The sequence below is a fragment of the Peromyscus eremicus genome, chromosome 1 (genome assembly GCF_949786415.1).
Source record: "Peromyscus eremicus chromosome 1, PerEre_H2_v1, whole genome shotgun sequence".
NCBI classification, from domain to species: domain Eukaryota; kingdom Metazoa; phylum Chordata; class Mammalia; order Rodentia; family Cricetidae; genus Peromyscus; species Peromyscus eremicus.
Window position 1 is genome coordinate 47,891,779 of NC_081416.1, and position 72,089 is coordinate 47,963,867.

Genomic DNA, 72,089 nt, shown 5'->3' on the forward strand with positions numbered 1-72,089 from the left:
AGTTTCAGTGCCAGTGGGGTGCCCAGTGTGCAAGAAGTCTGAAGATATGAATCTGGATGTTGCAGTGGAATTTGGGTAGGTAATTTGGGTTTCTACTTCAACTAACACAGAACTTAGAATCTCAGGAAAGAATAAGATGAACTAAAATCTGAAGACTGAAAATTTTAGATGTGTTTTGGGCTTTAACAGTTAGGATTGATAATAAGAGATCAATAAAAAGGCCCTAGAAGAGGAAGCAGGAAGACAACGCATATAACATTTTTAAAAGATGGTCAGTTTAAAGAAATAATCATTTTGGTTACTTACATTGCTGTCTAGGTTCACCATGTGAGTAAAACCATGCTGAGGAAAGTGACACGTAAAGACAGTACAGATATCCGATGCATTTGACAGAATCAGATCTCTACATGCTACATTTGTGAAAGTTGTCTCAAGCACTTTTGGACTCCAGATGTGAAATGCACATCTTTTGGGGACATGACACCCATCGCTGCAGGACTACCACCACTTATGACAACTGACTATCCAAGCTTTATAAACAAATTTTAAATATAGAATTTTTTTTTTTTTACTGTTTCTTCTTGCGGCACTCAAATAATTTTGAGTGCCACAGAGTAGTGGACACTTTAATTAAAAGCTACCATTCCATGAATATTACAGATAGGAAACCTGCAGCTGGAGGTAAGACACTTTACCTGAAAATGCAAACCCGCCGGGGGTAATGTTATCTCCTGGACTGAATTTTTGAACAGAGGAACAATAAGACCCCACAAAAACAAACACTCTTGAGTTGTAATCTCCCCCCCCACACACACCTCGACATACATACATATTGATTGCTTTGCTGAGAAATACTCATGAAAACTTGAATGAGATCTTTGTATGACAAACACCTGGGATTTGTGCCGGATGTGCTGAAAATGGCAGTTCCCTAACCAGAGTCCCTAACAGCCTGGCTCTTTGCTGATAGCTCATGGGTGGAACCGAGATTTCATCAGACACAGAAGAGTTAAGTATTTGTGTCTCACAATGAATGTGGGTCTCCTAGGACTAAGGTGGACAGTGCTGCATAAATACAGCGCCTGGTGATTGTCATTCTTGAGGGCTTTGGTCAGGGGAGGGTCATTCAATTAGAGCTGCTCTTCTGCCTCACTTTCACTTGGTTAGGATCAAAGGTGATTTAGCTGAAAGTGAGATGAAAAACAGAAAGCTCTCCTGTCACCCCTCCTGGGCCACTAACCCTGTCTTCCTAAGCTTGCAGTGTTTTGAAAGCTACTCTGTCTGGCCTTTGAAATTGCATTCAAATCCTTCTCTGAAAGTTCTTAGACTGTAACCAATCTCGCATGGCGAGGGCAGTTTGGGACTGAAAAAGGAACACAGAGCTCTGATGGGTCTATTGAATATACTAGACGGCACCTTAAAGTGGAACAATACAATTGGTTTCAAAAGCTACATCCCCCATCCCCAAAGTCACCAGCAAAGGGAAATTGGATGGGAATGTGTAAAAATTGAGTTCCTTGGGCATCGGCTCCCCACCCACCCCCGTCCCCTGTGGCTCAGTACTAGTAAATTTTTATCAGTCTCCTTTTATTTCCTGCATGCTCTTCTCTTAGTCAAGAACTATAGCAAATCATTAACAGCTGGCTCATATACAAGCCAATATGACATTTATAATCCTGCCCTTCTCCTGAAGACCAGGTTTATTGCTAGGGAAATGCTATTTCTAGAGTCTACCAACTTACTTGACAGATTGTGCATTTAGATTTTTAATTTATAATTCATCACAATTTGGTTCACTTGAAAGTACCCCAAATCCACAAACATGAGGTTTTCCCCATTGCTTTGAAGAATAACAATTGAAACGTGACTAATTATAAGAAACAAATCCTCTCTTTGTCTCGTCGGGGTGAAAAGATTATTTTTAGCTAGTTCCTGGAATTATACGAGCTGTACGTTTTGACTCTGATGCTTCCCTCCCGGTGTCTACTTCTGTCCTTAAGATTGGAAATTGACAAGGTATTGTAAATAGTCTGTCGAGATTTCCTATTTTAGGAACTGTGCACCAAAGAGGGAAAGATCACTGCCTGCCTCCATTTGCTTTAATCCTTAACAGGTTTAAACCTCAGTCAGGAAGAGGAGGAGAAAGTGTGATTTTTTAACTAACCCTGTCATCTTCTTAATCATGCTGATTCTGGTAATTCAGCCTCCATGAAAGTCACAGCTCCAGAGATCCCTCTGTGTGGGGGTGGGGCATATCAGCAGCAGCCTGACAGGAGGGAACTCTGGTGGGCTAATTGCTGTGGTAGGGCTAGCTGGGAATCAGCTGCTGACACACAGGGACTAGTGAAGGAGGCCAGCTATGCCTGTTACAAACCAAACATCTTCATGCACCTCAGGTTTCTCAGAAAGATAGGAGGAATAAATGCTCACTGTTCATTTTCTCTCTACACAATAAAAATAAAATAGCCTCTGGCTAAACCTGGCAACAGCAGAGGCACTGGGGAGGGAAAAAAAGAAAATTTGCAAATTAACATTATTACAAACATTTCTGCCTGAAAGTGCCAGAAATCAATTTCAGTGTATTTTGCATTTTAATGAATTACAAAGAGATAAATCAGCTGTGTTTGAAGAATGCTTGCTTGGCATGATGTTTTCTTATCGCATCTTGTCTTAGCTGATCACATTTAAAATGAAACTAGTGTTAATTGAAGGCGTGGGAAATGTAACTGATGCTGAATGAAGTAAATGCAGGCTAGTTATGCAGGATTAGAAATGCGCTTTAATGTACTAACTCTGACACCATTTGTTTCCCTCACTCCCAATAGTATCCTTAATATATTAAGAAGAAGAAGAAGAAGAAGAAGAGGAGGAGGAGGAGGAGGAGGAGGAGGAGGAGGAGGAGGAGGAGGAAGATGAGGAGGAGGAGGAAGAAAAAGAAGAAGGAGAAGAGGAGGAGGAGGCTGAAAGGTTGGGGAAAATGTTCCCCTAAGTATGTAGGACAATGTTGCAGTCACCTAGTATAAGTGGAATGAAAATTATGTTGTTTGAATCCTACATAGTAAACAACAGCATTTAACTCCTTAGTGTTCAAGGCTTTGGGAGAATATAGAATTAATTACACATTTTCTATTGAGAAATAACAATAGATTTTCTTTTGTACTGATAATAATAATCTGCCTGAAGAGGGAGTGGGTTTTCAATGTTACTGAGGTTGTAGGCTTTCACTGTGTTGTCAGTTCTAATATCATTGTATGTGCTCATTAAAATTTTGAGCTCTGTGTCTCTGAATGACAGAAAACTCATTGCATTTTCCACTGTGTATGCATGTGTGCCTAATAACAAATGTAATGAATCAAAGGTCAGAATTTAGTGACAGCACACAATATAGATGTGTTTTTCTCATGTCTTCTCAAAAGAAAATGTAACCCATTTTCAATTTAGTGTTGTTCCTACTAACTGCATTTCATTGTCCTCCAGGTCATGAATTTTCTTTTTTTCCTTCTTTAATTGCATAAAACAAATAAGGCAATTTCTTGGGAAATAATTTCGTGAAAAGTAACAAGTGACATATCATTTGGCAAACTGAAATTAGGTAACAACAGAAGAGATGATTTATATTTTCTTCTGTACCATAGTGTTTTAAATTCATAGGCTGCTAAAATGTTCTCCACTTCCTGTCATCGATGACAGAAAGATCCTTATGAAATTGTTTGGCCGGTATAAGACTTGAACTTTATACAACAATTAGAAGGAAACATGCTTCCTAATGGATAAAATTTCTTCTCCCTAGTAAATGACCAGAGTAGCGAGACTGCTCACCATTGGAGTTGGTGTCACAGTGGGAAGCATTTGGGTGCTTTGCTGTCCTTGCATAATTGTAATTGCTCTTATTATGAAGGTCTTTTCAAACTCAATTATGTCCAAATCCACATCAAAACAGAAAATTACTTTCTGTTCAGAGAAAAAAGGTCTTGGTTGACAAAGATCTCTGCTTACCAACTTGAGTCAGACTCTGGAATCTTCTGCAGGGCCTTATAAACAATGTTACCTTTTTAGCCAGAATCCTGCTATGCCAGTGTATTCAGAACCCCACCTTAACCCTTAGACTCCCTTTCTGTACTTTTCCATCCACTGACTCCCACTCTACTCTTTAGAGCACACTTTCCCCTGCTGTCTTTAAAACTTAGCTCTGTTTTCTATGGTGCCTCTTTGCCGTATCACAAAAGTTCAGAATAAAATCTTCTGACATTGTTTAGGCTTGTCAAGGTCAAACTCACCTTAAAGGGAAAAAGAGGTAATTTTGGAGCCATTTTGAAGAACCATTGCCCAGGATCACAGATTTAGTGTACCCCAAATTCTATGAACCAATGTAGAAGCAGTTTCATGATGTTTTATAGTTTTTCAGAACAAAGAAAATCATAAATCAAGGCAAGTTTAAAACACCTTGGTGGGTACATCAGAGAGGCAGGTACAGCCAGATGGGGGAAGCTTTTCTGTAGGCTCAAGATGTTACCTGATGACTTTCTTAGGTTTGGGGTTGGTGGATGCTAGTGGTCTGTTAAACTAAAAAATTCTAAAAGGTTATTATCTATTAGTCATGAAATGTTAGTTCCTACACAGAGCTGGACATGGAATGGCTGTCCCAGAGGGCTAGAACTAGCATAAGATAAGATAATTACCCTCTGGACCTGCAACATTGTAATCCCTCCACAGTACTGAAATTCCAATCAGTCAGTTTCTCAGACACAGCCTCTTTTCAGGAGTTCTCATTCACAGACTGCTGTCTGGGTACAGTGGTTTTGTTTTTGTTTTTGTTTTGTTGTTGTTGTTGTTTGTTTTTTGTTTTTTGTTTTTTAGCACTGTGGGGTGACACGAGACACAGCGGGGTCTCCTGTTGCACTTTTGGCAATTTGTTTACTGGTAGGGGAAAGAGCTCATTATGCAGCTGTAGAACCTGAGCCATTTAGAAAGCAAATGTCCAAAAAGGAAGCTCTGCTGCTGGATTGCTCTTGCTCATTGTTGATGCTCCACTACTGAAAAAGTCACCACCCTTCAGACGAGGTCCTGTTTGAGAGCCTGTGTGAGGAACATTGGCCAGAACTTTTCTAGAAAAAGATGATATGCAGCTGTGAGCATGTGAAGAGATGATCAATGGTTTAGCAGAAAAAAACTGTAGGGCTTCTATTATCAGCACATCTTTATTGTTTATTCTTATTAAATTTCTAATCATTTGCTTTCTAAATTAAATTTGAGCATGGTCTGTGACTTAGTTTTCTGATTGTGTGTGTGTGTGTGTGTGTGTGTGTATGTATGTGCACTCAAACGCTCCTGTGTGCACATGTGCCTGTTCTGAGTTTAAGTCTTAAAAGGTCCTGTATAACTATCTATGTTGTTGACCTCTGACATCACTCTAAGAACCAGTTCTGATTTACTTCCCTCATCCAGTTATGGTGGTATTTTATTTGTACTGAAATGTGATTTTAATTGTATGTTAATAAATATAGTTGCCCGGGGGTCAGAGCTATTAGAGCCATAGCAAGAGTGTGGCGGTGGTGGTGCACACCTTTAATCCCAGCACTTGGTAGACAGAGCTAGGTAGATCTCTGTGTGTAAAAGGATACAGCCAGCATTGGAGACACACACCTTTAATCTCAATCCCAGGCAGTGACGAGGCAGTCATGTGTTTGGGTTTACAACCAATGAGAAGGCAGAACCAAAAGTCTTTATAAAGACAAACACACAGGAAGTAGGCCCCTTTCGGAGAGCTCTCTTGGCTGAAGCAGGAAGGGTAAGGCTCTTAGTTCTGACCTCTTGGCTTTCTTTTCTGAATCAGCTCTGTGTTTCTTATTTAATAAGATGGTTGGTTACATCTACATCCAGTGTATGTAATCTCACATATTCAGACCTGATTCTTCAGGCTTGTAGTATGAAGTATAGCTGTCATAATATTCCATATAAGGCAATGATTGCTATTGATCATTTATTTTATTGATTTTTTATACAGTGTTATATTAGCAGTTCCTGACTGATACAAGGGCTTGAGCACAGCTTATTTTGTAATATTTAATTACAAAATGTTAAGTATAAACTAGTTACATTGTTATTGTATTCAGCTTCAATATTTAATGTATGTTCTCAACTATATATTTGAAGTTTCCTTGTTAAATGAGCAAAATGGTATTGACTTCATCTTTCAGGGAAGTTTTTCATTGTCTGATAATAAGAAGCATGAAGCTTCTAGGAGAAAAAAGGACTTTGACGAGCAATGATTATCAAAGGTGTATGTTCTATATATTTTGAGCTACCTATCCAAATGCTAATACTGGGTTGGACTTTTCTTCTCAACCTTGAAATCCAGGGCCTATTGCATTAGGGCAGTGGGCTAGCTGAAAAACTCTTGGTCCTGAGGGTAAGACATCACCAGCTAATTTTGTTTTGAGCAACATAGTACAGAGCACTAGAATAGTTGAGAGGTTAGGGACCTGTCCTTTGCTATGACAATGACCTATTTTCCTTAGGAAAAGCCTGCTAACAATGGCTTGAGCCACATATCCACTTAGACAATAAATTTCTACAATTTTTCAATTCTAGATTTTTTTCTTTTATCTGTGTCAATTCATAAGAACAATAGAAAATGAAATTTTTACAATACTGTCATTAATAATGTAAGTGTAAGGGAGTTCGAGAAGGCACGTGGATAGACTTTATAGATGCTCAGGAACCTCTTTAGTGTGGCAGATTTAAGACAGAACATACACAAAAGATGAAAAGAACTCTGAAGCAAAGGGGAAATTATTTTAATAAGGCTAAAATTCAAAGCACTAAATTAAAAAACAGATAGATCTCCAAAAAGTTGGGGGGGGGGAGTGAATATTATAAAAATACATTATATGGAATTCTCAAAGAATTAATAAAATATTATTTTAAAAGATAATAAACATTCTAAAGCATTTTAAAAGCTAAAAAATAGAGGATGAGTTTTGATGAGAATGAGAAAAATGTTTGGTGTTACCTAAGACCCAGACAGAGTCCCAGGGTCTTTCTGTTTTCTGGCTCTGGTTCCCTTCCTCCCTTTGAAGTGAATCACTCATAAAATCTAGGAGACATAAGAACTAGAAAACATATGCCTAAACAGTGTTCCTATTAAGTTTGCAACAATGAGCTTTGTGCCCTCAATTTTCTCATCTAATACTTTATGTCTGCTTTTGGTGCCTTCATAGGCCTCTTCCTTGCCTCTTGTTTTGATGAACAGAAGATAGTACATCTGTTTTCAGGTGATTTGGTTGTTTGAGCTAAAGTGTACATGAAGATGTACAGGATGGAGCCAGAGTTTAGCAGAGACATAGCATGGACCTAAGGCTAGGTGTGTATGTTTATGATTTGTGTAATCACACAGGAACCTATATATACCATCTGAAACTGTGGGAAACCAGCTCCCACATTTAATTACCCCAGGGATTCTTGAGGAATGAGGGATAAGAGATTTAGATAGAAATAAAGAGGGGAGAGAAACAGAGAGAAATGCATGATAGCCTCAGGTGGGTCTGGATCCTTATCAACAGGCTTAGAGCTTTATTCTAAAGGGCTATTTATAACAATGCCAAGGAGAGGGTCAAAGGACCTCTCCCTTGCTAGTTACTGCCAAGTGTAGACCCTTACAAACACCTGGTACTTGGGCCTGTGGTCCAAACATCCTCTTACACAGTCATGCTGGGTACAGACACTAGGAAACCTAGTAGGCTCCAACACCAAACTTGGTTAAATCATCTGCTGTTGTCATCTTGATGTTCTTAATAGTTTCGTCTTTGAATTATGCTTCAAAGGTGAAATCTAATAGGATAACAGTATGAATAGTAGAAGAAAAGGTACCATACGGGTACCCACCATCATTCCTCCCACACAGGTATATAGTATTCATGATGCTCCACAAGCATGAGATAAGAATTGAACAGAATACAAATAGACATGCTAGGTCCTCATCTAAGTGGGGTTGCTGACAGCACAGATAAGCCATGTGGCATTTTTTGTGTAATAAACTGTCTGGGGGGGGAGGGATGCAACCCACACACTAACACAAATCTGTCTACCAACCCCAGAAAAGGCACCCATGACAAACCGAAGAAATGATTGCATCACTGTCCAACTTTGTCAACCAGTTAGCTTTCATTAGGACCACCACAAAGAGTATGGGTCAGGGTTACTTCCAAGGAACAGAGATGACACAAAATTAGTTGCATCACTGAAAAGCCTACCTCTACATGGGTGACTACTCACAAAAGCTGCAAACCTGGAGCTCTCTTTAGTATTCAGACTGCTCAACAGTCTGGATATCTCTCCTCTGCAGTTTTGCTCTGGGCAGAGTCTCCATCCCAGTAGTTGTTTCCTTCTTTTTATACTGCTAGATACAAAACATCAAGAGTATTCCAAGTTTCTGTTTTCCCAGAAGACCTTTTGTTTAATTCCTAAGGCTCATGAGTCTTCCCTCCTTCCTGGAGAGAATGTTTCAATTTGGAGGGAACTGACATACAACAGCATTAGAACCAGTACTTGTTTTGGAAGTAGACAGTGAGCAGTGGTGTTGTGTGAAACACAAAAGACCAAGAAACCTCACTGTATGTACCCTTTCTTCCTTGTGTTATTTCTTGTTGATTGCCAACAATTTTTGCTGAGGACAATGGTATGAAAGAAAAGAGGAAGACAGAGAGAACCACAGAGTCTTTTCCTCACCCAACAGTGTACATCAAGGCATCCAAGAAATTAAACGTGATATAATACTAGATAAACACTAAATAATACAAGTATTAAGGAGCTGGATACATAACACTAAATAAACATTAAAAAGACCAATATACTGAAATTATAAATATTGATAAAAATATGAGGGCATTTTTGTATCTATTTGCTAAATACTTACAAAAGTTTTTTTTTTTTTTTTTTTTTTATAAAATGTCTGAAATAATATCAAAATGCTTTAAGTAGAAAACATTTGTGAACACAGTGGAAGATGCCCTGGGGCCAAATGGTCAATCACAACACACAGGATTGGAAAGATGAAAACTACATTTCAGAATCCTATAAAGAAAGCTAAAGCATCATGAAGTGAAATTTGAGAAGTCCCAGGGGGAAGGAACAAATAGATGAACACCAAGGCACTCAGGAGTTGTATGCCCTTCAGATTCTTGGATTGTACACATGGGCAAAAGACCATAAGGTAACAGTGTCAAGAAAGGATTGTATATACAGAATTTAGAATAAGATTTATATCCTGGTAAGTTATCATTTTCGTGAAATTACAATGAATATGGTCTTGGGCACATAAACCATTAGAAATTTCAAAATGTGAAAAACCTCATTTGAGATAGGGGGCAATGCTATGAAACATCACCTCCCAGACACAACACAACTCTTTCAATCATGAACACATGGCAGCAATAGATATGTATACTAGAAGGGACCTGCTATATTCCATCATGGATAAAGGGGGTGCCTGTGAGGCCACAACCTTTAGGGAGAACTATCGATTGTTAGTAGCTGCCTCAGGAGGCTTTGTCAATTTTTTTGATGATATAGCCCTTGAGGGAGTAGTTGGGATGAAGAAGTATTTACAAAGAAAAGAAGGAGGGTGAACATAATCACAAAGCATTGTATATATATGAAACTGTCAAAAGAAACTTAAAAATCCCTCATTTTAATCCATTTAATAAAGTGTTCCATAAATATAAAAATTTAGAAATACACTATGAAACATAAAGTATTTTTTATGTTTTAATACATTGTCCTTAAAACCTTAAAGATCTTATCAGCAGAAATACAATAATTCACAAAATTCTTGATAAGGAAGATGAGAGTAGTTTTTTGGAAATAATATCGTGCTAAATGCTAAATTACTTTTCTTGAGATATTGATGTTTGATATTTCATTTAACCACCAGAAGAAAAATTATAATGTCCAAACTTAAATCAAGATAAGAACAACGTTTGCCATGGAATGCTGCAGAGGAAAGAAAAGAAGAATCGAATGACAGTGTGATAAATACAAGATAAAGAAGTGACATTTTAGTGTCAGTTTCTTAGAACAAGAGAGATCAAGCATACCAAAGGGGTAGTGGGGTATGGTGGTGATAGGCAGAAAAAAAAATATTTGAAAAAAGATCTGGGAGAAAAGCACTGTGGTTAGTTGCTTACCTATAGTAAGTGGGGTTCTCGGTACCATCACTGTAGTAAATAGAACAGAGAAGTCAGAGCAACGCTATCCATCTGAGTGAGGAAGAACTTTACATTCATCAAGCCAAATGATATTTTATAAGTTGGGGGAGTATTGTCAGGGAATCTCATTTAATATTAAAAAAGCAATAATCCACTATGGAAAGGTCATCTTCTATAAAAATCTTGTGTATATCTTGTTAACGTATGAAAGGTTGTGCATTAATTTCTCTTGTCTGATTATTATGAACTCCCAAAAGTTAAAGTTAAGAACAGCTCTTAGTACAAAATGAATGATATTGGAACCTTGTTTTGATCAGAGTGTAGAGTGGCTCAGTTACAGGAATATTAGAAATACCTACCTTTGCTTGTTAGGATATCATATATTATGTTTGTTACATGTTTGGGAGGCATCCAGGCAGTGGGACCGGGTCCTGTGCTCATTGCATGAGTTGAAACCTGGGGCTTATACAGGGTTGCTTGGCTTGGCCTGGGAGGAGGGGACTCCACCTGCCTGGACTGAGTCTACCAGGTTGATCTCAGTTCTCAGGGGAGGCTTTGCCCTGGAGGAGGTGGGAATGGGGGTAGGCTGGGGGGAAGGGGAGGGGGGCGGGAGGGGGGAGAACAAGGGAATCCATGGCTGATATGTAGAACTGAATTGTATTGTAAAATAAAATAAAATTAAGAAAAAAAGAAAATAAATGACACATGTCTTTAACTAGAAATTATGTGAATATATATATATAGTACTGAACTGAACCCTAGGCTTGAGTTTCATGACCCCCAAAACAAATCAGCTCACCTCCAAGGACAAGACTTAGATATCTTAAATGTGTATTTCAAAGAAAAAAAAACTTTAGTGAGATTGTTGGAAAAATCTAAAAGAAGAAAAGCATAAACCATTAAAATACAAGATGAAAAATATTGAAATAATTTAACATTAAAACATATAAGCTACATGCTAATATGTTTGTTTGCAAACAAGTGTAGTAAATTAATTTTGGAAATAACTTTGTGTAGTACAAAAACAGTGCAGTGGCCTAGTTGCCATAAATAAAAATAGCAGAAACAGAACACAGCTGAAGAGGCAGCTACTGAAAAAACTGAAATAAAAATAAATGTGTATCCTTGGAGAAGAACAGAGAGGCAAACTGACAAACGTTTAAAGTCAAGTCGTTTTCCGGAAGGGTCTATAAAATTTTCAAGGACTAATTATACCAACAACCTTTTACAATTTTATAAGAAAATAGAAAACTTAACACAAAATATAGCAAACTATAAGAAAAATTTATAAGTAGGATTAAAAATCAGGGAATAATGACTTCATTAATTTTTTCCAAAGTAGATCATGCACACATGTTCAAAAAACTGCTAAATAGGATGTCAGCCAGCCAATTCCAGCCATGTATTTGAAAATAATTCATAATTTATTGCAGAAATTCAAGGATGATCTAACATGAGAAAATTGATCTCCATATTGATGCAGAAAACATTATCAATCTATTATTAATCACTTCTCTAAATAGATTTGAAAAACATTTTAGATAAAACTTTTAATAGAAATTTTCCCATTTGATAAGCATATTATGAGTTAAACATAATAAATGAAAACTAAGAATTTTACATTAAAATGTATGAGGAAAGCTTTGTCAAACTTACTGAATAAGTTTGGCATTGTGATGTGACACCTATAACCTCAGCACTCTAAATGCTGATCCGGAAGATTCCAAGTCTGGGGCCAGGCTGGGCTAATAGTGAAACCTTGTTTCAACAAAACAAAACAAAGCAAAAAAGTGCATAAAATGAATATCCATTATGATTTTATGTTTTAATATTATATTAGTAGTCTATAATGACAATGAAAGACAGAACATTTTATGTGTAAGAATGGAATGGAATAGGCAAGTTTTGTTGTTCGTACATGCTACATTCAGAAAATCCAACAGAATGAATGAATAAGCAATGAAAACTATCGTTTAGCTAGATTTTAGGCCACACCTTCAACTTGAATATGTGAATGCTATCATATATATATATATATATATATATATATATATATATATATATATATATATATCATGCATGTGCATGTACAGACACACTTGTTTGTAGTTTAGAATTTAGCCTAGAAAAAAATACCATGTAAGTGGAGAAAAAACTATATAGAAGAATATCAAAGAACATTGTTTCCAAGGAGAGACACATTGTTCATTAACAGCACAATGTAACACTTAGCTATATCATTCATAATTAGCTATTCTGTGAATCTTTTCACAGAGTGAAAATGCTGTTTTTTTTTTAATAATTGCAATTCATAAGTAGGATTCAGAAAAAGAGGTTTACAACTTGATTAATAAAGGAATAAAGAACTGAAGTTGCCTTGCATAATAATAAGAATAATTGAATAGCACCTCCGTCTCTGGTGGAGGCACCAACTTGTTGGAACAAACAGCAGTGCTGTGCAGCAACAAAGGAAGCCACATGTGTGGCTTTAATACTTCATGCACCTTTTACAAAGAAGATGTTATAAATCACCATAATCTATTTTATTCAAATGTAACCAAAACATTGTCATATCATCATGTAGTCAATGCAACATTTTTATTAGCTATTTCACAAATCAATTAATAAAATTTGAAACAGTAGGCAATTTGGGCATATAATGTATCCCAGGGATTGGCTAGCTGTAGAGACTAGTGATGGCTACAGTGGACATGATGAAGTAAGGGATTACTCATGTATTCATGAACATTACAGAAAAAAGAACCATGAATTATTTCAAAGTCAACTGAAAAAAATGCTCCATTTAATGGAGAAGGATAAATCTGTATGTTAAACTCACATTACATACACAAGTAAATTCACAAAGATTAGAGAGAGAAAGCAAAAGCAGAGCTAGGTGTATTTTGTAGCTTTACCTTTCTTGCAAGTTGCCTTGACTCCATAGATCATCCCTTTACTGAATTATCTCCATTTTCATACCTGCAAATGAATGGGCCTAAGAAATGAACAATGAAGCCAAGCCTCATGCTTAACATGTTTAAATTTTTATTTGTTTCTTTTTCTTTCATATATTCTTCTCTTATCCTGACCCAGTTTTCTCTCCCTACTCTCTTCCCAGTCCCTCCCTCAGCCTCCTCTCTCCCCCAGATCCATTCCTCCTCCATTCCCTTCAAAAAAGAGCAGGCCTCCTGAGGATATCAAACAAGCATGGATGACATGAGAAGTTACAATAAGACTAGGCACATACTTTCATGTCAAGGCTAGATGAGGTTTTTAATTTTTGACTCAAGCAGCATGAAGAAAGCTAACAACTAAAATGATCAAGGAATTTAGTTACAAAAGAAAGGAAGTGTGGACCTGTACTCCAGCACAGATGAAGTTTGCCCCCCTCTGCTGAAAAAAAAAAGAAAAAGAAAAAGAAAAGCAGACGATGTCCAAGGTTAGGGAGTGCACAGCTGCACTTCCACAAGCTGTCCCTAACCAGCAAATGCACAGAGACAGGAACACAGCAGCTGGTTGCCAGAGGCTGAGAGGTTGGTTTTCCTTTAGGAATGTGGCAAGGGTTCTGGACATAGATAAATAGTGATAGTTGTAAAACAGAAAAAATATGCTAAATTGCCCCAATTAAATACTTTAAATGACTGAAATGGTGAATTTTGTTCTATGCATATTTTACAACACTAAGACATAAGAATTTGGTGAAGTAAGCCGACTAGTACTCAAGAATAATGAGTCTTACACTGCTCAGGTTTCTCTCTAGTTTCTAATGGTGTCCACTGGTAAGGACACCATCAGTCCCAATTCAATGGATTTTCCATTGTTGACGATAATCACTGTTCTAGAATGAAAACAAATGTCTCTGATTGGCCTGGTAGACAACAGATAAGATGGTTGCCAAAGATGGCAGCTCCCTTGTGCCACTGAGAAATTTAGCTTTTTTTCTTTCCCTTTCTGTCTCCTGCACTTCCTCCCTGATGTTTTCCCACAGAAAAGATAGCACTTGCCTGCACTGCTTTTATTTCTGTAAATCAGCTACCATTTCAGAGTCCTGCAAGTCCCCCAAGTTACAGCTTTCAGTCAGGCCACAGAATCGTGGCACTCCACGCAGGGATCACCTGGGAACTTAATGGTCTCAACTGTAAGGATAAAAGCTTTTGTTTTAATTGGGTTTTATTGGATTCTTCAAGCTCAGTTCATGGTTCCCTAACAGGATGAGGACAAGTGCCCACATTTCACAGGATCTAATAAACACTCTTTCCTTTTTGGAACTTCTAGGTGAGTTTACTGTGTTCCTTGATTGGTACATGGAACTTCGGTAAGATATGTAAATAACTGCTATCTTTAGAATTTGCTTATGCTATTGTCTTAGCTAGATTTTCTCTGTGAAGAGACACCATGACCATGGCAATTCTTATAAAGAAAACATTTAATTGAGGGGGCTGGCTTACAGTTTCAGAGGTTCACTCCATTATCATCATAATAGGGAGCATGGCAGCATGCAGGCAGACATGATGATGAAAAAAGTAACTGAGAGTCCTACCTCTTTCAGGCAACAGGAAATCTACTGAGACACTGGGAGGTATCCTGAGTATAGGAAACCTCAAGGCATGCCCCTGCAATGACACACTTCCTCCAGCAAGGCCATACCCATTCCAACAAAGCCACACTTCCTAATAGTGCCACTCCCTATGAGATTATGGGGGCCAATTACATTCAAACTACCACAGCCATCTTCCCAATCTCATTTTTACTTGTTGTGATTGGCTTTAGTAGGGCATATATATTTAAACATGTTTTAAGTATATACTGCATTTGTAAATATAAATACATTTAATTTTTATTTGCATATGAATGTGCTAGTTATAGCAAATTAATATACAAATAGGTAGTACTTTAAATTAAATGCACCATAGCTTCAGAGATAGGGACTGTTAAATTTTTGAGCAAGATTTAAGTCATAACCATATATCTTTGTTTATCTATATGTACATATGCAAGATCTAACACTACATGTATATGCTTTAGTATTTGACACATAGAAGTATGATCTAAACATATATTTGAGTATAATGTATATAAATACTGATTTTAATATATGTGCATAAACATGTATATAGATAATAAAATTATATATACATATATAAATATCTGATTATATACACACATACACAGAAATATGCCTATTTCAACAAAATAAACCCAAGTGAACAGATTTTTATCATGAAAGTAGTTGTGCTTGCTTTCCTTAAACTATTTTTTAAAGATTTCTATTTAATTTTAATTTTAATTGTGTTGTATGTGTGTGACTATGTGTATGTTCTCATTATTGCAGGTGCATACAGAGACCTGAAGAGGGCATTGGATCCCTTGGAGTTGGAGTTACAGGTACTTGTGAGTTGTCCAATGTGGGTGCTAAGAACTGAACTTCAGTCCTCTGCAGGAGCAGTATTTCATACTTAACCACTGACCGTGTCTCACTGATTTAATAATTATTTATATTTATTTTTATTACATTGTGTTGTATTATATTATTATATTTATCTCATATTAAAATCTGTAATTTTGTAACACAAACACGTATTTGTTAGTTGTTTGAAGATCTCATGTAACATGTTTCTGTGAACACTGTCCTTTATTGGTTTGCTGTCTTAAATTTATTGCTATTATTATTGAGTCCATCAATATTCTAGACAAAATTATTGGAAAAGATTCAGAAAAGAAATCTTGTTATACCAAATGAAAGTTTGAAAACACACACATTTAAGAGTGATTTGGAGGAACTTAATGAAAAAGATACGAGTGCAGTGAATTGGCAGTGCGACTTCGTCAAGAGCAGACAGCAGAGTCAACAGGCTGAAGCTAGGTTGCAAACCTTTTCTTATTGGGCTCGATGGTAAATATTTAGCTTTTAGAGGCCAAGAGGAAAAGTTGAAGCTGTTATGTATATGATTAAATAACCATCTGAAATGTCATTACTTAAACATGTGAAAATTAAAAATTAGCTGGTTCAGTAAATATGGCTCAGAAGTTGTAATTGATTAACAATTACCTGGAGGCTTGTATTAATAGTACAAAACCACATGGGAGGTGGTAGGTAAGATATGATCTATCCTGGAAGAACAGTTAGAACTAAGAACTTGTATATATCTTCCTGTTTAATGAAAGAGTAGAGAAGAAGTAATAAAAAGGAGAAGTAAATGAAATTCTCCTAGCTTCTGCTCTGAACAGAAACAATATAGGAAATACTGAAGTAATAGTAGTCTCCTATCTGCTTTCACTGAATTGCAAATTTATTCTCAGTTTAAAAAAATAGCCAGGGCTTACCATGAAAGGGTTTACGATACTCATTACTGTGTGCATGAGTACCATTCACCTATGTTTAATTGACCTTTGTCTATATGTTCTTCCAGAGAGGATTAACCAACAGTGCATCCTGCTAGGTAGTCCTGTGAATATCAAGGTGAGTCCCATCTGAGTACTTTTGCTCTTGCTGTACAAGAATACTAGAGAGTTGTAATTATACAAGAAAAGGGGCTATTTTAGCTCATGGTTTTGGAGGCTGAGAAGTGTTAGATTTAATAGCTATTTCTGATGAGTGATGGGTGTCAAATTATAATATTGCAGACAAAAAGTGTAGAAGCAAGCAGAAAACATGGGAAAACTCATGGGCATCCTTGCTTTACAACCACCTTTTCTTATGGTAATTAATCCAGTACTTGTGAGAGTAAGAACTCATTCATAAAGAAAACTGACTTATGAGTTGAAGATCTTCACCATGACCCAAATACCTCCAATTTGGACCTACTCCCCAAATCCACTGCACTGGGAACCACGCTTTATGTGTGCTTTCAGATGACGAGCCGTGTTTGCCCACAGTAACTGATGCAATAAGGAAATGAAGTATAATGAGAAAGTCATCAAAAACACTCAACATCAGAATTTCCAAGGTCACTCAATCAAGTATGGAATATAGCTATATAAATATGTATATAAATATTCTAATTGACACATGAAATCATTCACATTTGTGAGAACCCATGGTTACATGACCCTCTGGAATTAACCATTCACAATGCTGCCAGGAGATCCTGGCACTTCCAAGCCCATCCTGATGTCAATCTGTGAAATGCATCTTGATGTGTAGAAAGGAAGCTTTCTGAACAAAGCCATGGATATGATTAAATAGTAGATGTTTTATTTTACTAAAGTTTTATTTTAAGGAATTAATAATGTTAACTTTGGCTCTCTTCTGACTATTACTGCAAAAGTGTTGATTTTAAACCGTGTGATTCCCATCCTACAGCCCAATTGGTTAAGTCAGGGATTGTCAAAGCTGATAACTGGATTCCTTTGCCATGAAGCTGAAACTGCAAAGGTGGCACATGAACCTGCAGAGTGTGTGGGTTATCAGCACTCTGTATTACAAAGCTGTTGCTAATGGCAAAGAGGAATGTAGCCTTTTTCACGAAGAAGTGAAGGTGAGAAAAAGTTGAGAATGAAATAGGAACAGAAGGGCTTTAGAAGGAAAAAGAAAAGAAAGAATGAAAACAGAGCACAGTTGAAGCGTGAGAACAGGACAAGGAGAAGGCAATTGTAGGGACATTGAGAAAGAACAAACCACAGATAGTTGTTTCTTGACTTCTCCCTGCAGCCCTGGTAGCCACCTGCTCTAGAACCCAAACACCTTAGGCCCCTCATTTTCAGGATCTTCCTAGATTCTCTTAAACTCTTCTCATGTAAACCAGTGCAGCTGTATTTTTTTCCATAGTTGTAGCTAGTAGGTTGTAATTTGTACAGGCGTACGCTCCATTTACCCATAATGCATCAAAAGGTTAAAAATAGATACAGACTTTTGATAAGGGTAACAAAATGATATTTCCTAATGCATCATTTTAGCATGTTATCTCTGATGGAGGAAAAGGTAGGAAAATTATTCAGAGTAATAGGCATTCATAAATAGAAATAGGAATGGAGGGGGAAAGTAGGTAAATGGAAAAGCAAAGCACAAAAAGAGAAAAAAGTAGGTCCAGTGAGGAGAGTGAAAATAGTACTGTGGAAGTTTAAAATAAAAAGCAGAAGTGAATGTTTTTGAGAAAATTTAAATATTACTATCTGGTTTCTAATTCTTTTTATCATGTTTCCATCCTCCAAGTTTCTAACCTATTTCTATTGTTGGAATAGTTTTACAAGTCAGACAAGTAGTACTCAACAGTGTTTTTAAATAAAAGACCTTGAATAGCCGCAAAGAGTGAGCTTTCATTTTCTGAGTGAATGGGTAGCCTTTCCATTTTTATCTTCCAGCTAATTGGTAACAGAACAAAGAAGTGCCCGTGATCATTGGTTCAGGATATACTGGTTGGCCTTGCAGAAAGAAATGTGGTTCAATGATTCGTCTCTTCCAAATCATAGTGAATGACACACAGGGGAAAAAAAACACCTTAAATCTAATGTTCTTTTAAATATATCAATGTAGGCACTTCCCTGGAAAACTGAAAGAAAACAAATTCAACAAAGATTAAAGATGAAATCTAAGAACACTCAGCTGCATTTTGTTTCCTACCACAAAGCTCAGTGGGACATAAATAGAGAATGCCTGATTCTGGTCTAATACTTCTCTTCTATTGTTTATATTCTTGAGTTATTTAACAAAAGCAAAAGTTATGTCACTTGACTTTCTGCTCCTCCCTTGTCCAGAGACACACATATATTCTAGTGCAGTAACATTCTTGTCTCCAAGACACAATGGTGGAGGTAGTAATGAACAGAATTGGTTGTATTGGATGCCTAATCACCAGGGCTGCCTTTAACTATGGCAAAATAGATATTCTTGCCATCAGTAACCCCAGTATTGACCTTACCTACATGATCTACACATTCCATGATCTACATTTTATTTATGGCAAGGTCAATGACACAGTCTAAGATGAGAAACTAAAACTTGTCATCAACAGGGAGGACATCTTTATCTTCCAGGAGTGAGACACCACCAACATCAAAAAGGTGATGTTGGTGCTTAGTGTGTTATAGAGTCTACTGTATCTCTATCACCTTGGAGAATGCCAAGACCCACTTGAAAGGTGAAGACAAGAGAGTTATCATCTTTGCCCCTTCTGCTGATACCTTTATGTTTGTGATATGTGTGAACTATGAGAACAAGGAAGGACTCATGAACATGGTTCATGCCATCCCTGCTACCCAGACGACTGTGCATGGCCCCTTTGAGAAGCTGTGCTATGATGGCTGTGGGGCTACCCAGAACATCATCCTTGTATCCATTGGCAGTGCCAAAAATGTGGGCAAGGTCATCCCAGAGCTGAATGGGAAGCTCACTGGCATGCCTGCCATGTTCCTACCCTCAGTGTTTCCATCGTGGATCTGACATGCCATGTGGAAAAATTTGTCAAGTATGAGGACATCAAGAAGATGAATAATCAAGCATCAGAAGGCTCAGTAAAGGACATCCTGAACTACACTAAGGACCAGCTTGTCTCATGTGACTTTAACAGTTATGTCTACTCTTCCAACTTTGATGTGGGGCTGGCATTGCTTTCAATGACAACTTTTTAAATCTCATTTCCTGGTATGACAATGAATACAATTATAGCAATAGATAGGTGGACCACATGGATTACATGGCCTACAAGGTTTCAGAAGCCCTGGAGCACTCGCCCCAGCAAGAATATGAAAGGAAGAGAGAGGCCTTATGCTTCTATGGAGTCCCTGCCTGAATGTAGTCCCCAACACTCTGTATCTTGTTTCATAATTCCCATGCCAGATTTACAGTAAAAGAGGAATGTCTTAGGGAGCCCCACTCTTGTGAATACCATTACTAAAGTTCACTGTACCTGTCCCCCCCCCAAGAATTAAATTACTGGATAAAAATAGTGAGGAATAAATCAATCTTTGAGATCTAACATGCTGCTCTTGAAAAATTATGGACTGTGTGAACTGCTATAATTAATTTCCTCTGGCCTTTAAAGCCTCTATTTTAACTTTGGTCTCACATAGAGGATGACTTGTTAAGCCACTAGCCCCACTAATCACTATTTACTCATTTAGGAGATGAATCCAGTGCATTGCTTGTTCTTTTAAACAATTATGTTACTTAGGAAGTTTCTTATTATTAGGTATTAGTGTTTGTATATGAAACAGAAGAAGAAAGTAAAACCAGTAGAGAAGCTTCCTGTACCAAGATGCTAAAAGGCAACTTGCAAAAAGAAGTGCCTGGCAGAACTTGTCTTCCTGTCACATTCTGTTAAGAGCAACCATGTGACTCTATTTAATGGGTAATAGGGGTTTATTAAGCTATAAATTGAGGAAATACACTCACAAATACCGAACTGAGTAAACAGCTGAAGTCATCCTCTGTTCTGACCGGGAGCAAATCCACCTGGCAGTCAGGTAGCAGGGAGAAGGGGCATGTGACCCTTCTTCCTCTCCTTTTAAGAGGTCATGTACAAATGCAGTCAGGAAGCACCACATCCTTGAGACCCTATAGCCAAAGGTGATGGGCAGAGTAAATACAACAGCATTTCCCCATTTGGTCTAAATAAGAAGGTTCTAAACTTAATGCAAACTATATACAATAAGAATGATTATCAAGTATTGCTCAAGGAAAACAAAGGGTAATAACATAAACAAATATGGAACTACAACCAACAAGAATAACATCAAACAAGAAAGACATGCTAAATGTCCAGAACATAGGTAAATGGCAAAGTACCGAGATTACTCCAATAGCTGTCCTATCTTGAAGATTCCAACCCTAGTACTAATATGTTCTGGCTAAGATACAAGAAGATTGTAACTGTAACTATCAAGTCTTCAACTCCATCAAAAACCTGAGAAGGAAAATAATAATACCTGAGAAAATGAAAATGCAAGCAAGCAATTTCCAAAAATTCTTGCAAGAATAGAGACAGCTGGCAGGCTGGATAGTCACCTACAGTTTCACAGCATCCAATTTGGCTACATGCCTAGAATATCTAAGAGACCATTTTTTAGAAGCAGGAATTTTGAAAGACCATCTTACCCTGTCTTGGCAGAGTTCAGTAGTCACATTTCCTGGGTCCTACTTGTCCAGAAAGGACAGAGTTCATACTGTCAGTAGTTGAGGCAAGGGCAGTTCCTTGCCTAGCAGGCCATTTTGTGCCAAGAAGAAGACAAATTTCCAAATGGAAATGTCTTAGAAGCCCAACATTTTTTTGGGATCAGATTAGTCCTGCCAGGAGCAATCATGTCTCACATCAACAGAATTCTAAGTTATCAAAACACTTAAATGCCATATTCTCTAGGTCTATGAAGTGTTTGAACATTACCTATCCATCTGACATATGCTTCTGTAAATCTGGAGAACCTAACATAACTATAGCAATGACAAGCATGGGTGACTATAGTTATACAAGTCTTATCTACCTAAATAACCTAAAGACTAAGTCTTCACATTAACAAGATAAACAAGTCTGTAAGCTGATATACCATATAAGGACAATGATCTCAAAATTATGACAATACACAAAGTATTTTAAACAGAGGTAGAAATGTATAGTGTAATATACAATATGAAAACAATATCCTTTATATGCATCACTATACAAAGTATTTCAAACAGAAGTAGAAGTATATGTACAATACAACAAATTTAGTTTTGTGTTTGTATCAACATACAAATGATCTTAAATGAGAATATAAGAATAGTTCACATTTGTATCAACATGCAAGAATCCATATCACTGCAAATTATTCAAGACTGATAATTTGCTAAATCAATTTACTAGTAGATACAATAATCTACCTTAATGTAATATACCTATCCATTCTCCTTTTTCTTTTCTAAAGGAGAATACTGAATCTAAATTGTTCCACCCCCAACCCTATAACCATCCATCCATAACCCTGAGAAAAATGAAACCTTTGGGAGAGGGGACGTTGTTTTCTTAGAATTGCTTCCTGCTGTTTATGGGGTAGTAGTATCCCTCTGTGGTCCTATAAGAAAGCTTAGATAGTTAGGTCTCAATAAGGCTAGCTATAGAGTCTGTAGCCAGTCTCAGAGTAGTGGATAAGATTGTCTGAGATTCTGGCTAGAGGTGTAGTATGATGGACCAACTCATCTCAGAACTGTTCTGAAGAGTTTTCAGTCCAAAGCTGATCATTGAGCAATATACTTAGGTACAATGGCATCTTTCTGGATCAAGTAGAGTCATTGTTGTGGGTGCCCCTTCTTCCTTCTGGATTGCTATTAGAAAGACATATTTTTCACTGTGGAAAACTTGAACATTATTAATATCAAAATGGAAAGTTTGGATTTAGGCTAGATTAAGAAGGGATTCCCAGAAAGCAATGGCAAGTGTGGAAAAAATAGTCAGGCTGGCTCAGTTGGTAGAGCTTAATCTCTTAATCTCAGAGTCATGAGTTTGAGCCCCATGTTGGGTACCCCTTGTTAAGATCAACCATGTGAATCTATTTAATGGATAGTAGGGATTCACTAAGATATAAATTGAGGAAATACACTCACAAGTACAGAACTGAGTAAACAGCTGAAGTTGTCCTCTGTTCTGACCAGGAGCAAAGCCACCTTGCAGTCAGGCAGCAGGGAGAAGGGGCATGTGACCCTTCTTCCTCTCCTTTTAAGAGGTCACATACAACTGCAGGAAGCACCACCTCCTTTGGGCCCCATAGCTCAAGGTCATGGGCAAAGTAAATACCACTACAATGTTCTGTTGTGGAAATAAAGAAACAGGCATGCATACTCCTGGGTTTCCCATGTTTTCAGAATCTTCTGTATTTGTTTTATTATCTATCCTGGAAAATAGTATTTTTTGTCACCATTCTCTATTCATATTATTTACAGTCACTTCCTGGGCTTCTCTAGGAGGGATGTAGATCCTGAGAAGTCTACTTTCCCTGGCTTGGTGGAGTAAGTAGTGAGGATGCAAACTTCTGAAGCATAATGAAACTATAATGGGAAGATCTAAAAAAAAGCAGCTGAAAGGGCATAGCTACAGGTTGTGAAAGAAAGACCAAGGAGGGGATCATGTGAGGGGAATAACATGCACTAAGTTGTACACAGGCCCCAATCCCACTTCCTTACCATCTTTTCCTGAAAGAATATTACTGACTAATGCTACTGAAGTAAAACCACCACTGCTACCACCCACTGAATTCGCTTCCCCCAAGACCCACTCTGCTGCTCAACCACATGCACCTGGTCATTCTCCCTGTGGCCAGCCCTCCCCTGCAACTCCAACAGACTACATAGGCACAGGCACAACCCACACCAATTGGAAGAACAGATGATTAAATGCCAGTGTAAGAATATATTTGACAACAGAAAGGTCAATGTGGCTCCACCAGAACCCAGTGGTCCTACAACAGCAAGACCTGAACATTTCAATGCAGCTGAAGCACAAGAAAATGATCTAAAAATAACTTTATGAAGATGATAGAGGTCTTTAAAGAGGAAATGAAAAGTTCCCTTAAAGAAATCAAGGAAAAGACAAACAAAAATTGGAAGAAATCAATAACTCCCCAAAGGACGCCAAGGAGATCAAGAAAAAAACAAACAAACAAACAAAAAACATGGGAAGAAAAAGGTTCAAGACTTAAAAATTGAAATAGAGGCAATAAAGAAAACACAAACTGAGGAAATTATGGAAATGAAAAATCCTGGGTAAGTGAACAGAAACTATAGATGTAAGCATCACCGACAGAATACAAGAGATGGAAGAGAGAATCTCAGGGTTGAAGATATGATAGAGGAAATTGATTGGTCAAAGAAAATGTTAAATCCAATACATTTCTAACACAAGACATCCAGGAAATCTGGGACACTATGAAAAGACTAAACCCAAGAATAGTAGGGATAGAAGAAGGAGAAGCATCCCAGCTCAAAGGCACAGAAAACATATTCAACAAAATCATAGAAGAAAACGTTCCCAACCTAAAGAAGGACATGTCTATAAAGGTTCAAGAAGCTTACAGAACACCAAATAGACTGGACCCCCAAGAAAAGTCCACTCACCATATAATCATCAAACCATTAAACATACAGAATAAAGAAAGAATATTAAGAGTTACAAAGGAAAAAGGTCAAGTAACTTATAAAGGCAGACCTATCAGATTTACACCAGACTTCTCAATGGAGACTCTAAAAGCCAGAAGGTCCTGGACAGACGTTTTGCAGACACTAAGAGACCATGGATGCCAGTCAACACTACTATACTCAGCAAAACTTTCAACTACTATAGATAGAGAAAACAAGATATTTCATGACAAAACCAGATTTAACACTACCTATCCACAAGTCCAACCCTACAGAAAGTACTTGAAGGAAAAACTAAACCCAAGGAAGTTAGTTGCACCCATGAAAACACAGGCAATAGATAATCTCATACCAGCAAATCCCGAAGAAAGAAAACACACACACACACACACACACACACACACACACACACACACACACGCACACGCACACACGCACGCGCACACACACTACTATAACCACTACCAAAAAACAAACAAACAAAAAACCAAGAATTAGCCATCATTGGTCATTAGTATCTCTTAATATCAGTGGATTCAATTCTCCAATAAAAAAACACAGGCTAAGAGAATGGATACAAAAACAGGATCCATCCTTCTGCTGCGTACAAAAAATGCACCTCAACTTCAAAGACAGACACTACCTTAGAGTAAAGGGTTGGGGAAAGACTTTGTAATCAAATGGGTCTAAGAAGCAAGCTGTGTAGCTATCCTAATATCTAACAAAATGGACTCCAAACTAAAATTAACCAAAAGAGATAGAGAAGGATATTTCATATTCATCAAAGGAAAAAATCCATCAAGATGAAGTCTCAATTCTGAACATTTATGCCCCAAATACAAGGACACCCACATTTGTAAAAGAAACATTACTAAAGCTTAGATCACACATTATACTCCACACACTAATGGTGGGAGACTTCAACATCCCACTCTCACCAAAGGACAGACCTGCCAGGCAGAAGCTTAACAGAGAAATAAGGGAACTAGCAGATGTTATGACTCAAATGGACATAACAGACATCTATAGAACATTTCACCCAAACACAGAATATAATTTTTTTCTCAGCACCTCATGGAACATTCTCTAAAATTGACCATGTAGTCAGTCACAAAGCAAATCTCAACAGATACAAAAAATTATAATAACCTTCTGTATTTTATAGGGTCACCATGGTTTAAATATAGAGTTCAACAACAACACAAACTACAGAAAACCTTCAAACTCCTGGAAACTGAATAACTCTCAAGTGATTTACCATTGGATCAAGGAAAAAATAAAGAAACTATATGGGTATGTTCACATGCATGCAGGCTTTGAGTGTATCTTCATTCTCATGGTCTTTCTTGGTACTGTCATGCTATAGCATATGTGTTCATGTTCATATTTGTACAGTATCTAAACATGGTCATGTGTCAATGCATATGTTCATAATTACACACATGCATTCCCTGAGTGCATTTGTAATAGTATGGTTGTGCATGTTCTCATGTATGCAATTTCTAAGCACAGTCACATGGTTATGTGTGTGTATACATTGAAATGTATGAAGTTTCTGAGGACTGTCACATATAAGCATGTATATGCATTTTCATGCACATGAAGCCTTAGAGCATGGTCACATAACACATGTAATCAATGAGCATTATTTCATGTCAAACTCTATGCACATATTCATTCACATGCAGCATCAAGTGCAGTCAAATATAGGCAGGGATATAACTCCTTAAGCCTCAAGTTAGGGTAAGGATCAGGAACATGTTTAGTTAGTGTTAGAGCTAGGGTTAAAGTTGTAAATATTACTAGGTTGAGGATAGGATTAGTTCTATGATAGCATTGTAGTTAGCTTTGGGGCTATGTTTATAGTGAGGGCTTAATTTAAGATTAGCTTTAGAGTTAGTTTTAGAGTATGTTATGACTATTCTCAGTTGTTGACTACATTTGGAATTAACTAAAACTCAAGCAGTTGGGTAAACTTTTGAGGAGATTTTTTTTTTCTTACTTAAATCATTTGAATAGGGAAGACCCATTTTTAATTCGAAAGTTTGGAGGAGGGAAGATACACCTATAATATAGATCTTTTGAGGTGGGAAGATCCACCTTTAATCTGGCCACACCTTCTAATGGCAGCCAATATGAAGGGCATGGAAGAAGGAAGCTTATTCTCTTTGCCTGCTTTCTCTCACTCTTGCTCTCACTGGCCAATCCACTCCTTCATGTCATTAGAGCCGACATCTTTGGAATTCTGGTATGTACTGAAGACCAGCTGAGATACCCAGCCTCGTGGACTGAACAACTACTGAATCCTTGGACCTTCTGCTGATAAGACAGCCATTGTTGGGATAGCTGGACCACAGTCTGTGAGTCATTCTAATATATTCATATATATATATATATATATTCTGTTCCTCTAGAGAGACCTGACTAATACAGAGCTACTATTAAGGATAGGATTGAAGTTAGACTTACAATAAGAGTCACTGTATGTGTTAAAGTTAAGGTTGGGTTTGTGGTTATGATTAGTACTAGAATTATGGTTAAATGTAGAACTAGGTTTAGGGTGATGGTAGTATTAAGGTTAGGGTAAACATGGGTTAGCTAGGATTAGGTTTAGGATAAGGTCTATAATTGAGATTTGAGGTATGATTTGGATTAGGGTTGTGGCTGTGTTTAGAGTAAGGGTCAGGTCTTCAGCAAAAGTAAGTTAGGAATAAGGATAGGATTAGGTAAGCATAGCTCCAGATCTGGCTCATGAATTATTATTTGTAACACTCCTCTGCAGAATGAGTTGCTTATACCCTTTGCCGCCTCTCCCTAATGCCCACCACTATCAGCACAGTGGCAAGCCTAGCTCTGGACCAGACCCAGGTACTCCATTTGTTCCTGAGACACCCTTGCAGGGTAAGTTACGTCTTCTCTTTCCCACCCCCATTCTTGCTGCCCCCTGCCTATGGTCACCTCTATGCCACACTTCAGATCTGCATCCTAAGATACCAGGTTTGTTCAGGAACTGCCTCGGCCAAGCAAGTCTCTTCTTCCCTTTCCCATCCTTAATCTCAACTCGTGCCTTCCTAACCTACACAGAACTAGTTCCATCTGTGGCTTTCCAAACCACTTTGTCCATGACTGTCCTATAACTTAGGAGATGCTTCTTTCCTCTCACATCTTTCGGCATACTGCTGCTAGCTCTGTGCCCACAGGCTTAGCAACAGGTCTGTGATTTTGAGATATCTTTTCCTGGTCAATTAAATACCTGATTCACCAGCTTTACTTGGCCCCAGGAATGCAACTTCTGCACTAGCCCAATCTATGAAATGACATATTTTCTCACCAGACGTACAAACAAAGGTAAAAATCCACATTCCCATATGGCCAGGTGCAGAAACTGCCTGTATATAAAGATGCACATACATTCTGATATAAGCATTCACTCATGTAGGAACATGCATGCACATATTGACATGTAACCATGCTCTGAGATTACATGTATGTGAACATGTGCATACATGCCAACATGTGTCCATACTCAGAAACGGTGTACATAGCAGCACATGCATACCTACTGACATTTAACCAAACTCAAAAACTTCATATGTGTGAACAGGCTCATACCTATTGACAGTGCTCAGAAATTGCACTTAGGTGTGTATGTTCACAAACAGAGATGTATGAAAATGCTTAGAAACTGCATGTATGTGAAGTTAAGCCTGGGTTAGAGATAGGGTTAGCGTTAAAGCTAGGGTTAGCATTGTGGTTAGAGTTAAAGTTAGGGAGAATCTTGAGGTTAGACAGAGGCTTGCGTTTAGAGTTGGGTTAGTTTTATGGTTAGGATTATGGTTAATGTTAGCTGTAGGGTTTGGATGATGTATTATCTGAGGGTTAGGTTTAGGGTTATGGTAATTGTTAGACCAGGGTTAGGTTTATGATTTGGGCTAGGATGAGGGTTAGGGTTCAGGTTTGGGTTAGTGTTACAATTAAAATTAGAGCCAAAACTAGATTTAGGGAAAGATTATGGTTATGTTTTGAGTTGTGTTTTTGATTAGAATTACAAGTAGGGTTACTTATATTTAGTGTTAAGATGGGTAATGTATAGGGTTAAAGTTTGAGTAAGGTTTATAGCAAAGGTTTGGTTAAGGTTAGGGTTAAAACTACAGTTTGGGTTAGTTTCAATTCTAGAATTAGGATGAAGGTTATGACAATGTTTGGGGTTAATTTAGAGCTTATGTTAAGGGTTAAGGCTAAGATTAGGGATAAGATTAGGTCTTGATTTGCCCTCAGGATTAGTGTTAGTCCTGGGGTGAGTATTAGAATTAGATCTAGGTTAGAGCTTATGTCAGATTTAGGGCTAATGTTAGGTTTAAGGCTAGGTTTAGGGTTAGGAGTATGTTTAAAATTAGTTCTATGTTAAGGTTTAGGGTTAAGATTAGGGATGGAGACAGTGTTTGGATTAGGTGCAGAACTGTGTTTAGTGTTATGGCTAGGATTAAGTTAGAATTTGGTATAAAGTTGTAGTAAGAGCTATAGTTAATGTTAGAATTATCAACAAAGTTAGTAGTAATAGTCTAGTTTTATGGTTTTGGATAGAGTTAAGGCTATAATTTCATGTAGGGCCAGGAATACGTTTAGGGTTAATGTTTGAGTTTGGGTTATGTTAGGAGGAGAGCCAGGGTTTTAGTTAATATCAAGTTAATATCAACTCTAGGGCTAGAGTTAGTTTTAGAGATATTTTTGGGCTTCATCCTTAGGTAATGTTATACTTTCTTCTATGCCCAAGGATGTATTTTTGGCTGGTGTTTGAGCTAGGATTGAGTTTAGGGTGACATCTAGGGTTTGGGGTGTTATTCATGTTATGACTCCATTTTGAGCTATCATGGATTTAGTTTGCACTGGTGTTAAGGCTAAGGTTGGAGTTAGGGTTAGGGCTAGTGTGAGAATTACAGCTTTGTTTAGTTCACAGCTGGGCTTAGTTTTAGGTTGAAGAGTAGGGTTTAAGGTACTGTTTAGGTTAGGTGTCAAGCTTTGTTCAAGTATTAGGGTTAAGGTTATGGATAGGGTTATAGTTACACAATAGTTAGGGTTAGGGTTTATGCTAAGGAAAAAGATAGTTTTAATACTGGGATTTTATTTTTAGAAAGTTGTAGTCCTAGGGTTAAGTTAGAACTGGGATTAAGATTATTGTTAGATAAAAATTTAGAAATAGAGTTATATGAGGTTGATACAGTCTTAGATTTATTTAGAATGAGAGCTGTCATTTGGCTTATGAGTCAGGCTAGAGATAGCACTTCATGTAGCAATTGAGGAAGAGTTATATTTAGTTTTACAAATTGGTTTATGGTCAGTGTTAAATCTAGTTTTAGTGTTCAGTCTAGATATAAGATTGGTTTAGGTCATTCTCTTTGGTCTGATTAGCGTTATTGTAATGGCAATGTTAAGGTTATTATTTGAGTTAGGGTAGGTTTACATCATACTTTAGGGTAGAGTTAGGTTATGTTTATACCATGGGTTAGTTTTAGGGTTACGATAGGCTTATACCGTAGATTAGTGTTAGGACAAGAGACATTTTTGGTTATTTCTCCAATTAATGTGAGAGGTAGGCATAGGGTTTTGTTTATGTTCATACCAACGTTGGTGTTAAGGTTATGGGTAGTTTCAGGTATATTTCTAAGGTTAATATTAGAGAAGGAGGTAGGGTTATTGTTAGGGTTCAGGCTGGAAACGATATTTTTAGTGTTAGTGTAGAGATAGGCTGATGGTAAATTTCAGAGTTGGGTTTGTCATCAGGATTAGTGTTAATCCTAGGGTTAGGTTAGAGCCAGGTTCATGTTTAGGGTTAGGATTTAGGCAGAGCCAGGGACAGGACTCTAGACAAGGACAGGTTAGAATTTGGTGTAAGTTTTGTGTAACAGCTCCATTTAGTGGTAGACAATGTTTAAGGTTAGTTTTAGACCTTGTTTTAGATTTCAGCCTGGAGATACACTAACTTGTATATTTAGTGCCAATGACATATTTAGGTCATTTGGGCTAACATGAACTTTAGAGTGAGAGCTAGGTTTGGTAAATATTCACATTTGGTATATGGTAATGTGTGTGTGTGTGTGTGTGTGTGTGTGTGTGTGTGTGTTTGTGTCTATGTCTGTGTGTCTGTGTGTGTGTGCATGCACACTTGTGTATATGTTTAGGAATATTTAGGATTAGGGATAATATTGGGGATAGGGGTTAGATTTAGGGTTAAAATTAAGACTAAGTTTAGGATGTGTTTTAGGGTTAAGACTAGAGTTAGAGCCAGTGTTTGGGTTAGGTTTAGAGCTTTGCTTATTGTTTGGCTTAAGGTTTTGGCTATGGATTGGGCTAGATTTGATTATGGTTGTGGTTAGCATTCTCTTTAGGATTAATGTCACTGCTAGGATTAGCATTAGTGTTACTGCTAGGAGTGTAGCTATGGTTAGCTGTAGACTTAGAGTAAGGTGAGAGCTAGGTTTGGGATGAGGGCTAAATCCAACTTACCTTTAGAGCTATTTGACAGTTAAACTTTATTAGGTATGGTAAGGTTAGAGCTAGCGTTGGACTTAGGGCTCAGTTTAGGGATAACACTAGGTGTAGCATATGAGTAAATTGTACAGTTCGTGTTAGAATTTGGTGTAGACCTAGTTTTCCAGTTTGGGCTAGATATAGGCTTTAGGCTAGTGTTAGAGTTTGATTTTCACTATGGACTGATTGTGGTGATTGTGTGGCTATCAGTAAGGTAGGCAGGGTTCGTGTTAGGCTCAGTGTTAGTGTTAAGGTTCATGTTAGGGTTAGGGTTAGCTTACTGTTAGTGTTCTGGCAAAGGATAGAAAGAATTTTAGGTTTGTTTATTTATTAATGTCACAATTAGACCTAAGGATAGAGTTACAACTAGGCCTTGCTAGGGTTTGGCTTTTAGAAGCAGTTTCATATATACTTTTAGTTTAATGTTAGGGTTAGCAATAGGGACAGGGTTAGCGTTGGGGTTCGGGACAGTATTTGGTGTTATTTCAAAGTTTAGTTTTAGAGTTAGAGGCAGGCTTAGGGTTAAATTTAGGGCTGCGTTTGTTGTTAGGGTTAGAGTTAGTCCTGAGGTTATGGCTAAGGCTAGGTTTAATTTATAATTAGGATTGGTGTCAGAGACTGTGTTTGGAGTATGGATGGCCTTACTTTAGAGCTTGGTGTAAAGATAGAGCAACAGCGCCACTTAGTGTTACAACTAATATTAGCATCTGCCTTTCTGTTTTTAAATTTAAGAATTATATTTAAAATAAATCATTTGACTTTCCTTTTTAAACAGAAAATACTTTTATATTGATTTTTTTCTTGATATCCTCTTCTACATATCTTTCTTACCTCCTCCAACTCAACTCCACAGTCTTTGTTTCTCTCTTTGAAAAACAACTTTTTTTTTTTAGTTGTTTTTTGTTTGTTTGCATGCCTGTTTGTTAGGATTACTTTCTGACTTAGTTTCAGTGTTTACGCTGTATGTAGGTTTACAAGGTTATTTAGAATTATTAGAGCTACTGTTTGAACTAGGGTTAAGTTTAGGGTGAGATATAGGTTTTAGGTTAGTATTGACGTTATTTCTCAGTTTAGAGTTTATGTTAGGCTTAGGTTTAGAGTTGGGACTAGGGCTAGATTTATGGTAAAATGAGAGCTAGGTCTAGAATTACAGCTTCATTTATGGTTAAGATTGGGGTAAAGACAATGTCTAGGTTAAGTGTATTGTTTACTTGGTGTAAGGATTAGGTTCATGGATATTGTTAGGGCTAGTTAGGATTTGATTATGATTTTTGTTAGGGTTGGAGGATCATTAGTGCTAGGGTTAGGGTTATGTATAAGATGGCTGTTATGGTTAGTTGAGTTAAATAATAAGTTAGGGCTAGGAATAGGTTTAGATCTACTTAAAATAGATCTATGTGAGGATTAAATTTAGGATTTAGGGTCAAAGCTCTGGTTATGCTTACGACTCAGTTTACAGATGGAGTTTGGTTTAGCATTACAGTAATGGTTACAATTAGTGTTAGAAAACTGTTTATGTTTAATTTTAGACATATTTTTAGAATGGGCTACATGTAGGGTTATGGTTATTGTTTGGCTTCTGTCTTATAAGAGTTTATTTTGCGTGAGATTTAGGGTTATGTTCGTGATTAAGGGTAGACAGGATTAGTGTTTGAGTTAATTTTAGGATTTAGATTAGGGTTATTCCACAGGTCTCATTAAGGTTATTATAGGGCTAGAGTTATTGTTGGAGTTACAGTTATGGTTATGCCTGATTAGTGACAGGGTTAATATTGTTCTAAATATAATGTTTGAGTTAGAGGTGGGATTAGGGTTAGGGTTAAGGCTAGGGATAGGATTTATGTTATTTCTAAGTTTTGAGTTAGAATTACAAGTAAATTTAAGGTTGAAGTTTGGGCTAGGTTTGTAGGTAGGAATAGTGTTAGACATGAAGTTAGTTTTATAGGTAGTTTCATATTGAGGGTTAGAATTGGCAGCTGACCAGATTAGAATTAAAGGTATGGTGCTATTGTAAGAGCTACAGTTAGTTTTAGAACTAGGGTTAAGTTTAGTTGAGACAAAAATTTTGGGGTTCTTGCTGGAGTACATTTCAACTTCTTTTAGGGCTTAGGCTGTGTTTTGGACTAGTGTTTGATCTAGGGTTAAATTTAGAGTGTAACCAAGGGTATGGTTTACTATTTAGTTAGTTCCTGGTTTAGAGCTAGTGTTGGGCATAGGGTTAGAGAAAGTGATATAGCTAGGATTAGAATTATGGCTTCCTTTAGGGTTAGTTTTAGGTTTAGACTAGGGACAGAGACAACACTTGGATTCAGTATAGAAATTTGTTAGTGTTATGGTTAAGTTTGTAGATAGGGTTAGGGCTAGGTTTCGGTTATGGTAATGATTAGTTTTAGGATATAAGGGGTAAGGTTATGGGCAGGATTGTAGTTATGGTTACTTGTAGGCTTGATGTATGTTTAGAACTAGGGTTAGATGTAAATTAAAAATAGAGCTATGTAAGGTTTAAATTTAAGGTGTGGTGGTGGTTAGAGTCAGTGCTAGGGTTAGGCTAGGGATCATATTAGGCATAGAATCTAGTTAAAAATTACGGAAATAAACACTGTATTAAAATTGTTTTTTGATTACTTTAAATCTAGTTTTAGTAATCCTGCTATATGTAGAGTTATGCTTCAAGTAAGGATTTTTGAACAGGTTCTGATTTAGGGGTTTTTTTGTAAAATTATGGTTATGATTATGGTTAGGGTTGTAGATAAGGTTTGATATCATTTTATGTCAATTTCTAAGATTAAAATTAGAGTTAGTGGTACTCTTAGGGTTATGGTTAGGCCTGGGTTGTTAGGGCTATGGACAATTTTAGGTATATCAAAGATCAATATTCCTAATCAATATTCCTAATGGATTAGGAATAAGGTTAGAGCTAGGGACAGTATTTGCTGTTAGGCCTGGTCATGATTCCCTGAAGAAAACTGATATAGCCATTCTCCAACTCCAAAGCCAGCTTTAAATTTTAATTGCACTGGGACTATAAAAAGACCATTTGTGTTAAGTGTTTGTAGAGAAGAGCAGAAACAATCATTTAGGAAGACTTATGGAATTTTATATGTGATATACCAATAGGCCAATTTACTCTTTTTCTTAGGACATTTTTTTCTGGATGGCTTGTCCCTTTTCTTCAGATGTCTCATTTGTCCAGTGTTCTTCATATTTCTTAGCCTTCATTCTCCTGAAGGACAAAACCAAAAACCCTTCCTCAAGCCTAACTTTGGGGAGGTTCCCTTTTGGCAAGTTATATCTGATTAAATGAAAAGCATTTGTTAGTTGTATAAGTTAATTTAAATTGGATGATCATACTGGTTGATGAACTATCACCTCTTCTAATTAAGAGGTGTCTCTTGTTCAAATTGAACTTTTATCAATTTTGATGATATCCATAGCTTTTTTTCTCCTGTAGAAACAAAAGCAAAACCTCATCCCCAATGTATCACATATCATGGTTTCCATTCTGAGGTCAGCACATCTTTAAAGTATATAGGCTGATTTAATTTTGTAGTTTTTTTCTATTATTCAATGCCTCTCTGCAGCTGTTGTTCCTTTCTCATTAGCATTGAGAAATTTCAAAGTTAATAGAGCATTATATAATCTATTTCTGGGGGTTTTGTTACCACTTTTTGTTTATTTAGTATATCCTTTAGAGTTTGATTTGATTTTTCTACGACTGCTTGGCCTGTAGGATTATGTGGTATGCCTGTAATATGCTTTATATTGTAATAAGCAAAAAACTGTTTCATTTTACCAGAGACACATGCTGGAGCATTGTCAGTTTTAATTTGTGCAGGTCTACCCACGATGGCCATAACTTCTAGCAAATGAATGATTACAGAATCTGCTTCTTGAGAACTCAAAGCAGTTGCCCATTGAAATCCTGAATAAGTATCAATGGTGTGGTGTACATATTTCAATTTTCCAAATTCTGCAAAATGAAACACATTCATGTGCCAGATTTCATTCCTCTGAGTACCCCTTGGGTTACATCCTACTGGTAGTGGAGTCTGATTGTAAAAAGAACAAGTAGGACATTTCCTTATAATTTTCTTGGCTTGTCGCTAGGTTATGGAAAAATCCTTTTTTAAACATTTACTATTGTCATAATGGTTTTTTTTATGAAATTCTGAGGCCTCCAGCATATTTTCTATCAAGAGTTTATCAATCTCATCATTACCTTGTCTTAGAGGGCCTGGCAGACCTGTATGGGATCAGATGTGAGTTACATGTATATAAGGGATGCTCCCTATTCCTGATTATATCTTGTAATTGAATAAATAACAAAGTTAATCCTGAATCATCAGGAATACTGTACTTGAACAGTTTGAGGCAGAATACAATTAGCTCTCTTTATAAGTTGAATCCTATCACTTTGGGGATATTTACTGTTAATCTCTCCCATAAAATTACTGCAAGTTCTTTGCCAAGGTTCACTTTCTGCCCATAATTTATTTATGTCATCTTTAGTTAAATGTACTACAATTTCTGCTGGGTCTATTCCTGTTAGTTGACAACTCTCAATTTTCCTTTTAAAATCAACTCAGAGATCTTTTCCACATAAGTTTTTAATTTTTTACTCTGTTTATTTGGTAAAAATATTTATTACAATATAATATCTTCCCTCTGCATTAAAATCCCTGTAGGAGAATGCTTAGAGGGTAAAATAACCAAAATGCAATCAAGCTTTGGGTCCACACAATCCACATATCCTTCCTGTACTCTCTTTTCCACCAAGGCCAATTCTCTCTCAGCTTCAGCTGATAATTCTCTTGGACTATTTAAGTCCTTGTCACCTTCTAAGGTTTTGAACAAATTACCCAGTTCATAATTTTTTTACCCCAACAACAGTTCATAGATGGGAAATGTCTCTGAATAATCTTTGAAAGTCATCAGGAGACTACAATTGATCTCTCCTAATTTGCATCTTTTGGGGTCTACTTTTTTGTAGACCTGTTTTATATCTTAAATAGTCAATAGAATCTCTTCTTTGTATATTTTTAAGAGTAATTTGTAATCCCCAACAAGGCAAAATTTTCTGTACTTCTTTGAACATTCTTTCTAAAGTATCTGCATTTGAATCAGCTAGTTAAATATCGCCCATGTAATGATAAATTATAGGTTTAGGAAATTGTTTATGTATTACTTCCAATGGCTGTTGCACAAAATATTGGCATAGGGTTGGGCTATTTAACATTCCCTATGGAAGAACCCTCCATTGATATCTCTTAACCGGTTGAGAGTTTTTATAAGTAGGCACCGTGAAGGCAAATCTTTCTCTGTCCTTTTCTTGTAAGGGTATTGAAAAGAAACAGCCTTTTACATTGATAACTATAAGAGGCCATCCTTTAGGTAACAGAGTAGGCAAAGGAATTCCAGATTGTAGAGAGCCCATTGGCTGAATTACTTTGTTAATTGCTCTTAGGTCTGTTACCATTCTCCATTTACCAGATTTCTTTTTAATAACAAATACAAATTCCAAGAGCTGGTTGATTCTTCAATATGCTGAGCATTTAACTATTCTTGTACCAGCTCTTCTAAAGCCTGCAGTTTTTCTATTGTTAAAGGCCATTGCTGAACCCATGGAGGCTTGTCTGCTAACCATTTCAAAGTTAGAACTTTTGGTGTCTTTGAAAGATCAGCAGTTGTTGTGCCCTGTTCTTGTACAATCTGGATGGCCAGTGACTGTTCTTCATAATAATACCCCCTAATATTGCTTTCAGAAACATGTGTTAGTTTATGGTTTGTTTCTGAGTTTGGAGGAATGTTAATCTTAGTATTCCATTGTTTTAACAGATCATGGCTCCATAAATTTATAGCTATATTAGCCACATATGGTTTTAATTTTCTTCTCCATCCATCTGGCCCTATAGATTTGAGCTATCTTGTACTCTGTTTCACTTGAGATAATGTTCCAATCTCTAACAGTTGAATATTTACCTCCTGAAGAGGCCAAATTTCTGTTGCAATTATTGTAATGCACCTGTGTCCACCAAACCTTCCTAAAGAATGTCATTTATTTGTATTGTTAATTTTGGTCTTTGTTTATTTATAGAAGTTTGCCAAAACATTCAATTTATGATTTCTCCTGAATTTCCTGTTCTCTCTGCAATAGCTGTTCTATCACCCCATGCAGCCTGATTTATTCCAATAGGCATTTGGTTATATAATTGCTCTGAGAAGGGGTTTCTTCTGTGATGGCAGCAAAGTCTGAACTGAATTTGTTGTGGGTACCTGTGTGAGGCCCTTCAGAGAGTTTCCTGATGGCAGAGGCAAAGGATTATCTTGTCTGTCCCTTGTTGATCTACATTTGTTAGTCCAGTTTTTACCCTTACCACACCTTCTGCATAATCCAGAAGGGAGGGACATTGTGTTGCCATTGTCCCTTGAATAAACATTGTTTCTAGGAATGCCCTGTTTACACTCTCTTTTCAAATGACCTCATTTACTTCAATCAAAACATATGTTGTTATTATTTTTCCTCAAAGCTTTTGATATCACCTCTTCTATCCACATATCATCATGGTCATGAGACTCAATATTAATTGTGTCCCTGATCCAATCCTCTAAGTGTGCTGATCTTGCCTTTAATGGCTTGATTATTCTTTTGCATGCTGCATTCATGTTCTCAAAAAACAAAGATTCAATTATTATCTGTCTAGCTTCTGAATATGGTATCATTCTATTTACTGCCTTTGTAAGTATGGAACAATGGCCAGTGACTGTTCTTTGTAATAGTACCTCCTAATATTGCTCTCAGAAACATGTGTTAGTTTATGGTTTGTTTCTGAGTTTGGAGGAATGTTAATCTTAGTATTCCATTGTTGTAACAGATCATTGCTCCATAAATTTATAGCTATATTAGCCACATATGGCTTTAATTTTCTTCTTCATCCATCTGGCCCTATAGATTTGAGCCATCTTGTACTCTGTTTCACTTGAGATAATGTTCCAATCCCTAACAGTTGAATATTTACCTCCTGAAGAGGCCTTTGTAAGAAATCAGTGAAGGATTCTCTAGGGCCTTGTATAACTTTTGTAAATGACTCAATTTTTCCCCCTGCTTCCTCAGTTCTGTCCCATGCATTCATGGCTGTCATGTGGCATAGAATTAAGGTTTGGTTACTATGTAAACATTGTCTTTGTATATCAGCATAATCGCCCTCTCCAAGGAGCTGATCCTGGGAAATTTCCACACTTCTAGTCCTACATTGTTGTTCTTTTGTTTTAGCCTCCTCTTTAATCCATATTCTCCATTGTAACTGTGGAATTGCCTCTAGGACAGCTGTAATTAACTCTTTCCAGTTTTGAGGGATAATTGTATTACAAGTTGACCATGAGTTTAACATCTGTTTTACAAATGGAGAATGCATGCCATATGATAGTATATCTTCTTTAAATCTCCTTAAATCTAACATTTCACTGGAGTCCAATAAGCTTGTACACAAGCATTTGGCAGTTCCTGTAAGATTACAGGATAGATTAAGTTTAGTTGTTTGAAAACAGTCTGTCTCTCTGTAACTGTGTAATTTAATTCTGAAATAATTTCACCTTCAAATTCTTCTGTCTGGGTCTGAATTTTTCTATAATTCATTTAAACAGGTTTTTCTAAAGTCAATCCTGAGATACATTCTCCTTTAAATTCTCCTGTCTGGATCTGAATTTCTCTATGATTCATTTTAACAGATTTTTCTAAAGCTTTTACCTTGGCACTTAAATTGATCCTCCTTTTTAATACTAAAATAAAAATGATCAAGCAAATAATAGTCATAATTGATATTACATACATCCCATTAACATTAATTATCCTCTCATTTAATTGTTCCATTTTCAGACTGCCTAATGTGTTATCAAACAGAGACCAAATTCCTTCCATAGTAAAAATGTTTCCCACTTTTTAATGTGGGAAAAATTTCTCTTTTAACCACTTTCACCCTTTAAGATATCTTAATTGACTCATCAAGTCTGCTGACTGCATAGAATAGTAGAAGTCTGAGATAATTTCAAAGCAGCTACATAATATGGTGGCAGACTGAGATGGGAATCCAGAGAGAGAGTGAACCCATCACCCACCAGGAGAGAGAAAGCCAAAGAGATTCTGGCCATGTGCTCCAGCCTGAGCAGTGCAACCAGGCCTGAGCTAGGGGCCCTGTTAACCCACAAACAGCTTTTTAATGATTCTTGTCACATTGGAGTATCAATTGTAGATGAATTCCTAAATGGTCTTACTAAATAAAAAAGACATGGAGCCAAATATAGGGGTGAAAGCCTTAGAGAGATCAGGGGAATAGGGAAAGCCACCAGCCATCCTTACCTCACCAACTCTGCAGCTTCTAAATGCCACGACTTCCTGTTTACCCATGCCTATATACCTTGCTGTTCTACCATCTGATTTGTTCTCTCTGTTCAGCTACATCACTTCCTCTTCCTACCCAGCTCTGTTACTTCCTGTCTGTCTGTACAGAACTCCAGACCTCCATGGTTAACTAGTTTTGGAATTTAAGGCGTGTGCCACCACACCTGGCTCTGTTTGCAGTGTGGCCTTGAACACACAGAGATCCTGCCTGCCAAGTGATAGGATTAAGGGATTGTGCTAATATTGACTGACTTCTTCGTTTACTTAAAATGGCTTTCTTTTTCCTCTGATTGTCCAGGCAAGCTTTATTTATTAAAGCACAAATAAAACAACACCACATTTCAGCACAAATAAAATATCACCACACCTAATTATCAAGTTTATCCTAGATTTGGGATTTTGACTAGATTCAATAGGGTTATTTTATATTAAGGTTATGGTTTAGATTATAACTAGGGTTAGTGTTAGGGCTATGGACAGTTTTATGGTGATATTAGGATTAGTATTAAGGCTAAGGGCAGTTATAGTAATATTTCTAACATTAATGATGGAGTTATCTGTGGAATTGGAGTTAGAGTAAGGGCTATTAATACTTTTAGTATTTGATAGTTTTAGAGGTATTGGTAGACTTCAGTTTATGGTTATAGGTGCTTTGTGATTAGGCTTAGTTTTAATCCCAGGTTTTAGGTTAGATTTTGTTTAGGTTTGTATTGGAATTGGTGGGTTGAATCAGGGTTAGGATTACAGATACTATTAACTTGGAGTTTGGTATAAAGTTAGTGTAATTACCTAACTTATTAATAGAACTAGGATTAATGTGAGTTTTACATCTAGTTTTAGGGTTTAGTCTAAAGGTAGAATAAACTTTTATTTAGGGCAAGGGGTATATTTATGGCTCGGATTTGAGCTAGGTATGATTAACATGAGTGCTAGTGTATGTGTTAGTATCCTAAATAGGTATAAGGTAAAGCTAATTGTAGGGTTAGTGTTAGATCCAGGGTTAAAGCTACTGCCAGAGGTAATCTTAGGGCTGTTAGAATCAGGACTGTGTTTAGCGTTAGCTTTTGGGTTAAAGTGAGGGATAGAACTAGTGTTTGAATTAGGTGTAGAGCTTCATTTAGGATTAAAGTTATGGTTAGGGGTAGACTTTTCTTATTGGTAGGGTTAGGATATTGATTAGTGCTAGGGTAAGGTCAGTGTTATACCTCAAATTGTAGTTTCATTTAGTTGTAGGTTTAGGATCAGAATAGAGCTAGGGTTAGAGTTAAGTCTACAGACAGGTTTAGATTTATTTCTAAGATTAATTTTAGAGTTAGCATTAGGCTTACAGCTATGCTTAGCCCAGCTTTAGTAGTTAGGAATAAAGACAGTTTTAGATGTACTTTTAAATTAATGTTAGTTTACAGGTACATTTATGCACTTACAAATTGTGCAATGTGAGCACTAAATTTATGGTTTGGTTTTTGGTTAGGATCTGAGCTAGGTTAAGGCTCATACCTTAGGTTAGGGATACAGCTGATCAAGTTAATGTTCTAAGTTGGTTTATCATTAGTTTTAGCAATAGGGTTTTTCTTTGGGATGCATGTATGGTTATGGTGAGTTTAGGGGTATGATTACGTTAGGGTTATCACTAGCTCTGTTGCTAAGGCTACAGATAGTTTTAGATTTATTTCCAAGATTAATGTTAGACTTAAACATTGTGCTTAAAAAATTGTTAAACTTAAAGTTTTGGTTTTCACAGGCTTAGTTTAAAGATTGTATTAGATGGTACATGATACTTCTAAGATTAAATATAGTGTTAGAGGCTTGGTTATGGTAGGGTTAATGCTAGAGATACTGTAGAAGGAAGTTTCCTGTGTTGTGTCAGGTCCTGCCAGGTCTCCCTGGCACTTGGTCCCAAGTAAACACACAGAGGCTCATATTAGTTGCCATCTGTATGGCCTATGGCTAAGGCTTCTTGCTATTTAGCTCTTCCATCTTAAATTAACCTGTTTCTATGAACTATATGTTACCACATGGCTATGGCCTTACCGATCTGCTGGTATCTTGTTGATCCTTCCACAGTGGCGGACTGGTGTCTCTTCCACTCCACCCTTCTTCTCTCTCTGTCTCTTCTTGGATTTTTCCACCTGGCTGTAAGCTTTCTTACCACTGGCTAAATCAGCTTTATTATTATCCCATGGGAGCCCCACATATTCACAACATACAGAAAGATGTCCCAAAGCAGGATAGTATTTGTGCTGGTTAGTTTTATGTTAACCCAACACAGTCAATATCACCTGAGAAGTTGCAATCTTTGTTGAAAAAATGCTTACATAAGATCAGAGTGTAGGCAAACCAGTTAAATATTTTCTTAATTAGTCATTGATGTGTGGCAGGCTGGCCCATTGTGAATTATACCACCCCTGTGCTGGTGGTCTTGGCTTCTACAAGGAAAGAGTCTGTGCAAACCATGAATAACAAGCCAGTAAGCAACACTCTTCCATGGCATCTGCATCAGTCCTTTTCTCAGGGTTTCTGCCCTGTTTGAGTTCTTGTCTTGACTTCCTTTGATGATGAATAGTGGTGTGAAAGTGTAAGTCAAAGAAATTCTTCCCTTCCCAAGTTCCTTTTACTCACTGTGTTTACCACAACAATATTAACCCTAAGATAGCATTTGTCTTTTTTCTAATGCTAGTTTTAGTGGGAGATGTAAAAGTGCAAAGGTTAGAGCTAAGTTAGTTGCTAATATTTTTATTAGTGCTGGTGTTAGGAATAGAGTGTATTTTGGGGTTAGAATTGATGACAGAGCTAGCATTAGGGTAAAGAATATAATTAGATTAGAGTTTGTTGTAAAGTTAATGTAACAGCTACAGTTAGTCCTAAAAAAGGGGTTAAAGTTACTTTTAAACCTTATTTTAAGGATTAGGCAGGAAATAGGGATACTATTTTATTCACAGCTGGGGTATGTTTAATGCTATTTTGTGATTTAGGGTAAGAGCTAGAATTGTTGTTATGGTTAGTTGTAGGCAGAGAAAAAAGTTTGAGTGATGTTTAGGATTTGGGATAGATTTAAACTTGCAAAGTTGGCTATGTCACTATTTAATTTAGGGGTTAGTTTATGGTTAGGGTCAAAGGTATGGTTAGGCATAGGACTTGGGTTTAATATAGAGCTCGGTGTAGCTTTAGGATAAGGGGACACTTGGTATTAGACATTTGTTCATGGTTAACTTTAGTTCCAGTTTTAGTGATTGGATGAGATGATGGCTTAGGGTTAAACTTTTTGCGATAGTCTTAGTGTTGTTTTAGGATTTTGACTATTATGAAATTTACAGTTAAAGGAGGTTAGATTTTGTGTTATGGTTTGGGATATATCCAGTTTTAGTATTAGGGCTACAGACAATTTCATTTACTTCTAAGATTAATATTAGAGTAGGAAGAAATGGTAGAGTTATTATTATATACAAATTAGTTTTTGAGCCAGGGTACATTTCTAAGACTAATTTTAGAGTTAGAGATAGTTATAGGGTTAGAGTTAGTGCTAGGAACAGTATTACCATTATTTCTAAGTTTAATTTCAATTTACTGTTAGGATTATGGTTGAGGTTAGAGCTAGGTTTGTCATTATGGTTAGTGTTGGCCCTCGGGTTGGTGTTGGCTTTGGGGTTAAGGCTAGAACTAGGTTTAGGTTTAGGTCTAGGATTGTTGACAATTCAGTGTTGTGAGTATAGATAGGGTTAGGTTAGATATTGATGTTATTTAATGTGTATATATATATATATATATATATATATATATTACTAGTAAGAACTAGTATTAAGGTTAGTTCAGGCATAGTATCTAGATGTAGGGTTTCAATATCATTTAGGTCTAAGTTCATATTCAGGGCTCATGTTTGAACTAGGGTTAAGTTTATCATAAGAACTGGATATTGGATTAGTATCAACATTTAGTCTAGGGTTAGAGGTATTGTATTTAATTTTTTTCTTTTGTGTTTGAGACTATAATATACTTACACCATTTCTTGCATCCTTTTCCTCCCTTCAAATCCTCTTATATAAACTTCCTTTCTATTCTCATTTTAAAATTAATTATTACCACATGCAAGACATACATGAATGTACATAGATATTCCTAAATATAATCTGCTCACTCTGTTTATTCTAACTTATATGCATGTTTTCAGGACTGGACATTTCATGTTGGATAACCTGCTATTGTGCTCTTGCCCAGATAATACTATTTCTCCCACTTTTAGCATCTCTGAGTTTTTTGTAGTTCTTTTTGTAGGGCTGTAAGGTTGAAGTCTCATGGCACTTTCCCTGTTCACTTTGGCATGCCCCTTGGTGGTGTCCTCGTTTAGCAGATGTTTAGGTGGTCATGTTGTACACATTATTTGTATAGCTTCTGACTTTACTAGGAGTCACAATCTCATAGCAAACTGTCTAATCCACTGGGTATGACCGCCATTCTTTACCCTCTTCTTAAATGTTCCATTAGCCTTAGATCTGGGAGTGATTCATAGATATATCGATTAGGACTGGGCTTCATAATTCTGCATTTTGTTTGGCTGTGTTTTCTTTTGCTTTTGCAATGGTCCCTCTTTGCTGCAAACAGACTATTTCTTGATGAAGTGTGAGGACTACACATATCTCCGTGTATAAGGAAAAATAGTTAGATCTTTAGGAATTGTGATGGTTTATTAAAATGGGGGTTGTAGGTTCTTCTCCAAGATCCATAACTTCACTAGCCCTGTGTAGTTGGTTAGATTTTCAGTATTAAGCATGGTTTGCCTCTTGATGATAGGATTCTTAAGTCCAGTTAGAGAGCCATTGGTTATTTCCAAGGTATGTGTGCCACTTCTGCACTCTTAGGGTTATGATGCTATGCTAGACATTAGTGTACTTTATTGGCATCATTGTAGGGTGTGACTGTTGGTCACTTTCCTCCTTTGGTGGCGTGAATGGGTCCTTCTTGTATCATAAAAATAATTCCTCAGGAAGGAGGATTTCAGGTTAATCACAGCTAGTAATGTTCTAAGTTGTGTGTCTAAAGTGGATGGTGTCTTCAGAAATATGGATTACCTTTCACTCCAATGCAACAGTAATAAGCTCTATGTTTTGTTAGTCTCTTGGACAACCCTGACCACTGACTCAAAAGTGGGCTTCTTGTGTCTAGTTTTTGAGGGTTGGTCTGAAGTTAGTCCAGATCAGAAAAGCTCATTTAAACTATATATGTTTAATTATATACAGAATTACATGTATTGTAGATTTTTCTTAGATAAGGTCAACAATGTGAGTCCCTAGGTCTTTTTTCAGACATCCTTATTTTTATTTTAATCCTATTTTCTTCTATTTTAGTACCCTTGCCCTAAAGAACCTCCTACAATCCCCAATGGTCTGTTTTATCCTGCAGTTCCCCTTTACCTTCTTTCCTTCTTTTTCTGTATTTACCTCCCTCCCCATTCCTAGAGAGCCAAGTGTTTCCATTTCCATGATCAGATGACATATACCTTGCTATTTCACCCACTACTGCTTATACTTCCCTGTTTTGTCAATGGTCCATTTTTATTATCCCGATTTCTGCAGTTACTTGAGAATATTTGCTTACATTTGAGGATTTAGAGCTAGGAGCCCATAGTGAGATAAAACATGTAACAATTGTATTACTGTGTCTGTATCACTGTATTCAATATGACCTTTCCTAGTTTTATTCATTTACCTGCAAAGTTTATGTTTTAAATTTTTTACAGTTGAATAGTATTCCATAGTGTATATGTACCACATTTTCATTATTCTTTAATCATATGAAGGAAATTTAGGCTGTTACCATTTCCTGGATATTGTGAGTAGAGCAACAATAAACATATCTGAGCACTTATCTGTATAGTAGAAGGTCAAGTCCGGGCATATGCCAAGGTGTGGTATACCTGGGTTACAATAGATTTATTTTTAGTTTTTTGATTCTACAGTGACTACACTAGTTTTCAATATCAGCAACAGTGAATGAGGTGTTCCCTTTCCCCACTCCCCCAATTCCCTCAAGCATTTTATGCTGTGGATATCTTTCTGTATGCTATGGATGTGTTGCTCTGATTAACTGATAAATAAAACATTGATTGGCTGGTAGCCAGGCAGGAAGTATAGTATTGGCAGGACAAACAGAGAAGAGAATTCTGGGAGTGGAAGGCTGAGTCAGGAGATGCTGCTAGCTGCCACCATGAGAAGCAAGATGTAAAGTACCGATAAGCCATGAGCCACATGGCAACTTATAGATTAATAAAAATGGGTTAATTTAAGATACAAGAACTAGATAGCAAGAAGCCTGAGCCATTAAGCCAAACAGTTTAAATAATATAAGCATCTGTGTGTTTATTTGGGTCTGAGTGGCTGTGGGCCCAGGCAGGACTGGAGATAACTTCAGCTACAATTTTATGTGGGTTGTTTTGTTGATATTTGCCATTTTCACTGGCTAAAAATGAAATTCAATTTCTTTACCTTTTTTTTAATTGAAAATAAACTTTTCCCTGTAAATGTAACCAACTGTCTTATTAAATAAGAAACACAGAACCAATGCAAAGAAGAAAGCCAAGAGGTCAGAGCTAAGAGCTTAAACCTTACCCTTCCTCCTGCGATGCTCCTACCTCTCCAAAAGAGAGCTACTTCTTGTGTTAAAGTCTTTATATAGACTTTCTGTTCTGCCTTCTCATTTGTTGTAAACCCAACCACATGACCGCCTCATCACTGCCTGTCTGTATAGACCTCCAGGTCTTCTATGGTTGGTGTTGAGATTAAAGGCATGTGTCTCCAATGCTGGCTGTGTATCTCTGAACACACAGAGACTTACCTAGTTCTGCCTACCAAGTGCTGGGATTACAAGCATATGCCACCACCACCCGGCTTTCCTATGGCTTGCTAATAGCTCTGACCCCTGGGCAACTTTATTTATTAACATACAAATAACATTTTAGTACAAAATAAAATATCACCATATTTCCCTCTATGCAATATATGTTTGGATTATGGTTCACCCTCCTTCAAGTTCTCCCAGATCCTCCCCAACTCTCCATCCACTCAAATCCACACCTTTTTTCTCTCTCCTTAGAAAACAAAGAAGAATCTCAAAAATAAGTTAAGATAAAATCAAAAGAAACCAACCAACCAGAATAAGACAAAACAAAGAGAAGGCCATAGAAAAAAGAGAGACAAAGAAAAGCACACAAAGAGAAACCCATATAGATGTAGAGACACACCACACATTCGCATATATAGAAATCCTATAAAATGAAACAAAATAGGAAACCATCATATGTCAAGCAAAATATCCATAAGGTAAGAAAGTGTTTTGTTTTAAACAGCTGAGTAATATTCCAGTATGTAAAAGTACCACTTTTTCTTTATCTGTTCATTTGTTGACAGACATCTCAGTTGTTTCTAGTTTCTAGCTATTCTGGATAGAGCAGCAATGAACATGTATGAGAATTATCTCTGCAGTAGAAAATAGAATCCATTGGATGTATGCTCAACTGATATAGCTGGATCTCTATCTACTCCCAGCTTCCTGAAAAAACCACCACATTGAGTTCCATACTGGCTGACAAATTTGCACTCTCATTAGCAATGGTTGAGTGTTCCCCTCACTCCACATCCTTGCCAGCATGAGCTGTCATTTGTTTTATTGTTCTTGGCCATTATGACTAGTATAAGATGAAATCAAATGGAAACACATGAAATATGAACCAATGGCTGAGGGGTCACCAACTGGATCAGGCCCTCTGAGTGGGTGAGACAGTTGATTGGCCTGATCTGTTTGGGAGGCATCCAGGCAGTGGGACCGGGTCCTGTGCTCATTACATGAGTTGGCTGTTTGAAACCTGGGGCCTATGCAGGGTCCCTTGGCTCAGCATGGGAGGAGGGGACTGGACCTACCTGGACTGAGTCCACCAGGTTGATCTCAGTCTGTGGGGAAGGCTTTGCCCTGGAGGAGATTGGAATGGGGGGCGGGCTGGGGGGAAGGTGAGGGGGGCGGGAGGGGGGAGAACAAGGGAATCTGTGGCTGATATGTAGAACTGAATTGTATTGCAAAATAAAAATTAAAAAAAAAAAAAAGATGAAATCTCAAATCGTTTGAGTTGCATTTCCCTGATGACTAAGGGTGTTGAACATTTCTTTAAATGTTTATCTGCCATTCACTTTATCTTTTGAGAACTACATTTAGATCTGTATCCCAGTTTTTAATTGTGTTATTTCTTTTCTTGATGTCTAGGTTTTGGAGTTCTTTACATATTTCAGTTATTAACTCTCTATCAGATGTGTAATTGGCAAAGATATGTTTCTACTCTCTAGGCTTACATTTTGTACAGATGATGGTGTATTTCAACCTAGAGAAGTTTTTTGGTTTCATGAGGTCCCATTTATTAGTTGTTAGTGCCTTAGTGCTTCTGCCTGTTTAAACATTCTTTTCCTGTGCCACTACATTCAAGGCCAATCCTTACTTTCTCTTGTATCATATTCTATGTATCTGGCTTTATATAGAGGTCTTTGATTCATTTGGAGTTGAGTTTTGGGAAGAATGATATATATGGACCTATTTGCATTCTTCTACATGCAGTCATACTATTTAATAGAACCATTTGTTGAAGATGCAGTCATTTTTCCAGTGTGTGTTTCTGGCTTTATTATTATTATTATTATTATTATTATTATTATTATCATCATCATTATTATCATCATCATCATCATCATCATCAAAAATTGGGTTGTCCATAGATAAGTATGTCTGAAGCTTTAATTCGATTCCATCGATCAACAGGTCTGTTTTTTATGCTGATACCATGCTGTTCTTTTTATTACTATAGCTTTGAAGTACAACTTGAAATCAGGAATTGTAAGATCAACAGTTTTTTTTTAATTATTTAGGATTGCTTTAGCTATCCTGAATGTTTTTTTGTCTTTCCATAAAAAGCTGAAAAATTTCCTTTCAATATCTCTGAAGAATTATGCTGCATATTTGATGGGGACTCTATTGAATCTGTAGATTGTTTTTGGTAGGGTGGACATTTTTACTATATGAATCCTAATGATCCATGAGCCTAGGAGATACTTCCACCCTCTGATTTCTTTCTTCAGTATCTTAAAGTTTTTATTATACAAGTCTTTTACTTGCTTGGTTAGAGTTATCCCAACATATTTTATTTTTTGAGACTCCTGTGAAAGGTGCTATTTCTCTGATTTACTTATCAGACTGTCATTTGTCATAGGATGGCTACTTCCTTTTGTGAGCTAATTCTGTATCGTGCTTGCTGGAAGTGTTTATCAGCTATAGAAGTTTCCTAGTGGGATTTTTAGAGTCATTTATGTATATAACCTTATCATCTGCAAATAAAAGTACTTTGACTTCTTCCTTTCTTCTTTGTATCCCCTGGATCTTCTGCAGTTCTCCAGTTGTCTTATTGTTCTAGCTAAGAACAATTGAAAAGGTATGGAGAAAGTGGACAACCTTGTTTTGTTATTGATTTTAATGGAAATACTTTGAGTCCCTCTCTCTTTAAGTTGATGTTGGCTATGGGCTTGCTGTAAATTACTTTCATTTTGTTGAGTTATGTCCCTTGTATCCCTAGTCCTTCCAGGACTTCTGACATGAAGGGTGTTCAATTTGTCAAACACATTTTCTGCTTCTAATGAGACGATCATTTTTTTTTTATTATTCAGTTTGTTTATATGGTGTACTATGTTTATTGATCTATGTATGTTGAACCACTCCTGCATCTCTGGGATGAGAGCAGCTTGTTCCTTGTGGATGATCTTTTTGATGTGTACTTAGACTTGTTTTTCAAGCATTTTATTAACAGTTTGTATCTATGTTCAGAAAGGAAATTGGTCTGTAATTCTCTCTCATTTTTGAGTTTTTATGTGCTTTAGGTTCTTTTTTTTTTTAATCTGTATTTTTTCCCCAACATAGTAGTATCTCTATTGATTACTTGGGAATTCCATACAATAGACTCCAATCACACTCGATTCCTATTTCTCCCACATCCACTCTTCCACCCTTGCACCCCTCTCCCCCACCCTCAAACAAAAGAAAAAAGAAAAAGAACACATCAAGTCCAATTTGTGTTGTCCATATATGCAATGGAGCATGGTCAAACCCCCAGTGGCCATCCCTTTAAAGCTGAGTCCTTCTCCTGCCCCCTGCCAGAAGCCATTGACTACAAAGAGCTACACTTTCATATCTTTGTCACAGTGTTTAAGGACTCTTCTTCAATAGATTCCTGTCTAGGCTGTATTTTATCCCCTGGAGGGGGTGCTGTCACAGAAGCCTTCACTGTCTATCATTCTTAATTATGAGTTTGCAGTAATTGACACCACTCTGCAAAGGAAGCTTCCTTGCCCATAACAACCAGCTAGCACTGATCATGGACTTTATGGCAGGATAGACAGACATCAACATGGTCTCTGAAGGGAGAACAGACCTCAGACATCCCTACTCAGCAAGGACATGCTCCTTTGTCTGAGACAACCATACTTCCACACCCATCACACTACTGTGCTTCTATGTCTCTAATTTCCCTTTCTCCACCACATGCTAGGCTCTGCTCTGACATCTTTTTCCCCCAATTCTATGAGAACACTTTTTAAAGCATCCTCCCAAAAGACTTCCCTTTTTATAGTTGTTCCAGAGAGATACTGAATACTCTGCAGACTCAGCCTCCACCACCACATCTCCCCTGTAAGCCTTCATATGTCTCAAAAGGCTCCCCAGAGAGGCTCTGTGACCCTACAGGTGCTGGTGGTCACCATCTTGAAATTTTGACATTTATTCTTTTTGTAAAGTCTGGTAGACCTCTTCATTGAATCCTGCATTGGATTCATCTGGCCCTGATCTTTTGTTTTGTTTTAATTACTGCTTTTATTTCACTATAGGTTTGCTTACATTGCGTATCTGATCTTGATTTAATTTTGGTATGTGATATTTATCAAGAAATGTATCCATTTCTTTTAGGTTTTTCAATTGGGTGTAGTACAGACTTTTAAAGTATGTCCTAATGGTTCTCTAAATTTCCTCAGTGTCTGTTGTTCTGTCCCCATTTTTTACTAATTTGGATATTTTACTAATCTGGATATTCTCTCTCCATCCTTTATTTAATCTGGCTAATGTTTATCAATCCCATTGATTTTATCAAATAAAAAATTCATTTCATTTTACTTCCTTGAGGCTATAATGAAAGGGAGTGTGTCCATTATCTCTGCCTCTGGTTGTTTGTTGTTAGTATATACAAAACTGTTGATTTGTGCAAATTGAGTTTGTTTCTTGCCATTTAACCACATTTATTTATTGTTTCTAGAAGTTTTCTGGCAGAATTTTGGGGATCTCTAGTGTATGGTATCATGTCATCTGCAAATAGGGATAGTTTGACATTTTTTTTTTCTGATTTGTATCTCTTTAATTTTCTTTTCTTATCTTAATGCTCCAGCTAGTACTTTGAGTACAGTATTGGGCATTAGAGTGATATTGGCATCATAGAAAGAGTTTGAGAATGCTCCCTCTTTTTCCGTTTTAAAAAAAAAAACAGTTTGAGAAAGATTAGATGTAGATCTTCTTTGGATGTCTCATGGAATTCTGCTGTTAATCCTCTGGTTCTGGAATGTTTTTGTCTGAAAGGCTTTTTATTATGATTTCAATCTCTTATGAGTCATTTAAGGCTGTTGAGTTCTTCTTGGTTTAGTTTTTGTGGTTTGGCTGAATGTTGGAACCAATCCATTTCAGTTTTCTACTTAATTGACTAATGTTTTAAAAATATTCCCTTATAATATTCTGATTTTTCTCTTGTCTCTGTTGTAATATTTCCTTGTTCTTTTCTAATTCTGTTAATTTGGGTTCTTTCTGTCTTTTGTTAGTTAGGCCAAGGGTCTATCAATCTTGTTCATCTTCTCAAAGAATCAGCTATTACCTTTGTTGATTCTTTGTATTATTTTCTTTGTTTCCATTTTATTTATTTCTGCTCTAAATTTTATTATTTATTGCTGTTGACTTCATTTTTAAAGATCAAGTGAATTTTTGAACTTTTTTCTTCCTTTTATTAACTATAGATTCTCTTCTCATATAATATTATCTGAAGACAGACTCCTCCCAGTTTCTCCCATCTCATCTCCATTTAGATCTATTTCCTTTCTGTCTCTCATTAGAAAAGAATGGGCTTCTTAGATATAACAACAATATATAACAAAATAAAATACAACGAGATAAAGTGAAAACTATCATATCAAATTTGGACAAGCCAAAGCAACAGAAAAACCAAAGAGCCACAAAAGAAGTGACAAGGATAGGAGACCCATTCATGCTGTGGGATGGTCTGTATGTCAAGTGTGTTGCTGATTGTTCAGTAAATAAATCACTGATTGGCCATTGGCTAGGCAGGAAGTATAGGCGGGACAAGGAACAGAATTCTGGGAAGTGGAAGGCGGAGGGGGGACACTGCCAGCCGCCATCAGGACAAGGAAGATGTAAGGTACCAGTAAGCCATGAGCCATGTGGCAAAGTAAAGATTAATAGAAATGGGCTAAATATAAGAGTAAGAGCTAGACAATAACAGGCCTGAGCTAATGGCCAAGCAGTTTAAATAATGTAAGAGTCTGTGTGTTTATTTTATAAGTGGGCTCTGGGACTGGCGGGACTTGGTGGCGGGAGCTGGAGAAAAATTCTCCAGCAACAAATGGCGTCCAACGTGGTGGCAAGAGTTTCCACCTAAAAACTTAGAAAAAAGATTCTAAAACGGACCTAAAAACAGCTTCCTAATTGCCTCTCTCAAATAAGCGGCAGCTGCCGGTTTGAGCTACTGGCGGGTTCCTAGCGTGTGCTCTCGACCTGCAGTATGGTGGGAATGAGGCCTCTGCAAGTAGCACATTAAACTGTGTGGTGAATTTAGCCTTTGCTAGTACAAAACAAAAAAAGAGGTTTCTGGGCTACACGCTACTTTGGTAAAAGTGTAGACCCACTATTTCTGAGAGTTATGGCTCCCAGAGCTGGCGGAAAGCGGCCCGCTGCCATGTTGGAAAGCTGAAGTGGGCGGAGCCAGCAGCCACTGTGCCGTTTCAGGCTTAGAAGGCTGCAATTTAAAGCAATAGGCTCAAGCTAATATAAAAAAATAAGCCACGTAAAGATGGCTACCACACAGAGAATCTGGATTATGTTCTCTTTGATATTCGTAACTGCAGAAAAACATTTGATTGTAAAAGCTGTTGAGTTATGCCAAAATGTATATTTTAAAGGTACCTTGACTTCAAAATTTGGATATAAGGATATGTTGCTTTGGAAAAGAGTCTCTGCTCTTGTTTCCACAGAAAGCCAGAGACTATGGATTTGTTCCAGATTAAGATACATCAGGTTTGACCAGCCAAGACCCCCTGAAAGGTCTCCAATGACACCATGGCCCAGATGATTCAACATCCAGAATGGTTTCAAGTCAACTGGCTCAGATATACAGCCTCACGGACTACTCCATGATCCTAAAATTTTCTTTCTGTCTCCAGAAGATACAGTGCCCCCCTCCAGCAGGAAGTAGTAAGAGAAGCTACGCCCAAATTCCCAAATATACCAAGCTGGCTTTAGAGATGGAATTGGCTCACTCCCCCTCTAAACCCAGACATATTGCTCAAAGAAAAAAAAATGGTTAAGAGATTCTTGTGTCCCAAATCAGAAGAGCCCTCTGGTGTGGGACAGAGAAAAAACAATATTTTTATTTAAATCAGGTTGATTATAAATACAATCTCTTTCTAAAGAAAAAAAGGGGATAGTTTAGATATGATAGGATGAAAGGGTAGATTAATGAACCTACTTTTAAAGAGTAACAACTTGTTTAAAATGTTTTACATTGCTACAGATTTTAGTTTATTGATACAAATTTAAACTTAATTTTGTTTTACTGTATATATATTTCTATTCTTGTTTGAGGTATTATGTTTATGTAACTCATTTAAAATTATAATGGATAATTAAAAAATAGATTAATAATTAGTCATCTATGATAATCATATTTGTAGCCATGTTAGTTAAGTCTTCTAGGTATACATAGTTATATTTCCGATAGATAGGTAGTCTTCAAACACTTCAAAGACCTACAGAATATGGCATTTAAAATGTTTTAAAAATTTAGACTTTCTGGACAGTGAGACATGTCTGCTCCTGACAGCACCGATTTACTTCAGAGAGGAGGATGGGCATCGAAGACACTCCATACGGAGTTTATCTTCACCTTGACAAAAATAGCCATTTGGGCAAGAAACTGTTCTTGCCTGGACTGCCTGATCAACTGGACATGCAGGACCCATACAAAGGTGACCACTGAACTTTGCTTGACAAAATGGTCCTTCAGGTTCCTGCTTTGCAGAGAAAACTGCCAGACATTCTACAGGACACAGAGAAAAGTGAATAAGAGACTCTAGGCCTGTGGGCTGAAGACAGATGCCCCAACCTTACAAGAGAACTTTGAATGACTGTCCAGGCTGCCAGCTGTCTCTGTCTACCCTACAAGACTCCTAAAAGTTGCTTATATCCTTCTCCATTTCTCAGGTAGTAGTATATCCTTCTGAGGTCTTTGATGTGGTTAAAGACTAGATACTTACAATTTTCCTTAGTTATAATAAAAGATAAGTTAGATATAAAACCTTAAACTTACAAATATAAGATAGATAGGATCTCTTCTTTAATATTGTAACTGTAATTCTTGCTTGATAATTGTTTTGTTATATGTAATTTTACTATGTTAAAGTTAAAACCTTCCTTTTTAAGAAAAGAAAAGGGGAAGTGCTGTGGGATGGTCTGTATGTCAAGTGTGTTGCTGATTGTTCAGTAAATAAATCACTGATTGGCCATTGGCTAGGCAGGAAGTATAGGCGGGACAAGGAAAAGAATTCTGGGAAGTGGAAGGCGGAGGGGGGACACTGCCAGCCGCCATCAGGACAAGGAAGATGTAAGGTACCAGTAAGCCATGAGCCATGTGGCAAAGTAAAGATTAATAGAAATGGGCTAAATATAAGAGTAAGAGCTAGACAATAACAGGCCTGAGCTAATGGCCAAGCAGTTTAAATAATGTAAGAGTCTGTGTGTTTATTTTATAAGTGGGCTCTGGGACTGGCGGGACTTGGTGGCGGGAGCTGGAGAAAAATTCTCCAGCAACACATTCATTTATACATTCAGGTTTCTAGTGCAATGAGTTGCTGCATAAAAACACTAGGTTGGTGGTGGAGTGCTTATCTGGCCTGATGTGTTTATGTTTCTGTTAAGCTGACCTGACTTCAGAGGGAAAAAAAAAATCAACATTTGTATACTAGTATTTCCTGAACATACAAGGATACAACATCTGTACCCTTTAGATTCCTGAGCAAAACTGCCATGAATATCACTTGTGAGAATGAAGGGCTTGGCTGGGCGGTGGTGGTATACACGTTTAATCCCATCACTCAGGAGGCAGAGGCAGGTGGATCTCTGTGAGTTCGAGGCCAGCCTAGTCTACAAAGCAAGTTCCAGGAAAGGCACAAAGCTACACCGAGGAACCCTGTTTCAAAAAACAAAAACCAAACCAAAACAAAAAAAGTACTAACTGAAAGCTATAGTGTATATGCACAGACCTGTGATTTCTCCTTCAGTCTCTGTGAATTCATATGAGTTTTTCTCAGTTGTAAAACCCAACACTAATGGTCTAAAAAATGTATCAATAAAATAACTCCTAACAATATTCTTCAATACTCATATTGGCAGCTTTTTCAGCCATCATCAGAGAGGCTTCCTCCTGAAGCAGATGGCAACAAATACAGAGATCAACAACCAGACATTATGAATAGAGAGAGACTGTGAAACACATAGTTCTAAACAAGATGTTTCCAACAAATCCCTCCCCTCAGAGTTCAAGGAACACCTCAGAAAAGCAGTCAGAAGGAACAGGAGAGACAGAGGGGACAGAAGAAATCATAAACTTTTAGAATTTGGAATGTATTACTCAGGCCTTTCTGGTTTTCAAAGTTTCCATTGAGAAATCAGCTCTTTTTTTTCTCATATATGTATAATTTTTTATTAAAAAAGATTTTCTTTCTTTTTATATACCAACCCATTCCCCCATCTCCTCTTCTGCTCACCCCACCTACTCCCATCCCACCTCCATGCCCTCCTCATAGAGAGTAAGGCCTCCCTTGGGTAGTCAACACAGGCTGTTATACCATGTTGGGGCTAGACCTAGCCCCTCCCTCCTGCATCAAGGCTGAGTAAGGCATTGCACCATAGGGAATGGGCTCTATAAAGTCAGTTTGTATAGTTGGGGTAAGTTCTGGTCCCATTGCCAGGGGACCCACAAATGCATCAAGCCACCCAACTTTCGCCCACAATCAGAGGGCCTAGTTCTGGAGAGCCTGCATGAGAAATCAGCTCTTATTCTGATGGATTTTCCTTTGTATATGACTTCCATATTATATTTTGCAGCTTTCAAAAATGCTTTCTTTGCCTTATCATACTTAATATCTGTTTTGGTCTTGTATATTCATTGTTTGGTGTGCTTTCTGTAGTTGTATGAGTATGCCTTTGCTTAGTTTGAGTAAGTTTTCTTCTATGATCTTTTTGAAGGCCTAGTCTGTGCCACTGACTTGAGATTTCCTTCTTATCTATGCCTATATGTGAAGGTTGTTTTTTAAATAGTGTCCCATATTTCATGTGTCTTCCTCTTCCTCTTTCTCCTCATCTCATGTTCCTTCTTTATTTGGTCTAGATTCTCTACTTTATCTACAAGACATGATTTTCTATCTTTTACTTTATCAATCCTACTTGTAAGGCTTTCCTTTGATTTTTCTAGTGGAACTATTGGGTTTTTCAATTCTATGTTCATTTCAGTTTGAGTCCTTTTCAATATTTTTATCTGATTGAATTCCATTCTCAAGTCTTGGACTGTCTTTGTCGCTTCTATCTATCCTATATTTATGTTTTATTTGACATTGCTAAGGCTCCCTTTCTCTTTAAGCTTTTTCTCCTTGATTTCATTAATCTGTTCCTTTGTATCTTCTTTAAGCTCCTTGAATTTTTTGATGAAGTTTATGATTGCTCTTTTAAATTCTGTGTCCTGGAATCCATCTAGGTAGTTCTTGTTGTCAAATACTTCCACAAAAGTATTGTGTTTTAGAGAGAAGATGTTGGCTTGATATTTCATATTGTTGGTATTCTTATGATGAAAGTTGGGTATGCAGGCTTTCTTTGTTAGTTCTGAGTTTGTTTTGGACAGAGAAAGTTGGGGAAGGTGATAAGTAGTGGGTTCAGTTTGGGTCTAAAGGGTGGAAATGGCTTGGGCAGAATCAAGTTAGTTGGACACAAGGGACTGTATCCATATGTAGGATGTGCTTCCTGTTCCAAGATGGAACATAGGGGTATATCTTTCTGATGAAAAGGTTGGGTGTAATGTTGGAGAGTCCTGTGGTTTGGAAGATAGGTAGGGAGGATCCTGACTCAAGCCTAGAACTTCTTTGCAGTGACAGTAGGAAGATGATAGAGGCCTTTAAAGAAAAAAATCAAAAAAATTTTTTTAAAGAAATCAAGGAAAAAACAAACAAAAATTGGGGAAAAAAAAAACAACAAATCCTTAACAAAAGTCAAGAAAACCAAGAGAAAGCAATCAAACAGTTCCAGATTTGAAACTTGAAATAGAAGCTATAAAGAAGACACAAACTGAGGGAACGCTGGAAATGGAAAATCTGAGTAAATGAGCAGGAACTACAGATGCAAACATAACCGAAGAATGTAAGAGATGGAAGGGAGGATCTCTGGCATTAAAGATAGAATAGAGGAAATAGATTCATCAGTCAAATAAAACATTAAAGCCAACAAAGTCATAACACAAAACATCCAGGAAATCTGGGATACCATGTAGACCAAACCTAAGGATAATAGGGATAGAAGAAGGAAAAGAATACCAGCTCAAAGGTACAGAAAATATAACCAACAAGGTGGAAGCATCCTTGTGGGTTCCTGGGAACTTCCCTGTTTCTCCCTATCCCCAGGATGTCTTCCTCTATCATGGTATCTCTTTCCTTGCTCTCCCACTGTGGGGCATTTACCCAACCACCCCCACAGTTCCCCAGAGTTTTCTTGAGTGCGAGCAGCAGGAAATATTAGATAGAAGGATTTATCGCGGAGAATATCGCGGAGATAAACAGATAGAAAATAAAGGATAGCCTCGAGAGGGCCTGGAACCTATTCCAACGGGCCCTGACTGTCTCTGCCCCAGGGTTTTTATAGAGACGCCAAGGGGTGGAGCAAAAGACCTCCTCCGCCAGCACAGCCAAGTGCAGACCATCCCAGACACCTGCACTTAGGCCCGTGGTCTAATCATCCTCTATGCTGACCTGCTGGGTAAAGCCACGAGGAACCCGAGAACGGGCTCCCACAGGTCCCCCTTTCTTAATATATAAAAAATAACTATAATGGCTTACAGCAATCTCCATAGCTGTTACACCTCCCAGTATGGGAGTAGAGGATGATATAGATGGCATTTCTCTTTTGAATTAGGTCCAAGGTGACTACAGCAGTCTTAGCTGCCTCAAGCCCTTTCTAAGCCAAAAACTCTTAAGGCAACTACAAACTTAAAGAATCCCTTAGCTTCATCATTACCATTAACAGGTTAACATAAATATTGCTATACATAGTCACAATTCTCTCAATCTTACAACTCAAAGCAAACTCTTAACAGAACCATTTGTAACATAAAACCAGTTCTGTAAGTAATTTCATTTTTTACATAAACAGTTCCACAAAACAATTCATGAATCACCAGTTAATAAAGCATATATGCATACACAAAACTGCATCTTGATTCTAGGTAGAAATAAATTTCTTCATTTAAACAGTTCCATTTTTAACCCAATTCCAGCAAACAGTTCTAGGTCATTACTATGAATAAACTCAAAATTGTCCCATTGCAATGAAATCTCTACTGTTCATTTCATTTCTTAAGTCCCAAAATTCACATGATAAATTCTGGTACGAGCCTTCCAAATATGAAGAAATCCATAACCAAAATCTTTGTAGTTTTATCTCATTTTAAGTTCAAAAAGTTCAAACAAGAAATAAATTCTAGTATCAGGCTTTCACTTCCAAATATGAAGAGATGGTTTTCAACCAAAACTTTTTGCCGTTAACAATTTTACTTCAAACAAGCGTCTCTGCAACTTTTGTTCTCACAGACAGAGACCTTTTTAGGTACAGTAGTATTCTAAACCGCACCGTTTTTGATGTTAGCTCAGGTTTTTCTGTGTTGCGTTGATTTTCCATGAATCTCAGCTGCGGATTCCTTGTGCTAGTTCTGGCGTCCGCCATTCTTAGCTTCTTAGTGGCTTCTGGAGCTTTTGAAAAAACCGCTTAGACTGCCTGCTTTGCAGTCTGCTAGGACACTAACTTCTGTATGTCTCAGGTTCTTTCACCATATACATTAAGAATAGACTCACACTTAACATTTACACTTTACAAACTCACATATAACATTTTTTGCATTTAGATTCACATTCAACATTTACGTGTTTTTACAAACTCACATATAACACATTAACATCTACTTATTTATACTCCTTAAGGAAACTATAGAACTACTTTAGCAAATATATTTATTACTTATATATTTCTTATATTCATTCCATCTTATTCTTATTTAAACTTACATTTACAGCTAACATCTTTACTTCTTACAAGCTTATCACTACATGTCTTAAGACTACCTTCGATACTTCTTGCAAGCTTATATTCTTAAAGGATCTATAGATATATTTTACAAACTTATATAGGGCTACCATTAGCATATATTTAACTTAGCAAACACCTAAAGATTTTTTAACACAGATCTAACAAGAGAATTTTTATAAACTTACATATCTTATTTTCATCTTTTTCTATTTCTTACTCTTAATTATTATCACTATCTCTATTAGAAAGATTCTTAACTAGACAGGAAGTACGTACATCATTGCTAACGTTTAGAGTTTATAGTCAGCTTTGTTATAAAACACTGGGATTTAGTGAGTGCTGTTATAGAATTATGATAGTTGTTGCTAGGGGACTGTAACCTTCCCAGGGTGATGTCACACTCCAAAGTTGCCAGTTCTCTCAGCCGTTCCGGACCCAGCAGAGATGCACTGTCAGCGGTAGACGGTGTTTAACTAGAGGCTGTCCCTTCACCCAAATTCATAATAGTTCCCCTAAGTACTTCAATTCAGACAAACATTTCTATTATAGTAGTACTCTTGGTTTGTTCTACGGAAAAACTTCACTTCACACTGAGGGTGAAATTACCGTATTTAGCTGCTGTAAGCTCTTTGCCAAATATCGCACAGTTATTAGGTGATATAAAGTATTTTTCCAAAGGAGCTAGTAAAGCCAAAAGCGGCACAGCTCCGAACTCTATTTCCTCACTGTTTGCATTAACCAGTGACAAAACCTCAGAAACACTAATTGAGCCACTTTCATTCTGGTTCCATTGTAGGAACATCATTGGAGCTGACCTTTCTTAGTTCCAAGCTCCTTACGAAACGCTCCGGTAATCACCGAGCTTCATTCTCCTCTTGTGAAAAAACACAAACATGTCCTCGACCCCATATTAACACAGGATCGGGACCCTTCCACAATCCCGAGCAGGGATCTTTCCATTTCGCATTACCCTCAGCTAAAGGACCAGGAAGATTGGAGTGAACTCTAATATGGCCCACAAAGCATGGCAGCTTTCTTTTGTAGATAGCATAAGTTTCCTTCATATCTAAGACAACGTTCAGTGTATAAACTGCTCTCTCTTGCTTTAAGGATTTTAAAGTGGCTTGTTTGCTCTTAAAGGTAGCCTTTTGTCATCCAACTACCGTAAAAACTTTGCACAGCTATTAGGGTAAATAAGTCATTTTACCAAGGAGCCCCAAACCGTGAAGCACCTAGTTCCGTATCCTTTTAATTTTTCAGTGGAACTGACACTTAAACTCTTAGATGATTTCCCTCCTTATTCTTTTAAAAGCTGTATTTTCAGTTTACCATGAACGTATTTTTGAGCTGACAAACGTGTTTCAGGGCAATGTCGCCATCTTTAGTGGAAAAACTACCTTTCCCAGAATGCATTTCCCTTATATCAGTCCATAATAGTATCAGTCCCTTAAATCAGTCCTTTATATCATTTCCCTTATATCAGTCATTTCTCATAGTTCTTTTTGGGTCTGAGAGTCAACTTTTAAGTTCTTTTTTACCAGACTTGCTTACAAATTCTTGCCCGGGAGGTTTGAACAAAGTTTTTTGCTTTTGCAATGGGAGATTTGAACAGGCGTTTTACATTTTCAATTATGGGACATTGGGAGGTTTCTGGTCTCTCCTCAGCTGGCTTTAACAGGTGTCTCTCCTTTAATTGACACTGGCCCCCAAATCAGAACTGCACCTGCCTCGTTAGCGCGCATTGAGGTGGGCAATTTCTGATAGCAACTTTCCTCGGGGTTTGTGTTTGTCTTAGCCAGTCAGTGAAAAACATTAACAGAGTTTTTTCATAGCTCTTTCAGAGAGATTTTCTCCCACTGATCTATCTCATTTTGCTTGTTCCTTCCTTCCCCAGATGCAGAGCTTCAAGTATCTGCGGCTCTGTACCTCTGCTAGCTGCCCTTGGAAGTAGGGGCTTTTTTTTCTCCCCCCCGAATCTGCCTCAAATTCTAGCAGCTTTTTCAGGTCACATTTTCTGGGGAGGATTATGTCCCTTCTCTGTTTCTTCAGAGTCTTTCTCCCAGACAGTTCCCAGTTTGGTCTCAGTTTATCCCCTCTACCCCAGAAAGTTTCCGACACTACAGTGGCGGCTTTCCCTGCTACTGAAGGTAGGAGTTTTTTGTCTGTTTCTGTTTTAAGGGTCTGTGTGGTTTGCGTACAGACTGAAAATCTAACAAGGGAGGTTTTTGCCATTTCTAAACTCCCATTAGGACAGGTGTTTTACTTCATCAGGCCTTCACCTGACCCAGTCCCCCAGTGGGTTGCGTTTGCTTGTCTGGGTGCTCAAGGACAGAGCTTATGCCAGAGGCAATCACCCCTCAGGGCTACACTCCCTCATCTCATGGGAGTCAGTTGAAACAAAGCTTTTCTCTAAGAGGTGCTTTCTGACAGAAAAGCAAGCTTTACTCCTGGATAGTTCTGTTCTGCCCTAGCTGGGCTCTTTCCCCAGACAGCGTTCTGACTCAGCAGCACAACTGCTTCAGACACAGTTCAGCTTTACTGTTTTCTCAGAAAGGTCCTTACTCTGATAGGAAAGCTTTTTCTCAGATTTTTTGCAGCTGTGGACCTATCAACCCAGGACTTGTAGGAAAGTGGACAACTGTGCCATTCCCACTGGCTTTAGCTTTGTTCATTGGCAATCTTCCCCTGGGTCCTGCACCTTCCTGCCTCAGCTCTGTGCTCCAGGAAGTTTGAACCTGCAGGAACCCTAGTATCCCCGAAACGCACGCACCCCAACTCAGAGACGCTGGCCAGTCGCCTCTGGGTTTTTGGTTAGAAGCTAGGATACAATGCTAACAGTTTGCATTGCTTCAGGGGATCTTTGCATTAGGATGATTAGGAGACCTTTTCATTCTGAAATGCTCACTCAAAACCCTTGACGCCTCAGCTCGGCTGTAACTGAAAAGCTTGGCTTTTTTGCTTTTCTCAGGTAAAGTTTCTGGCCCTTTTGGGCTCTCTGTAGCTCTTTACACACACTCTCCCAAGCGTTTCCCTCAGGGTACTCTGACCCACTGTCTTTTACTAGCTTGAAGAGACAGAGCTTAGAAGAGGTTTTTAGGAACTTGTCCCTGCCTCCTGCATTGCAGGGAGGATTTTTAAAGCTTGAAAGAGAACTTAGAGGTTTTGCTGTCTTAAGTTTGTTGTTTTCCCTTTGAGCTAATCACAGGTGGTCCCCATATTAATATCTTCAGGTGATTCTAATTTTTGTCCTTCTGAGAGAAAGTTAAAGGCTTTAGTTTTTAAGTTTGAGAGCTTTTGAGAAAGATGAAGGCTTTTTAGAGTTTTTTCCCCCAAATTTTCCAAGAAAAGCTTTAAGAGAAAGGTTTTTTTTTCCCCCCAAGAGAAAGAGCAACTTTCCCCAAAACTTCCCAACTTTAAACTTTTTGGCTTTTTACATCCCCATTTTTGCCTCAGGGAGAAATCACTTTCTCCTGCCGCTTGGACTTAGCATTTCAGCTGCCCCAGGTCAAAAGCTTCCATAGGAAACCTATTCTTCCCCATAAGCTCGAAGAGCTTTTTTACTACCCAAATAGCCCAAAGAAAGATTTTTTCCCCCAGTTTGCATTCAGAGCCCCCAAGTTAGAAAATTGAAGAGTTTTTCTGTCTAGTTGCCTTACTTATTTTTTCCTACACAATCTTACACTTCTAAGTTTTTCCTACACTATTTTACTACCCTATGCCTTATACTTATTTTTCACAGATAGAAATTGAGAAAGGGATAGAAGATAGAAAATTTTGACAGAAGAGAATTTCGCTGCAGCATCGGACATCCTTCCAGTCCGCTTTCCTTTTCTCTCGAGGATAAAACCCCTGCCTCTCAAAAATATATATATAAAAAATATATATTTTCCATAACACCGGCATGCCTCATCCACTGGCAGGGCTGAACTCAGCACTTTCGCCAAAAACTCTGTAATAAAATTATTTTCCTTTATCTTTAGTCCCTATTACTTTGTCTTTAGTCCCTGTTCATTTGTCTTTAGTCCCCCCCTTTTTTTTTTAGTCCCCCCCTTTTTTTTCTTTAGTCCCTTTTTTCTTTTTTCTTTAGTCCCTGTTCATGGCGCCATTCTGTGGGGCGTTTACCCAACCACCCCCACAGTTCCCCAGAGTTTTCTTGAGTGCGAGCAGCAGGAAATATTAGATAGAAGGATTTATCGCGGAGAATATCACAGAGATAAACAGATAGAAAATAAAGGATAGCCTCGAGAGGGCCTGGAACCTATTCCAACGGGCCCTGACTGTCTCTGCCCCAGGGTTTTTATAGAGACGCCAAGGGGTGGAGCAAAAGACCTCCTCCCCCAGCACAGCCAAGTGCAGACCATCCCAGACACCTGCACTTAGGCCCGTGGTCTAATCATCCTCTATGCTGACCTGCTGGGTAAAGCCATGAGGAACCCAAGAACGGGCTCCCACATCCCACTCCATCCCTGTTCCAGCTTGACCATTCTGTTCCCTTACGTTCTCATTTAAGACCCCCTACCCTCCATTGCCCAAGCCTACCCCCAGTTTACTTATGGAGATTTCATCTATTTCCCCTTCCCAGGGCTATCATTAGACTATTAGCAATAGTGGAGAGGATGCCTAAACTGGTCTACTCCAGGAATCCGATTGGTGAATACCCTAACTGTAATCATAGAACCTTTATCCACTAACTGATAGAAGCAGATACAGAGATCCACAACCAAGCACCAGGCCCAGCTCCAGGAGTCCAGTCAAAGAGAGAGAAGAGAATTCTATGAGCACGGGACATCAAGATCATGATGGGGAAACCTTTAGAGACAACCAAAACAAACTAGTGGGAACTCATCAACTGTGGACCTATAGCTGTAGAGCCTCCATGGGACTGGACTAGGGCCTCTGCATAAGCAAGACAGTTGTGCAGCTTGACCTACTTAAGGGGCCCCCTGGCAATGGGATTAGGATCCATCCCTGGTACATGCGTAGGCTTTTTGGAGCCCAGGTCCTATGGTGGAACACCTTACACAGCCTTGGTGCAGGGGGAGGGGCTTGCATTTGCTTCAACTGAATGCACCAGGCTCTGCTGACTTTCCATGGGAGGCCTTGCCTTGGAAGAGATGGAAATGGGGGGTGGGTGGGGTGGGAAGGCTGGGAGGGGGAGGAGGGAAGAGAGGGGAATCTGTGATTGGTATGTAAAATGAATAGAAATTTTCTTAGTAATAAAAAAGAAAATATAGTCAACCAAATCATAGAAGAAAACTTTCCTAACCTAAAGAAGGAAATGCCTATGAAGATAAAAGAAGCTTACAGAACACAAAATAGACTGGACTAAAAAAAAGCCCCCTCACCACATGAAAATCAAACCACTAAACATATGGAATAAGGAAAGACTATTAAGAGCTGCAAAGGAAAAAGGCCAAGCAATATATAAAAGCAGACCCATCAGAATAACAACCGACTTCTTAATGGAGACTCTGAGAGCCAGAAGGTCTTGGGCAGATAATATGCGGACACTTAGAGACCATGGATGCCAGCCCAGACTATTATATCTAGCAAACTCTCAATTACCATAGACAGAATAAACAAGATATTCCATAACAAAACTAGATTTAAACAATACCTATCCACAAATCCAGCCCTACAGAAAGCACTAGAATGAAAAATCCAACCTAAGGAAATTAGATGCACCCACAAAACACAGGAAATAGATAATCCCACACCAACAAATCCCAAAGGAGGGAAACACACACACACACACACACACACACACACACACCCCAAAAGATAACAGAAATTAACAATCACTGGTCATTAATATCCCTTAATAGCAATGGACTCAATTCACCTATAAAAAGACATAGGCTAACAAAATGGATATGAAAACAGGATTTATACTTCTGCTGCATGCAAGAAACACACCTTAACTTTAAAGAGAGATACTACCTCAGAGTAAAAGGCTGGGAAAAGACTTTCCAATCAAATGGACTTCAGAAGTAAGCTGGTGTAGTTATATCTAACAAAATAGACTTGAAACTGAAATCAAACAAAAGAATAGAGAAGGATATTACATATTAATCACAGGAGAAATCTGTCAAGATGAAGTCTCAATTCTGAACATTTATGCTCCAAATACATGGGCACTCACATATGTAAAAAAAAACAAATTACTCAAACTTAAATCGCACGTCAAACCCCACACACTAATAGTGGGAGACTTCAATACCCCACTCTCACCAATGGACAGGTCTGCTAGACAGAAACTTAACAGAGAAATAAGGGAACTAACTAACAGATGTTATGACTCAAATAGACTTAGTAGACATCTGCAGAACATTCCACCCAAACAGGAAAGAATATGCCTTCTTCTAAGCACCCCAAGGAACCTTCTCTAAAATTGACCACTTAGTCACAAAGCAAATCTCAACAGACACACAAAAAATGGAATAACCTGTATTTTTTCAGACCACCATTACTTAAAGTTAGAACTCAACAACAACATAAACTACAGAAAGCCTAAAAACTCATGAAAACTGAATAATGCTCAACTGAATCACCACTGGGTCAAGGAAGAAATAAAAGACCTCCTAGAATTCAATGAAAATAAATATATGACATACCAGAACTTATAGGAAACTATCAAAATAGTACTAAGAGGAAAGTCCATAGCTCTAAATGCCTACACAAACAAGTTGGAGAAATCTCACACTAGCAACTTAACAGCACACCTGAAAGCTCTAGAACAAAAAGAAGCAAACTCATCCCAGAGGAGTGGATGCCAAGAAATAATCAAATTGAGGACTGAAATCAGTAAAATAGAAACAAAGAGAACAGTACAAAGAATCAATGAAATAAAGAGTTGGTTCTTTGAGAAAATCAACAAGATAGATATACCCTTATCCAAATTAACCAAAAAGCAGAGAGAGAGCATCCAAATTAACAAAATCAGAAACAGAAAAGGAGACAAAACAACAGACAATGAGGAAATCCTGAGAATCATCAGGTCACACTTCAAAAACCTGTACTTCACAAAATTGGAAACTCTAAAAAAAAAAAAAAATGGACAATTTTCTGGATAGATATCACATACCAAAATTAAATCAAGACCAGATAAACAATTTAAATAGACCTATAATCCCTATGGAAATAGAAGCAGTCATTAAACGTCTCCCAACCAAATAAAGGCCAGGGCCATATGGTTTCAGTGCAGAATTCTACCAGAATTTCATAGAAGAGCAAATACCAATACTTCTCAAATTGTTCCACACAATAAAAACAGAAGGAATATTGACAAACTTTTATTTTTATGAGGCTACAGTTACCCTGATATCCAAACCACACTAAGATGCAGCAAAGAAAGAGAATTACAGACCAATCTCCCTCATGAATATTGATGCAAAAATACTTAATAAAATACTGGCAAACCGAATCCAAGAATACATCAAAAAATTGTGCACCATGATCAAGTAGGCTTCATCCCAGAAATGCAGAAATGGTTCAACATATGAAAATCTATCAATGTAATCCATCATATAAACAAACTGGAAGAAAAAAAACCACTTGATCATTTCATTAGATGCTGAAAAAGCCTTTGACAAAATCCTACACCCCTTCATGATAAAAGTCTTGGAGAGATCAGGAATACAAGGAACATATCTAAACATAATAAAAGCAATTTACAGCAAGTCAACAGCCAACATCAAATTAAATGGAGAGAAACTCAAAGTGATTCCACTAAAATCAGGAACAAGACAAGGCTGTCCACTCTCCCCATATCAATTCAATACAGTACTCAAAGTTCTAGCTAAAGCAATAAGACAACAAAAGGAGATAAAGGGGATACAAATTGGAAAGGAAGAAGTCAAACTTTTGCTATTTGCAGATGATATGATAATATATGTAAGTGACCCCAAAAATTCTACCATGGAACTCCTGTAGCTGATAAACACTGTAGCTGGAAGTTTTTCTGGGTCCCACCTGGTCCTGCAGCCGCTTAGACCCAAATAAACACACAGAATTTTATATTATTTTTAAACTATATGGCCTAATGGCTCAGGGCTCTCACTAGCTAGCTCTTACAACTTAAATTAACCCATTTCTATAAATCTATACTTTGCCACGTGGCTTGTGGCTTATATGTACTTTACATCTTGCTTCTTCTGGTGGCAGCTAGCAGCATCTACTCTGCTCTGCCTTTCTCCTTCCTCTCTCTCTAGTTGGAATGTCCTGCCTAATCTTATTCTGCCTTGCCATTGGCCAAACAGCTTTATTTATCAACAAATCAGAGCAACACATATTCACAGTACATAGAATGATATTCCACAGCAAAATACCTTCAGTAATGTGGCAGGATACAAGATTAACTAAAAAAAAATCAGTAGCCCTCCTATATAAAAAAGGTAAACTGGCTGAGAAAGAAATCAGAGAAACATCACCACTTACAATAGCCACAAATAATATAAAATATCTTGGGGTAACTCTAATCAAACAAGTGAAAGACCTGTATGACAAGCACTTTGTGTCCTTGAAGAAAGAAATTGAAGAAGATATCAGAAAATAGAAAAATCTCCCATGCTCATTGGTAGGTAGAGCCAACACATAATAAAAATGGCAATCTTACCAATAGCAATCTACAGATTCAATGCAATCCCCATCAAAATCCCAACACAATTCTTTACAGACCAGGAAAGAACAATACTCAACTTCATATGGAAAGACAAAAAACATAGGATAGCTAAAAACAACCCTCTAGTATAAAGCAACTTCTGGAGGCATCATCATCCCTGACCTCAGGCTCTGCTATAGAGCTATAGTAATAAAACAGCTTAGTATTGGCATAAAAACTGACATGAGGATCAATGGAACAGAACTGAAGACCATGACATTAATCCACACACCTATGAATACCTGATTTTTGACAAAGAAGCCAAAATTTTACAATGGAATAAAGAATATCTTCACCAAATGGTGCTGACATAACTGGATGTCAACATGCAGAAGATTGCAAATAGATCCATATCTATGACCATGTACAAAACTGAAGTCCAAGTAGATCACAAACCTCAACATAAATCCAGCTACACTGAACCTGATAGAAGAGAAAGTAGGAAGTAGTCTTGAATGCATTGGCGTAGGAGATCACTTCTTAAATATAACACCAATAGCACAGACACTGAGAGAAACAATTGATAAATGGGACCTCCTGAAACTGAGAAGCTCCTGAAAGGCAAAGACATGGAAAATAAGAAAAATGGCAGACTACAGAATGGGGAAAGATCTTCACCAACCCCACATCTGACAGATGGCTCATCTCCAAAATATACATAGAACTCAAGAAACTAGACATCAAAATAACAAACGATCCAATTAAAAACTGGGCTACAGAGCTAAACAGAGAATTCTCAATAGAAGAACCTCAAATTGTTGAAAGACTTTTAAGGAATTGCTCATCATCCTTTGTCATCAGAGAAATGCAAATCAAAACCACTCAGATATCATCTTACACGTGTCAGAATGGTTAAGATAAAAAACATTGATGACAGCTTATGTTGGAGAGGATGTGGAGCAAGGGGAAGACTCCTCCACTGTTCCTGGGAGTGCAAATTTGTACACCCACTCTGAAAATCAGTATGTCGACTTTGCAGAAAATTGGGAATCATTCTACCTCAAGACCCAGAGATACCACTTTTGGGCATATACCCAAAGGATGCTCAATCATACCACGAGGTTGGTATGTAACATGAATTAAAACATTTTTTAAATAAAAAATAAACTGTAAGAGTCAAGAGATTTAACCTGACTTTTAACCAATATTAGGTACCCATCCATCTCTGTAGAAGACATGACATCTTATAGAAACAAAGCTTAAGTCATAGGGTTATTCATTTTATAATATCTATGGGATGCTAACCTTGTACCAGATAATATACCAAGTACAAGATTTGGTCAAACTTCTAAAAATGAAAAAGTGTTAGTGTAAGAACCTTTAAGTAGTTGTAGTGTACTATGTATGTGGGTGACACTGGCATTTTTGGTCACATATTTCCAGGAGTTTTTCCTCATTACAGGACTCTTTCCTCGTGTGAACATGTTTCATCTGAAGCCTTTCAGAGCTGCCTGATGTTCACTTTCTGACCAAGCACCACCCTCACTCCTTACCTGAAGATATAGCAATTTCACCTCTGGGGCAGGGAAGGCATCAGTAGCAGCATTGTGATTTCTCATGTAGTGTTGACTTTCTGCTTCCTACAAGGCATTTTTTATTGCAGATTGAAGGAGGAACCTGTGTAGGAGAAGAAAGAGTGGGAGTGAGGAACACTGCTGAAGATATTGAGCTACAACTGTTCAGAGGTTTAGGGGATTTTCTCATTTTCTCACTTATTGGGTCCTTCTCTCTTGTTCCTTTTGCTTATTGCTTCTGTTTTCACTAATTTTTTCTCTCCCCTCCCATTCCTTTCCTCTCTCCATTTTCCTTTTCCTTTTCTTCCCCCCCTTTCCATTTCTTAAGTAGATATAAAGATGCTTTATGTATCATATTACATACAGAATATTAAGAAATTCTTCACAACTCTGATGGAATCCAAGGCACCTTGAACTGGACTTAGACTTAGGGTAGAATTTTTGTTCTGCCTTAATGAAGTGTATGCATTGGTGTTACCTCTCTGAACCTTAGTTTTCTTACTACTACAATGTATGCAGTAGTAACAACCATTTTGAAGATGGGGTGGGGATTAATGACATGCTGCAAGTGAACCAACATCACAATGGTCATCATTCTGAGAGAGCACTTGGAAAACCCAAGGAGTGGGACGATAATCTGAAGTATTGACTGGGGGAGTCTGCTTTCATTCTGGACTTAATGAATCCCTTTATTTATGTTCTACTTCCATGCCCTAGATCATTCTGCAGTGCACTACTCAAAGTGAATCAGAAACAAGAACACTAATACTAGCCCAGACTTGATGTTGTTCAGAGAGACCTAGAGTGCATCCTCAGCTCTACTGATATTGGTGCTGCCAAATTCTCTGTTCCAAAGGGCTGTTCTTTTGGGGGATGTTTAGTAGAACTTTTGGCTTTCACTACTTGATTCTAGAGATAGTCCTCACATTTTGGACAGTTTTTGAAGGCTCCAAAAATTGCCATTGATCCCAAAAAACCCAAGTACTCCAATTTGGTAATCATTGAGTGAGTCTTGAATGAATTTTAAGGGGGTAAAAACCCAATGCAATGATTCTTAGCACTAAGAAGAGAAAGTGAGTGGCAAGATAAGTATTTAAGTTGAGAGTCCCTGAGACAATACAGACAAAGAATCTCATCATCCAGGCCTAGCACTTTGTCTGTAGAGAAATGATACTTATTCTTCCCTGGAACTCTGCCCCCTTGTTCACCAGCAATCTTCTTCCTCCCTCTGAGGGGGAAGAATTTGTACATTGAAGTATGATAGGTTTGTAGAGGCTGAGCTAAAGTGAGATTAGAATAGTTTGAGCTAGTACTGACTTGGAAACTTCATCCTTATTGGCTAGCTCTCATAATTACAGAAGGTATTATGTGCGCTACTAGAGGAGAAAAATACTCATCACTCTTACCCAGCTGTGATGAGTACCCTTTTGTAGTATTAAGTCAACTCCTCATTACTTACTGTTTTACTCATATATTAATGCACCTTTCAACTCTTATCAGAGAAGCTTCTTGAAGTAGATGGGCGTTAACACAGAGACCCACAACTGGTCAAAGTTCAGAAAGTAAGAGACTGCAGAATGCTCAGCTCTAAATGGGACATTTGTATAAGATTATTTTCTCTGAGTTCAGGGATCATTGTGGCAGAAGGGTCGAAAGACAAAGGGTTAGAGGTGGTCGGTAGCTACCACAAAACAGTGTTTTCTAAACACAGTAGTGTGCATATATGAATTCTCAAGTATCCGTGACAAAATGCATGACATCTGTGTAAGCTCAAGCCAGACCAAATCTTAGCATGGAGACAGGAGGTGGGCATCCAGCCCTAGCTGAGGAGCTCTTGTCAATTGAGAGCTGCTGGGAGAGGGATAATCAGTTTTCTTTCAGGGTTTGGCCTCTGGTAGGTTGACCATGTTCCAGTGGATGGCGACACACCCAAGAGTATATGGGCAGTGCAAATTGGAGTTGACAGGTTAGAAGAAAGTGAGGACACAAAACTGGGTGGCTAGGGAAGAAAGCCTAGATTTTGGAATAGTTGTGGGGAGGGAATGTGATCAAAATAAATGGAATAAAATTCTTAAAGGCCTAATTTTTTTTAAAAAAAAGAAGAAATAGTTTGAAATAACTGAGAACAGAAATTAAAAGTATTAAGATAATATAAAAATGTTTTTACTTTAATTTTCATTCCAGTGGTATGATGAAGGTGATATAGTTGATCAGAAAATGGAGCATTCAACCTTGCTAGTATTCATTAGAGAAAAAGGCAAGGAGCATATTATGATAGTTGAGATAAAATTACCTTAATGAGACTTCCCATCTGCTGACTCCAGGTACATAGAGGGCTATTAAATAAATTTGTTCATCACCATTTGTGTTTCTTAACATGAGGCTGTTAAGCTAGAATAGGAGCAACTGCAGGTAGATTTATTAGTTATAACAGAGTGAATATGACTGGGAAATTTTATGTAAATTGCTTCTCCTTTCACTCATTAAATATTTCTGTTTTTAGTAAGTGTCTCTAGGCTGAGAGTGAGGGAGTGGTTTAGGAGCATTTATTTTTCTGAAAAGGCTCAGAATTGCCACTAATCCACTCATGTGACCAAGTTTTATATATATATATATAACAAATACTGTGCATGTGATATGTTCCCAGCCCTCACCTTTAAGTATCCTTTCATCCAGGTAATAGTGCTGTCGTTTATCACTAGTTCTTTTCCAGGAGGTGCTCTAAAGTCAAAATATCTAATATTTTTCTGTTCTCTCTGGCATGGGTGTACATGGACGTTTTTAACATTAATGGTTGTCAACAACTCCCATCTTTGGTGATGAAAACCTCTTTCTGGCCTCTGGTGGTGAAGTGGACATTTCTTGCATAGTGGAGCACCTGAAAGAGTGGGTAGGGGATGAAAGGACAGATATTTGCGACGAGGAGAAACAGTTGGGATGCCTCCTCCATGTCACTGATGTTTCTTCCATATCAGTGCTTGTGGTGGTGGGAGGGAGCTAGCTTTTCTCTGCCCTTTGTAAAAATAGCTGTTTTCCTATGTTTCAAGTTTGTGTTATCTTA